Genomic DNA, 72,089 nt, shown 5'->3' on the forward strand with positions numbered 1-72,089 from the left:
CCAAGAAAATGAATGGGAGGAGGAAAAGTTGTTTGTGGGTGGTAGTTTGCAATAAATCATAAATTATTCTCTCTCACACACACCCCAATTTCAAAGTATTTTACAAAGGACAGAAAGTATCTTTTTCTATCCCCATTTTACAGATAGGGCAACCAAGATATAGTGACTTGCTCAAGATCATTCAGAAGGTTATCAGTGGTCTCATGACAGGTGCTTAGCAGGACTAAACAATATAGCACTATCAGTATATAGGGAGCCTTAGTGGGGACTCTCTTTCTACCTCCCAGGGCCCTCTAGGAAACCTGGAGAACCAGCTCACCCTACTGAACCCTGAATCCTGAGGGGGAGTTATGAAAGAGCAGGTTATGAGGCAAACCTGATACAGGGGAAGGAACCTCTGAGAGGTATGAAGCTTGCTTTGATAGTTCAGGGATGCAGCTGCTCACTTACTCTTTATATCTACATACACACATACTCATGCTACCACAGGTAGTGAAATAATCAATAGTAGAATTGCTGTCTGCTTGCCAATAGTTAGGCAGAAGGGGTTCTGCAGAACAGATTGTTTATGTGCACCAGGAGGGCCCATGAAGTCATCACAGAAAACTCAAAGAAGATTGCCTTGAGAGAGTCTGCAAGCCTCTCACAAAAGGCTGCCTTATTTTTTCAGTGGGCATCATTGCGCACTTAGGCTATCAGCACACAGACCCAATCTACAGGTAGATCCCTGCAGGAACCATTCCCTCTCAGCCTCTCCTGTCTTCAAGAGTGAGACATCAACTGAAATCACTATTATTTGCGGGAAATGTTGTGGGAAGTGTTGTCCTTTGTCTAGCTTTCGTCTTTCTCATTTCTCACAGCACTCTTAAGGTAAGGAATATTTGGCAGCTTTATCCAAAAAGGCTGGCTGCCTAAATCAAGAATTGTTTAATTTAATTTAGGATCTTGATATGCATGATGAGCGATGAAGAAGATAAAGATAAAACTTACCAACAGGAAAACAAACAAGAGACACCGACACCTTCAACCTCAAGTGAAACACCTCCTAAGAAAAGAAGAATATGCCGGTACAATTCAAACTGGGAAAACCACTTTTCTTGGGTTGCCATGGATCATAATGACAAATGTAAAGCCAGATGTAAAATGTGCAATACATCGTTTAATGTAGCATATGATGGCATTAAGGCATTAACACAACATGCTGACACTCGTAAACGTGAAAACTGTGCAAGCTGCTGCTGCTTCCCAGAGAATGAGCTCTTTTTTGGTCATCAAAGAGAGTTCACAAAGTGACCAAGTAACTGTTGCTGAGTTGACTCACATTTACCATGGAGTGAAGCATCACATCTCTCTTCTTGCTCAAGACCGTAGCGTCAAAGTTATGAAACAAATACTTCAAGATTCTGAAATTGTTGAGAAAATGACAGCTGGATGCACAAAAACTTCTGCTGTTGTTCACAATGTTTTATATCCTCTTTCAATAGAGCTGCTTTTAAATGATTTAAAGAATTGCACACCATTTTCGGTTGCAACCGATGCATCTAACAAATGAAACCGCAAATTCTTTCCTGTGGCTGCACAGTATTTCACACCTCAATAAGGACTATGCTTCAAAATCTTAGATTTTTACAAAAGTGCATTTGAAGATTCGCAGTCCATAAAAGATCAATTGTGTTGTGTGCTGAATGAAAAAGGACTATCGTGGACAAATGTTTCAGCATATGGAGCAGACAACGCTTCAGTGAATTATAGTGTAAACAATTCAGTTTTTCAAAAGTTAGCTAAGGAAGAGAATGAAAATATTATTGCAGCTCACTGTATTAATCACATTTTGCATAACTGTACCAAATATGCTTTCAGAGTTCTATCTTTTGACATTGAAAACTTAGTTTTACAAGTGTTTGCAGAATTTTCAAACTCGGCTAAAAAACAAGATGGGTTGAAATAATTTTTTGAATTTTGTGAATTTGAGTTCCACAAAGTCTTGAGGCACGTTCCAACTCAATGGCTTAGTTTGTTTAATGCAGTTGAGTGAATTGGCAACCACTAAAAGCTTATTTTCTGTCACTTGGCTCTGACAACTGCCCTGTGGCAATATGGAATATTATTTCTGATCAGGAAGACGAAATGGCAAGTGATGAACAATCAACTCTTTTTGAGCTGCATCTTTATTTCACTCACTTTTTCATGTCACAATTCCAAGATACATTGCTCAAACTGAAAAACTGATCAACAATTTCTTGTGACCTTTATTTCATCGTGGAAAAGTTCTGAAATTCCTTGAGTAAAAAAATTGATAAATTTTGCAGTATGAAAGTTACATTTGCATTGCAGAAGACATATTTACCAGCTCATGTAGTCAATATATTTACCTCTGAAGCACTGAATGCATACACAAGAGCCCTAAAATATCTGGAGAAGTGGTTTCCTTTTGAAAATTCACCATATCGTGCTCTGAGTGCTCGGAGTTTAGCTAATCATGAGAAATCTCCTTCTTTTGATGAAGTAATTCAAATCTGGATGTTGTCACCCTGGAAAAAAGAGCTCCCTCCAAATTCTCTTTATGAGGAACTTGGTGCCTTGGACATGATGTTCACTTCTCTTGATAAGTGGAAATATTTTTTCAGCAAAGAACCTGCTGCTCCAAATTTGTTAAAACTGGTTCAATACTCTGTTTCAATTCCTGTGTCAAATGCTGGTGTGGAAAGGATTTTTAGTGTCATAGGTAATCTATGGTCTGATGTACGGAATAGATTGAGCGCTGATTCAGTAAGAAGTGAAGTTTGTGGTTTTTTTAAATATACCTTTTTCTTGTCTGGAAGTCAAATAAGAATTTTTGAAAAAAAAAAAAGATAAAAGCTGCACAATCCAATGCAAAATATATGGTGCAGGATGTAGACTGTTGAGTTTTTGAAAAATAAAAATGGTATAAATATGCACAATCTAATGCCAAAGAAGATATGGTGTAGAATGAAGACTATTTATAATAAAGTTAAGCATGTGTTTGGTATTTTTTGGGAGACCATCTGGCAACCCTATTCATTACCACTCTGAATTGTCTAGCGTAAGCATCCAGCCATTGGATCATGTTAGAGTTCTGTTAGTTAGGCAGACATCTCCCCCTTGCCACGCTGGGGATTAGCTCTGCCAGGCCTTGCTCTCTCCTCTGGCAGGGTCATCACCTGTTCTGTCTTGCCCAGCGGCCTGTCTCACTCCAGGAACTGCAGTCTCTTCTTCGTGACCCAGCCCATATGGGTTCCCCTCTTCCGGGGTGCTAAAGTCCCTCTTGGGAAGTGGGCTCAGTCTCCCTGCTCCTGCCCCATGGATGCCACTTGGCCTGCAGCTGGTAGGAGGACCCAGGCCTGCCCTCTGCTCCTAGGCTGGGCACAAGTTCTGGAAGTTTCCAGGACATGGGGGGGGGGGAGGAAGTGAGCCACAGGTGCCCAGGTTGTCTTCACCTCCCTCCACACTCCATCCCAAGGGCCACCCCCAGCTCAGCCTCCTTGAGGCCTTCTCCACCATCCACCCAGAGACCTCACTCCCACCCAGCCTCTTCCCCCATGACCCTGCCCCCCATTCCAGCTTGCCTCACGCCTGCTTCAACTCCTCCTGACAGCTTCCCCATTGCTCACTCCTCTGCCCACCCCCTCCCCAAAATCCCTCCCACTGCTCACTTCTCACTGCCCACCCCTCCCGAAACCCTCCATTGCTCACTCCTCTGCCCACCTGAGACACCTCCCCTTTGCTTACTCCCTCCCCCAAGACCCTCTCATTCCTCTCTCCCCAGCCCTTCCCCTCCACACACTTCCCTTTGCTCACTCCTCTCACCAAGCAGTGGGGCCTTCACCAAGGCAGCAGAGCCAGGAAGAAACTGGCGAAATGAGGGCAGTGCCTGGAGTAGAAGAGGCTGTCCGGGAGTGGGGCCTGAGGGCAAAGGCAGGGACCTGGGGAAGAAACTGAGTGGGAGGGCACACAGGACCATGGCCCGGTAGCCTCCCACTTCTTGGGAGCTTCTGATAGCAGCTCGCCAAAGGCAGCAGGCTGGCCTGCCTTGAAAGCAGGGTGTACTGCAGCCGGCATTTTTTCCCCCACGTGAGGAGACTTGGACTGTCCAAACTCCTTATACCTGCTGTTTATGACTACTCCAGGTTCCAGCACAGGGCCCTCAGCTGCAGCCACACGGTTTGATCTACCCCAGACCTGGCTGCTTTCTAACTTCCTGACTTCTCCACCTTCTGGGTTCACCAGTCTCCCAGCAACACAAACGCCAGAAGCCTAAATAAGAAGGGTGAAGTAGTGTGCCTCATATTAAAGAAGGATATGGATATAAGAAGCATCACAGAAACTTGGTGGAATGAAGACAATCCAATTAGGATACAAAATATATCGAAAGCACAGAATAGATCGTGCTGGTGGGGGAGCGGCACTACACGTGAAAGAAAATGTAGAATCAAATGAAGTAAAAATCTTAAATGAACCAAAATGTTCCATGGAATTACTACCCAGAGATTCTATGTTCTAATAATAATAAGAAAAACCAGCAATGTGACCCATGTTTTTTTCAAGGTCACTTAAGTCCTGTTAGCAGTCCTAAGTTTAACTCTGTCCAAAGGACATAAAACCCAAGTCACGAACAGCATCTTTTTTCACATGTTGGAGTCCGGAGAAAAACATTTCTTCTCACAAGTAACAAGCTTTGTTAGTTTCCTACAAGACCATGAAAAAAATGTAGGCCTGCCCTTTGTCATTCACCCAAAATAGCCACACCAAAAATCCATTAATTTCAACTGGCTCATAGGTTAGGAAAGGATTTTCTGGCCTGTAGGCTGGAGAGAGAAAAGAAACAGGAAAAACAAAACAACGAACAAACACAACAAAAACCTACTCTCCAATTGCAAGTTTTCTGGGAAAATTTCAGAAGTTGCTTTCCACTTTGGAAAATCTCAGTCCATTGGCATATGGCACAGTTCTAGAGAAGCTTCCTGAAATCCCTTGCCTGCTTCCCAACACACCAATCTGAAACCAGCTGGGTTAGACAAATGGATCTAAGTGAGTGTCTATCAGGTCCCGATGTTTAGTCCTACGATTTATGGCTCTGTTACTGAGTTAAAATGCAATTTGCTTAATTCTAGAAAAGGCGAGAACATGTATAATCCTATACTACATATTAAATGGGCAAAGAGCACCTGCCATTTTTTAAAAGGTACACAACACACTATCCTTAAATATTCTGGTCTTTTAGCTTGAAATAAAGAGCAAACTATTGTTCATTAGTAGAAGTTATTATAAAGCCTTAGATAAAAATGCTTTATTAAGTGCCTAGCATTCTGTATAAATTATCAGCAACAGGAACTATATACATTTTGCACACAGCAGTTTGGACCTTTGGACTTTAGTCTCATGCTAGAACTCTGCAATGTACCTTGCATGTTAGTTAAATCTCACCTATGTTGAAGTTTGATTAGGGGAATGTTTATGTGGATTTTTCAGCTAAGCGTATTTTTAAGATAAGCCTCAATCAGCATGTGTATCAGACTAAATTGGTGCAGTTGATTGGTTGTATTTTCAGGCCAGGTCTACATTGGGGGCAAAGTCAAACTAAGGTATGCAACTCTAGCTATGTGAATAGCATAGCTCAAGTTGACCTACCTTAGTTTGACTTACTGTGGTGTCCCTACTGTGGGGAGGGGGTGTCAATGGGAGAAACTCTGTCAACTCTCCTTACTCCTTGTGACTTAGTGGAAAACCGGAGTCAATCCTCAGTCAACTTAGTACCTTCTTACTAGACCCACTAAATCAACACCTGAGAGATGGATCAACACAGCATCAATTTCTCAGTAAGTGAAGACAAGGCCCTTAGACCTTTGATTTCTTTAAACTTAAGAGTCAGACTCCATTTAGGGCTTTTGCAGGACTAGATTAACGTCAGGTACGTGGAGCCCAGATCCACTTTGAAATTAGGTGATTAGATAAGGGAAGAGGTGAGGGCGGCTGGAATGGTTGAAGAAAATGAGAAGTCATTGCTGGAAGAAATGAATTTTTAAATGGCATAGGAAGATATGATACACCTACACTACAGCATTAATTCAAGTTAACTTAATTCGAAATAGTTAATTCGAATGAATGCATCTACACACACAAAACCTATTTCAAAATAGCATTTTCCTATTTCAAAGTAGCACATCCACACCGAGTGGACCCTGAACCAAAGTTAAGGCTGGCCGAAACCAGTGCCGGCAGGGCATCAGGTTAGGACTTAGTGTGTGGGGCTGCTGCCTGAGGCTAACTGAGCTCTGTGCTTAAAGGGACCCTACCCCCACCCCGGACAGACAGTTCTCCAGGTTTCCTGCTTGCTTGTCTACCTCGATGAGGGAAAGCAAAGCAGTCCTATCTTGGACTGCCCTGAGTGCCCGCAGCACTCAGCCACATGGAGACAGAGCTTCCCCTGGGCACGCCGGTGCAGCTCGTGGGGTCATTGCCATCAGCCCGGCTGCACTTGCCACAGGTTGCCATCCGGGGGGGTCCATCGGGGGGCTGTCAGGATCCATGAGGCCCTGTGGGAGAGCGTCCACCCCGTGGAGCCCTCAGAGCCACCCTGGTCCTCCCCACCAGGGGCTCGTGCCCCATTCCTCCCTCACATCCTTCTACTTATCCCTCCCTACCCGCCCTTCCTGATGTCAAATAAAAGACACGTATGTTCCAAAACAGAAACTGGGTTTATTGAACAAAACTGGGAGGGGATGAATCTCTGGGGAGACTGGGAAAAGGAGAGGGGAGGGGGAAACCTGGGAGGAGGGAGCTAGAAGGGAGAAGCAAGGGGAAGAAGGGGGAGGGGAAGCTCAGGGCTCAGGGTTGGGGGTCTCACTGGACCAACTTGATTTTCATGCAAACCTGCTCCTGGGTTCGCATGTGGCCTTTGATGGCCAGGCTGGCAGCTATCCTGCCATAGATGGCCGCATTCCTCCATCTAATGCAGAGATCATGGCCGTTGGGGCATCCCCCCCAAACCTGAATAAGGTCCACGATCTCCACCCTGGACCAGGAAGGCGCCTGCCTTCTCCAGCCTGTCAGGCTCCTGGGAGCTGGCAGACTGATTCTGGGGAGCAGTGGAGGGCTGGCTGCCAGTGGCTTGCTGGTTCATGTTTTGGGGCCCCTAGGTCAGGGGCCCCAGTGGCCACTGCTAGCTCTGGGCTGGCAGGCTTGGAGCTGGTATAGGCACTGTGGCCAGGGTCTACCCCTTTAACAGCTCCAGGGCTGGGGGAGAGGAGAGTAAGTTTTCCTGGTTATGCCGAGAGTGGCCACTAGGGTTCCCTGGGAAGGGCTGGAGGCCTCCTATTTTGAATTAAGTGTCTACACAGCACTTAATTCAAAATAGCTATTTCGAATTTGGCATTACTCCTCATAGAATGAGGTTTACCAAATTCGAATTAACCGCTCCGCTATTTCAAATTCATTCTGAAATAGCGGTTTGCATGTATAGATGCTATTAAAGTTAATTCAAAATAACTTTGCAGTGTAGACATACCCATAAAGATAATAGCTGGTATATAAGCCCAAACTATTTGAAATGTAGGACAACAGAAGAAGAAAGTTAGAATGGAAGGAGAGGAAGGCAAAATAAGTCAAAAGTATTTGAGAAGGAAAGAAAGGAATGTAAAAATGAGAGCAGAGCTGTAAATGAAAGATTAAGAGGATCTTGAGGGCAAGAGCAGAGTTTGAACATTATTTAATAAACGTCAGGAAAAAAAATTAAAGGATTCAACAAAAGGAGACAAGTAATGGAGACAGATTCTGAGATGAGAATAGGATTGCCATCTGGCTAATCACACAAAGCCAAACAATCTTGTCCCATCTAGGAAAGAATTGATCAAAACGATTAACCAGTTAAACAATGTAATTGTAATCGTTTAAGGACAGCCAGGACGTGGGGGGTAGTTACCGGAGCTGTGTTCACTCCATCCCCCCTCCCTCCATCACTCACTCTCATTTTTCACTGGGCTGGGGCTGAGGGGTTTGGCATATAGGAGGAGTCTCCAAGTTGGAGCAAAGGGCTGGGGTGCAGGGTCTGGAAGGCCGCTCATGAAGGGAGTGAGAAATGCAGGAGAGACTCAGAGGTGGTTCTGGGTATGGGGTACAGAAATGGTGAAGACTCTTGGAAGAAATTGAGGTGCAGGAGGGAGCTCAGGGTTTGGGGTTGACATGCAGGCTCCGGCCAGGCAGTGCATACCTCAGGCAGCTCCAGGTCAGTGGTGCAGCAGGGCCAGGGCGCCTGTCTGCCCTGATTCTATGCCATTCCCAAAGCCACCTCCATGTCACTGTGGCCCGAGGGGCCGGTAGGAAGCAGGTAGAGCTCCACACACTGATCCTGCCACTCCCATTGGTTGTAGTTCTCAGCCAATGGGAGCTGTGGAGACAGTGCTGGTGGACCCTTTACTGTGTTACTAACTGCTAAGTTGTAGATCTCTATCACTAACACTTTGTAGGTTTTTGTGCAATTGTTTAACAAACTTGATTTAGAAATGTACTAACTGCATAAAAGGCATATTTCTCTAAATATGCAGGAACTATATATATATATATATTGACCCTTCTTTACTCCACTGACATTAAAAGACAAAATTTCTAGTCATTAAATAACTGTACAAATTGCACAAATCCTTCAAAAATTAGGAAGAGGTATGAAACGTATAGTAATTTATTTGTATTGTATACAGTTAAGTAATTTAAATGTCATTAAAAAATTGATTTTCAAAATGGCAGACACCACAAAAAATTAATGTGGCCAAACATGGTAACTAGGGCCCTGAAAGGGTAGGAAGGACTTCAAACCATGAAGAGGACAAAAAAAAGAGGAAGGTTGGCAGGAAAGAGAAAATAAAAGTTGACAAGGGACCTAAGGAAGCCTGCTACAAAAATATGGTGAGAAAAGAGTTATTCGTATTTACAGTAGTGGGCAACAGCTAGCTCCTGTTTACATATGGGCCCATGATCACACTTGCAGTTATACAGTTATGTCTACTTGTAGCTGAGTGAGCCCTTCAGTGTTGGCAGACAGAGTACTGGTAATAGGTCTTGCACTCACTAAAACAGCTCTGTGCACTTATCAGAGGGGTAGCCGTGTTAGTCTGAATCTGCAAAAGCAACGAGGAGTCCTGTTGCACCTTATAGACTAACTGAAGTGTAGGAGAATAAGCTTTCGTGGGCAAAGACCCACTTCGTCAGATACACCATGCAAGGCACTGCATTTAGCCGTATGGAGTGGAAATCTATCAACCTCTTGAAGAAACTTGCACAAGTACAAACAGATATCATCTGACATGCATCTGACGAAGTGGGTCTTTGCCCACGAAAGCTTATGCTCCTACACTTCAGTTAGTCTATAAGGTACCACAGGACTCCTCATCGTCTGTGCACTTAGTATCAGCAGAGGCTTGGGATAGGCTTGAACTAGGGTGGCTATCCTACTCCCAAGTCTGAGCTCAGGCATCTAGCAATTTTTACTGCCCTAGGATCAGCCCCATCAACACAACTCAGTCTTCCTGGGCTAGATGGCTCACTCCTAACTGCAGTGTAGACATACCTATGTGTTAAGTATTAATGGGGTGAGGGCAGGGGAGTGTCATTTGTGCTTCAAATTCCACATGTTCTATGAGACGATACCCACTTTTGCACAGTTATTGGAAATTGTGAATGAAAGGTTCTATAAAAGTACCTTTATAGTCTGATTACTTAATATACAGCAATTAGACTAGAGCAAGTTCAATACACTTATGAAAATAGGAGGACTATTCACAAAACCTCAGCAAAACTTCCACAATTGAACTGTTTGCTTAAAATGTGTTCAGAAAAAATTCCTTGGCAGGATTCAGAAGACATTTGTTGTAAATTTTGCTCTTTTATTAATTAAAAGCCATGTGAAGTTCTTTAAAGTTGTTCAAAGTCGTAGCCTGGACAGAGAGGCAAACCTGGTAGGAGACCGGATTGGCTTACAGGGGAAATCCTTGGTGTACTTAAGCACAAAAAGGAAGCTTACAGAAAGTGGAAACTTGGACAAATGACTAGGGAGGAGCTTAAATGTATAGTTCGAGAATGCCGGGGGGTTAACAGGAAGGCGAAAGCGCAAATGGAGTTGCGACTGGCTAAGGATGTGAAGGATAACAAGAAAGGTTTCTACAGGCATGTCAACAAGAAGAAGGTGATCAGAGAGGGTGTGCAGTCCCTAATGGATGAAGGAGGTAACCTAGTGACAGAGGATGTGGGGAAAGCTGAAGTACTCAATGCTTTCTTTGCCTCTGTATTCACGGACAAGGTCGGCTCCTGGACTTCTGTGCTAAGCGACGCAAGATGGGAAGAAGATGGACAGCCCTTGGTGGGTAAAGAACAGGTTAGGAACTATTTAGAAAAACTAAATGTACACAAATCCATGGGTCCAGACTTAATGCACCCAAGGGTACTGAAGGAGTTGGCAAATGTCATTGAGGAGCCTTTGGCCATTATCTTTGAAAAGTCGTGGAGATCGGGCGAAATCCCGGATGATTGGAAAAAGGCAAATGTAGTGCCCATCTTCAAAAAAGGGAAGAAGGACGATCCAGGGAACTATAGGCCGGTCAGTCTTACCTCGGTTCCTGGAAAAATCATGGAAGGGATCATAAAGGAGTCCATTTTGAGACACTTGAATGAGAGGAAAGTGATCAGGAATAGTCAGCATGGATTCACAAAGGGCAAGTCGTGCTTGACCAATCTGATTAGCTTCTATGATGAGGTAACTGGCTCAGTGGACATGGGAAAGTCAGTGGATGTTATATACCTTGACTTTAGCAAGGCTTTTGATACGGTCTCCCACAATATTCTTGCCAGCAAGTTAAGGGAATGCGGATTGGATAAATGGACGGTAAGATGGATAGAAAGATGGCTAGAAGGCCGGGCCCAGCGGGTAGTGATCAACGGTTCGATGTCAGGATGGAGGTCGGTTTCTAGTGGAGTGCCCCAAGGTTCGGTTCTAGGACCGGTTTTGTTCAATATCTTTATTAATGACCTGGATGAGGGGATAGATTGCACCCTCAGCAAGTTTGCAGATGACACTAAGCTAGGGGGAGAGGTAGATACGCTTAAGGGCAGAGATAGGGTCCAGAGTGACTTGGACAAATTGGAGGATTGGGCCACTAGAAATCTCATGAGATTCAACAAAGACAAGTGTAGAGTCCTGCACTTGGGACGGAAGAATCCCAAGCATAGTTACAGGCTGGGGACCAACCAGTTAAGTAGTAGTTCTGCAGAAAAGGACCTGGGGGTTACAGTGGATGAGAAGCTAGATATGAGTCAACAGTGTGCCCTTGTAGCCAAGAAGGCTAATGGCATATTAGGATGCATTAAGAGGAGCATTGCCAGCAGATCCAGAGATGTCATTATTCCCCTTTATTCGGCTTTGGTGAGGCCACATCTGGAGTACTGTGTCCAGTTCTGGGCCCCCCACTACAAAAAGGATGCGGACACATTGGAGAGGGTCCAGCGGAGGGCAACCAAAATGATTAGGGGGCTGGAGCACATGACCTACGAGGAGAGGCTGAGGGACTTGGGTCTGTTTAGTCTGCAGAAGCGAAGAGTGAGGGGGGACTTGATAGCAGCCTTCAACTTCCTGAAGGGAGGTTCCAAAGAGGATGGAGAGAGGCTGTTCTCAGTAGTGACAGATGGCAGAACAAGGAGCAATGGTCTCAAGTTGTGGTGGGAGAGGTCCAGATTGGATATTAGGAAAAACTATTTTACTAGGAGGGTAGTGAAGCATTGGAATGGGTTACCTAGGGAAGTAGTGGAGTCTCCATCCCTAGAGGTGTTTAAGTCTCGGCTTGACAAAGCCCTGGCCGGGTTGATTTAGGTGGGATTGGTCCTGCCTAGAGCGGAGGGCTGGACTTGACGACCTTCTGAGGTCTCTTCCAGTTCTGATTCTATGATAAGGGGATGGTTGGATGAAATAACATGATCTTGGTAACTAATTGACCATTCATTTCCAGTTGGAAATAGGTCAATGGAGGGATGATAGGAGTTGCTATAGGGAACTTTCTGGGTGTCTGGCTGGTGAGTCTTGCCCACATGCTCAGGGTTTAGCTGATCGCCATATTTGGGGTCAGGAAGGAATTTTTCTCCAGGGTAGATTGGCAGAGGCCCTGGAGGTTTTTCGCCTTCCTCTGTAGCATTGGGCACAGATCACAGCTGAAGGACTCTCTGCATGTTGGGGCCTTCAAAGTATTGGAAGGCTTCAATATCTGAGACATAGGTGAGAGGATTATTCTAAGAGGGGTGGGCGAGATTCTGTGGCCTGCACGGTGCAGGGGGTCAGACTAGATGATCATAATGGTCCCTTCTGACCTTAAAGTCTATGAGTCTATGAGTCTATGATTTCTGAAAGTTACCTGCTATCCACATTTACTAAAATTTACTGGACCATAGTGGCTATAGTAATCTGGATTCAATTACTACAGAGAATAGCACTATAGAAATGCTAGGATTTAAAGTTAATTTTTTATTTTACACCAAGACCATTACTGGTATGGAACCTGAGTCGTGTGTGCTTAAGGTAACAGTGGTTCAGTTGAAGTAAAAATAGGTTTACATTCCAAACATTTGATTGTATTCAAAATTTATTTTAACAAAAACAAGACAATGATTTTAAATAAACATGGTATATTTTAGACATCTGTTGATCAAGATTTAAAACTATTATCCATATTAAACCATAACTTATGTAGTTCTATTGCAGTGCTCTCTGCAGTATTCAAAAGTATTGGTTTCCATTTCAGCAACTCAACTTGCTAAGAGTACAAGAAATCAAGCTGTTTGCTTAAGTGAAGCTTCAGCTTTCTTTAGTGATGTAAGCTCCACCGATGCAAAAAGCACATCAAAACAGTTATTCTTCATACCCACAAAACTTAAAAAATGAAGTCTGTTCAGCCATTTTGGTTTTCCTTTTACACTGCCCACATGAAGAACAGCATAAAGTTAAGTACCAAGCTCAGCTTCACTTTAGCAGTGCAATGAACGACGTCAACCAAACTTCATGAAACAAATAAAATATAAACAATTGTCAGCAAAATTCAGCCGTATAGTAGTGATAAAAAAGCAACTGTTTAGTGGGTCACAACTAGACTGGTTTTCAGTGTGAAACTTTCCTCAGGAAGAGTTTCTTCCCAATTCACATAAAGAATGGAACATGCATCAAAAAGCCTTTGTTTTCTTGTAGAAAAATGCCCTTCGAAAACAAATTCAGTGATGTCATAAGGCAAAAGAATATGAAGCTGGGTGAAGCATTTGCCCCAGAATTTGTACATGCACACACCTGTGTGTATATCAGACAAACTAATGGATCGGCTCAGTAAGTTAAAAAATTGTCCATTTTCTATAAATACATAGAATTATTGCTAATATGCTACACATTATGCTTGGACAGAGGAGTGGCGTACAAGTTAGGATTTAAAGCTGCCATAGTGACAATGCTAGGACCGCATTTAGCAGCAGACATTCATCCCATTCTCAAGAAGCAATATGCAATTATACAGAAACATAAGGCTTATGCAATGTCCCTCTCCAATTTTGCTTTGTATTTTTTTAAAAAAATATTTAAACAAAAAAAAAAAACCAAACAAGTCCAGTTCACCACAAGTTAAGAACAATCTCACAATGGAGGTGGAAAACAAGCTAATAGGAGCAGAGAGGGAAAGAATATAGCATGCATTTACAACTTGGTTATAATCTAGTCATACCATTGGAATACAAAAAAAAAAATCCAATGTAAAGACTAGACTAACAGTAGAAGGCAAAAAGCCAAGAGTGTAGACTTAGTTTGATAGTTAAATTAAGGTTACAATTTCATCAGTAACAGCAAAATTCATCCTGCCTGTTAATATACTCACAATATCTACTGCAATTCAATATTTATTCATGACTAATATAGGTATATTATATACTCACTTAAAAAAAGATATTAAATACCTGCATCATGAAATTACATTCTTATTAACAATAAGACACTGTGTAAGAAAATAGCTCGTGTGAAATGTTTTTGAAATGCATTTCCCCCTCCCCCCCATACACAATTATCAAAACATTCACTCACAGAAACGAAAAGCCTCCTTAAAGAGGACGGGAATGATGAACGGGATTAGCCTGGCTAATTACAGCACAGTGATCAATAATGGTTCAAGACAGAACCAATCAGAGTTGGCCAAAAGATGCCCTCAACACATGGCTAATGAATAATTCCCCACATCCACCCCATCAAACTCAATCCACTTTTGGTTCATTGCAATGAGACAAAAATAGTTTTCAATATATACATATAAATACAAGACTCCAGCTTTTGTTTTTTGCAAGGCCTAGTTATCTATTAAGTTTATATTTGCTCTGCAGCAACTACAAGAGGTAGGCATAAAGCATCTAAGACTTTTCTCCTAGTGTTCCACTACTTTAGCTTAATCTTTCAAATGCTGAAGATGCCGGTTATACTTCTATAGTGATATTACTCTCCAATCAAAGGCCATTTACCTCTCAATTCACTTAGATAGCGAACCAGGAGCTGGAAGCTTTTCCCATACTAAAGGATACTGCCTTTAGAATTTACTGCAGAGCATTCAAAAAGAAAATGGATCCTGGGACCAATTCTCTTGATTTCCTTTTATACACAGAAAAGAAGGTACCATTTGGCCAAAACTATAGATGTATTTTTTCCACAGATGCAAGTGCCATGCAAAAATAAATTAAAGTACAAATACCAAACATATAATAAAACTATTGAAGGTAGATTTTAAAAGCATTTATATAAACATAATTTATAATACTTTTTTTTTTTTTCCTTTTTCCTTTTTTGAAACACAGTCACATAGCTGGGGCTATACATCAAGGATTTCCTCTGCGGTGCCTCCACAGCGTAATCTGTAGCGTCCTGTCCTCCAGCTTATAGTGGGGTCCCATAATGCAGATAGGAAAATGTATATTGTCATGGATTCTCTGATGAACCAAGCTACTGCATAATCAAGTTTTGAAAAACACAGAGCACCACCCTGGGAATGAAACACAGACAATATTTAAACACAATTACTAAAATCAATATTTATTGTATGGGGCACATTTTGTCTACAAGAGAACTACGTTATCAGACGTGCACAGTCTTTTATAAAATTAAAGTGTACTTGCTTAAGCAATTATCCTATAAATATACAACAGAATCCATGTTGCCAACATTCTGAAGCCTGCCCAATTTCAAAGCAACCCATTTATTAAATATTTTCAATGCTGTGTTTGTTACTGCCACAGTGGAAGGGCTTGGGGCTTGATTCAACACTCAATGAAGTCAGTTAACTTTACTGGAGATGTATCAGTCACTTAGAAACACAATAACAGCAAGCAGATACTACTACAAAAACACTTTAGTCAAAAGGAAGCTTATCATCCACAACTCGTTCAACAGTACTATGGCTAACTATTCACCTGCCATAATGAAGGCTAGAAACCAGGCCACCCACCCACTTCCCATGCCGCTGCCTCTATCAGAGACAGCAGCACGGGTTGAGGGGAGGCAGAGGAGGCTACCACAAAGCTTGTCACTCCCTCCCTCCCTGAACAGGGGCTGCTGTCGCTGTGCATTGCTGCATCTGTATGAGAGGCAGCAGGTTTTTAAACTGGCTCACAACTGCCACTCTGCACTGCTGCCTTTTTAGTGTGCTAGCTTATACCAGAGCTAGTGTCTCCTCAAGCTAGGAATCAGAACCACAACTCACCCCATAGACATACCTACAGGCTTGCAGTCAAAGCAGGCTAAAAAAATTCCAATCTAATTTTGCATCACTAGGAATAAGGCATGTTTTAAGCCGTATGTATATCTTACTTTTTCCTTGCCCTAGGTATCTGAGTGCAAAATACCTTGAAAGGAAAAGGGCAAGCACACATAACCAAACACCTACAGAAGATGGCTGTTTTTCCCAGTATCATATGTAAAAATTCCCAAAGTGTGCAGAGAGAGCAGAGAACCAAATTTTGTCCTACCTTACACTCCAATTTAAACAGGGCTTTTGTGAACATATGATAGCAGAAAATGCATGAGGCTAGAATTTGGTGCATCTCCAAGGATGGTGTTTTACACAAGAGTCTCAAGTGAAGTCAGTTTTAACTGAAATAATGGCATTAGCAGTATTTTTTAAGACATAGATCAATATGGACTCCAACTACATACCTGGACACCCCTTAGTTGAATGTAGTCAAATATAAACCATGCCAAACAGTGACACATGAAAAATACCATTATATCCCATCGGAAAACATGATGAGCTGCCCAACCAATAATTAAACTTGCAACAAAACATTCAGAGATTGGCTCACAAATTATCGTAGCAGGCAGCATGTTAATTCGCAGCTTGGCCCACCTATAATTAAAAATATAAAGTGTATTTTAATATCAGATAAAAACTGTGTTGCATAATACATAAAGTTCTGTTTTCATTTCTTCTCCTCTCTCCCAGTAAGTTTTGCTTTAAGTTTCTTCTCAATAAAACACTCCTCTAATTTTTTGCTTAATACCCAGTTGAGCAAATATTGGCATAAAGAATCTCTCTTATATGGGTATTGCACAAAACGTTAATCAAAACAAAAGCACCAAACACTTCTCCTGGAGTGTACTATAGTGCTTAAAAAAAAAAAAACCCACATTCTTAAATGTTTATATCTATCTGTTCTATTAAAAGCTCTTCAGTGTTAATTTCTCTCAATACACTAGAAAGACCTCCCAGCACAAAAACAAATCAAAATGTAAGCTTTACTTTAGCAATTCTATTTGGTGAAATGGTTAGTTTGGAAAAAGTACATTATACCTTATAATTATGAACTGATTGGAGAGAAAGAGCGAGCAAGCCAGGAGAAAAATCTATAAGGTTAGAATTTTTACCTGATCATTCTGGACTGAAACTGTGAAATGGAATATGAACCAGAGTTTTGCATTGCAACTTGTGTGGCCATTGCAAATTTCCAACCTCTGAAAATGAATGCACACATAATAAATAACTTCCAAACAACACATGGAAATAAAATTCAAGAACAAATGTTGAAGGGCATTTCCAATTGCCATATATGATTAAACTACCGTGCTGAATATAATTTCTCTCCATACAAAACAGAGACTGATAACTGAAAAAGGATGAGTCACATATTACTGCTTCAGAATATTTGAGCCAAGAGCAACACCAAATTATGTATGTGCAGTATTCACAGGAAAAGTGAGCCCTTATAGACTTCTGAAATTGAAATGCAGGTTTAATTACTTTCAGAAGGAGCTATTCACATAGGACAGATGGACTTACATTTCTACCATTATTCTTATTTGGACTGCGGCAGTACCTAGAAACCCCAGTCAGTCAATATTTTTGGGGGGCACTAACACTCAGGTAGCACATACCTTGCCACAAAAGAGCTTGCACTCTTATGCAAAGAATGTGACTAGCAGAACAAGGAAAGGGATGAAAAAGTTTCCATGATTTCATAGATTCAGGGAGGCTAACAGACTCGCTGGTCCCCTGGGTAAGGTGGGGGGGAAGGGTTGAGGGAGGGAGAGAGGAGGAAGCAGGCAGGCTCTTTGCTGCTGGAAGGGGCAGGGCATCAGGCAGAAGGGGAGTAGCTAGGAACAGCCAGCCCTCAGTGCCGCCTGCAGTACGTCATGCTAACACCCCCACCAACCCTTAAATTGCTCCAGTGGCAATTTAAAAAGTGCTCCTCAAGTAGCGGTGGCAGCCAGGAGCACGAGGCGCTTTTGAATCACCGGGCTCCAGGGCAACTGCCCTCTTTGCTTCCCCCATTGGATTAGTATGTGCATAGCTTGGAGGTGACAAATCAACTGAAAGTTTTTTTTAAACTCACTCAAATAAAATCTTACACCCCCAAATGTTGCACAACCTGGACAGCTGTTTGACAATTCCTTGCAGAGATTCCAACAGAAGTCGCTCTTTAGAGAGCACTCAAAGGAACACAGGTTAGCAGCTGTACAGATTAATTCAGAAAGGCCTTTTCATCCACAAGGGACAGAAGGGTGGAGTGGGAGGGCTTATGCTGCTATTTGTACATTAGGGCTGTCTAGACTTCAGGGTTTTTTCGAAAAAAATGTGCCTTTTAAAAAAAAACTTCACCTGCGTCTAAGAATGCCGCTGCATTCTTTCATAAATTAAAATCGAAAGAATGCGGTAGTTTTTTTCCACAGCAGTAAACCTCATTTTACGAGGAAGAACGCCTTTTTTGAAAGAGCTTTCTAAAAAAAGGCGTTCTTGACTGCAAACAGGGCTTTTTCAAAAGAGCATCCAGATCACTCGGGCACTCTTTCGAAAAAGAGGATCGCTTTTTCAAAAAAAAGTTGTGGCTGTCTAGATGATCTCTTTCGAAAGAAGCATGCAGTCTGGACATACCCAAGATGGGAACACCTATCATGGCTTTAAAGATTCATGGGACGCGTGTTTCAAAAAAGGAATTTAAGAGGCAGTTTTCACTTACAAAGAATGTAAATATAGAATACCTCTGTAAATATAATATTGTCTAATGGAGACTCACTGGAAGTTCTTACCGGTCAGCTATTGCTTTGGCCATAAAGTAATCTTCAGCAATGTACTGGGCAAAAGCTATCAATCCTCCAGCTTGGTCTAATACATCCTTTCTCATCAGGCAAGACATTCCTGTTACACATTTGAAGCCAGTTACATTGGCAGAAATATATGATCTGGGATGTGAAGTGCCAAAATATACCTACAAAAAGGAAAAAAAAAAAAAGTAGTAATAAAATTGGCTTTACAATTACACAGTTTGTACAAGTTTGTTTTCTAGTCAAATGACTTTCTACTTCACTTATGGCATCTTTACTATCAAATTTATTTTTCTAAACGACTGAGAAGATATTAGCTAGTTAGAGGTGGCTGATTTCACTAAAATAAACTTTGCAGAAATCTTCCAAGCAGCTACAGTTTTTGCATTGTGCTATTTGCTCTCAAACTCTTCTGCTGTGCAATACAGAACAGCATAAAAAGAATCAAAAATTAGACTTTCATTTCTTTTCCTAAACTGCAGAAAGCAACTTTGTTTCAAAAGTTATTTACTTTAACAATGCAAATATCAATCACCTGTCTTGTATTAGGTACAATGTGGTTTTCTTATGTATTAATATTTGTTCTGAATTCTTACTGCTTTACATGGTCTCATTGCCACTTAAAATATTATTGTATTTCATTGCCCTATTATACATAGTTCAAGAAGTCAGACTTAGATAAAACAAGGTTTAATGACACAGGAAACCAGAACATATACAACATACTACTTCTATTCTGCAATTACCCATTTAAAAGTATAACAGTGCAAACACAAAAGAACAAGCAATTTTAATGAGCTACCTCAACAAAAATTGATCTACAGGTTAAACTTCTCTAAACTGGGACTCTCTGGACCTGCAAGACCACGGATGTTCCAGGACCAGAGAGTCCAGGTGGAGGGCTGGCGGTATGGCTGCCTGGCGGAGTCAGTAGAGCAGCAAGGCCAGTGGCAGGGGAGGCCAAAAAATTACCTCCCCTGGTCCAGCAAAATCCCTCATCTGCGATCAGTCAGATCCCAAGGGTAGCGGACCAGAGAGGTCCAACCTGTAGAATAAAATATATCTGTGGTCCCACCAGCCCACAAAATCAAAATGATGCACAGTATTGATTTCAATAAGGGTAGATGGAGAATTTAAAATATTAAGCTGAGGTTTCACCTATAAACATCCGTTTAGAGGAACTTCCCAGGGCCAATGAGGATCCAGCAGTGTTAATGGATTACATAGTGGCAGCTCTTAGTTATATGGTACTTTGCAGAGGAATGGGGAGCCTCACAGAATTGCTAGGCCACTGGACAAGGAGGGAGGGAGTGGCAGCTCTTTGCTCCCAGGAAGGGTCAGGGCCTTGGGCAGAAGGGCTGAGGCTAGGGACAGCCAGCCCTCCTCACCTTCCCTCACCAACCCTTCAATGAGGTCTGTAACTCCAGCAGTGATTTAAAAGGCCCAGGGCTCTAGCCGTCGCTTCTGCTATAGTAGTGGCGATGGCTGGGAGACTCAGGCCCTTTTGAAACACCAGGCTCCAGGGCAACAGCTTCCTTTACCCACTCCTTCCATTGGCGGGCCTGGAATGGGCTGTGATGATTCAGTACTAGAAAAATAAAGGATGCTTCTGGCTTTGTTCTAGTGAATAACAAAAGGATGTGCTGTGACAGGATAAAGATTCAAAGCTGGGGGTGGGAGATGTTAAATGGAAATTAAACACTTGGGTTTCCCCAAGTGTTTAAAGTTTAATTTATTTAAACTACCACATTTTAACTTGATCCTTTTTATTTACATCATACATTTCCAACTACTCTAAAAGAAGAACGTTCAAGAAAACATGCACATTATCACAGTTTCCGTAAGAAGTCCATTATGGTTTTACAAAACTCTTACTAGAAATAAAGTGTTCATTATAAGGCTATTAAGTAGTGAGTATTTCAATAATCAAATAGTCAATGCATTTTTGCTTCGACTATTCAATTAGTTGAAAGGGCGGTGCTGCCCCTTTGAAATGCTGCCACAGCGTTTCAAAGGGGCAGCGCAGCAGGAGCCCAGGGATCAGTTGGGGACTCCCCAGTTGATCCCGGGGTTCCATGTGGTGCTGCCACTTTGAAATGCTATGGCAGCATTTCAAAGGTGCAGCACCGCACAGCTGATCCCGAGCTTAGTAACGCACAGAGCCTGGGGTCAGTTGGGGACTCTCCAGTATCAAAGCAGCAGCACTGAACAGAGCCCGGGCTCCTTGAGGCACTACCGCTTTGAGGAACACCCCTTCCCCCACTGCATCTATTTGATAGAGGCAGCAAGGGGGCAAGGAGCGACTAGTCAATTATCCTGTCGACGATCTGATAAGCTTTTGCTTGTCGGATAGTTGACTAGTCCTTAACATCCCTAGTTCATTATCAGATCATACACAGACTGCACTTTAGTCATATGTCATTACCATCCCTTTATTCACCACTATACCAAATGTTTTACCCTATAAAAGATTGTACAGAAGAGGTGGTGTATATATTTCTGCTTTTAATTATATTAAATAGTTATAAAGGATGAAATTCACTTATGGGCAAATACTCACAAGTTTTTCCAAACAATTTCAACCCAGAGTACCCCAAATGGGAGAGAGTTGGCAGAGGGGTCTTCAGGGCCAGCATGAAAGCCCTTTTGACAGCAGGACTGTGAATATGCTGCTGAGACACCAAGGGAGGGGCTCTTTGTTCTGTATGCATGGATCCATTGGACAAGAACTGTTGCTTAAACAAGGGCAGTAGCAGTTGTGATTCTAGTTCACAGGAAAGGACATGCCCCATAAGCACATTAGAGGTGAATTCAAGCCTCCCCCACCCCAGAAAGGAATCTCAATCAACTGGACCTTGTGCTGAAAGCACTGAATTCCTGGTCAGTTCACACACATTTTATAATACATTTCAAACATTTTATATGAAAGTTGGAATCTTAGTGACCGCTTTCGTTTCAGTGTCTATTACAAGTTTCTGTAAACTAGGTTTAATAAGCATGTGAATGTTTTACAATTTTAAAAATATATATTTAAAATATCACTTAAAATATCACTAAATAGTTCTATGTTATGATCACATGCTCCCCATGTTTAAAGATTAATAAAAATAGCTGAAAGTTAGATTGTAAAACCCACATAGAGAACAATTTTTCCTCTTCCTTCCTTGTGACACCCTTTTAGATACTTGAAGATAAAAACCCCATTGTTGGAAAGAATCCACCACAAAAGAAAAGTAAGATTGCACTTACCTGTTCTAGAGTGGCAGCAAAGCCCTGTCTGTCTGCTACATAGGGCAAGCCATGGACCAAACCAACTTTTTCTGTCATCTGATTGGCCATATCAGTTAGGGTGTCTGGGGTTACTAAATAAAGTGATAGATTTGCAAACACTGTAGTCTATCAAACCGTTCATTATTAATAGTGAAGTTCATGCTATACAGATGTATTGAAATTCATATTCTACTACTAAAAGTGCAGAGAAGGTTAGTGACATATTTGGTGAACTAAAAATTCCACTAAGACTGGAATTGTCAATGCTTTCAGTATGGCATAAGTTTCTAGCATTGTGCAGACTAGCAGCAATGGACAATAAAAGGACACTTTTTTCCTTTAAAGAAGCAGAAATGGTTATGATTGAGACCTGAAATCAGAATACTAGCAACTCAAGCACTAAAGTATCAAAATATTTGTTTCATTTTTAGAAGCATAGACATCTTCCAAATCTAAAACTGAGTATACTACTTTAAAAGAAAGAGGTTACTTCTGCCTGAAGTCTCTTATTTTTCTAACTGGTCCATTACAGCAAGAGACGTGCCTATTTCAGTATCAAGCCTGTTTGTGTACAAAAATACCAACTATTCTATTAGCAAGACCAATGGTTTGGCACTTATTATCCATGCCTGTGCAGAACTTACATACAGAGCATTAATCACACAGGTTCAGCTTAATTTAGATTTGGAGCAATCAATCAACACTCCACTAAATTTGGTACAGATAACATTTCAAATATTTTAAATTCAGAAAACATGTCATTTAGAACCCAAAATTAAAGCCGACAGTGTCCTTTAACAGTTGTACAGGCAGTCCCCGAGTTACGCGGATCCAACTTACATCGGATCCGCAGTTACGAACGGGGCTTTTCTCACCCCGGAGGACGGGAACGGCGGGACGCCCAGATGCACTGCGGTCTGCCGCCCCCGTCCTCCGGGGTGAGAAAAGCTGCTCCCCGTCTCCCTGGTCTGCAGGGAGACGGGGAGCAAAGCATTGGAGCACGCCCGCAGCGGGACAGCCCAGGCGCGCTTGAGCTGTCCCCCTGCGGGCGTGCTCCGTGGCTTTGCTCCCTGCAGACCAGGGAGACGGGGAGCAAAGCCGCGAAGCACGCCCACAGGGGGACAGCCACGGCACGCCTGGACTGTCCCGCTGCAGGCGTGCTCTGCGGCTTTGCTCCGTGTCTCCCAGGTCAGCAGAACAGGGAGACGGAGCAAAGCAGTGGAGGACCTGGCCGGTCCCGCCACCCCCGTCTCCCTGGTCTGCTGGGGGGGGGGGGGGGGGGGGAGGGGGTGCAGCTAGTGCCCCCCCCCCCCCAGCATACCAGGCTTTTCTTGCCTACCCATGGGGTAGAGCAGCTGGGGCTGCCGGGTTGATCCCGCAGCGCTGCTCCAGACCAACCCGGCAGCACCCCAGCTGCTCTGCCTCAGGTGTCCTGATTCAGCCGCTGCTGGTCAGTTTCAGCAGCGGCTGAATCAGGATGCCTGGGGCAGAGCAGCTGGGGTGCTGCTGGGTTGCTCCAGTAGCGCCGAGGAGCCGCGCTACTGGAGCAACCCAGCAGCACCCCAGCTGCTCTGCCCCAGGCATCCTGATTCAGCCGCTGCTGAAACTGACCAGTGGCTGACTACAGGAAGCCCAAGGCAGAGTTGCTCTGCCCCGGGCTTCCTGGAATCAGCCGCTGATCAGTTTCAGCAGCAGCTGACTTGGGGACGCCTGGGTTTCTTAAGTTGAATCTGTATGTAAGTCAGAACTGGCGTCCAGATTCAGCCACGGTTGAAACTGATCAGTTTCAGCAGCGGCTGACGCCAGTTCCGACTTACATACAGATTCAACTTAAGAACAAACCTACAGTCCCTATCTTGTACGTAACCCGGGGACTTCCTGTAATTCAATTTTTAACAGTTGTAATTCAATTTTAAGTCAATCTTATTGTATAATCTCATGAAGTAATCAATCAGTATGTACCACTCCATTTTTAAAGTCAACTATTTCAAGTGAATATTCCAAATGGCACCATTCCACCACACACTTACCTCGGATCCCACTGTCACAGATCCATATGAGATCATACTTGGCAACGTCATACCCTGGCATTAAATTGTTAATTTTTGGGTTTATGCCAACCTTTTTTCCACCTTAAAAATAAAAGTTATACATCATGCATATTTTCAAAATTCAGAAGCTATTTTATAAAATAGCTACAGGTTGAACTCCCTGCACCCTGGGGACCCGAACAAGGGAATTTTCTGGACCAGGGGAGGTCAGACATCTGGGCTCTCCCTGGGTTCCCCTCCTGGCTGCTGCCCCAGGAGAACCAGGAAGCTTAACTTTCTCTGGCCCACCCTCCAGGGTCTGCTTATCCCAGCTCGTTTGCGGGGCTCTGCTCCCAGGCTCCCTAGCCCTGCATGAAGCGGCAGCTGCTCCCAGGTTTCCCCTGGCCCCATACACCATGGCCCCATACAAGTCACCTGGCCCCATACAAGGCAGCAGCCACTGTTAGGGATCCCTGCCCTCATCCTCCACTAGGTGGCATTCCTCCCAGGGCTCTCTACCCCCAGGTCATTGGTCTTGCAGACTGCCACTGACCAGACCAGCTCCACTTCCAGCTGCTCTCAACTTCTGTGGCCAGGGCTCTCAGGTCTAGCAACATATGTGGTCCTGGTGGATCATGAATGTTGCTGGACCTCAGTGTCCCAGATGAGAGAAATTCAACCTGCAATAGAATACGGACTCGTACCTGTCTCTCTCCCACCCCCCAAACCAATTTTATAGAATGATAGAATCATAGAACTGAAAGGGACCTTCAGAGGTCATCGAGTCCAGTCCCCTGCCCTCACGGCAGGACCAAGCACTATCTAAGACCATCCCTGATAGATGTCTGTCTAACCTGCTCTTAAGTATCTCCAGAGATGGAGATGCCACAACCTCCTTAGGCAATGTATTCCAGTGTTTAACCACCCTGACAGTTAGGAAGTTTTTCCTAATGTCCAACCTAAACCTCCCTTGCTGCAGTTTAAGCCCATTGCTTCTTGTCCTATCCTCAGAGGCCAAAGAGAACAATTTTTCCTCTTCCTTCCTTGTGACACCCTTTTAGATACTTGAAAACCACTATCATGTTCCCTTCTCGGTCTTCTCCTTTCCAAACTAAACAAGCCCAATAGTTTCAGTTTTCCCTCATAGCTCATGTTCTCTAGACCTTTAATCATTCTTGTTTCTCTTGTCTGAGCCTTCGCCACATCTTTCTTAAAATGTGGTGCCCAGAACTGGACACAGTACTCCAACTGAGGCCTAATTAGCACAGAGTAGAGTGGAAGAGTGACTTCTCATCTCTTGCTCACAACACTCCTGTTAATGCATCCTAGAATCATGTTTGCTTTTTTTGCAACAGGATCACACTGTTGACTCATATTTAGCTTGTGGTTCACTATGACCCCTAGATCCCCGTCTGCACTACTCCTTCCTAGACAGTTGCTTCCCATTCTGTATGTGTTAAACAGATTGTTCCTTCCTAAGTGGAGTACTTTGCATTTGTCCTTATTAAGCTTATTGATGGTGGAGCCAAGTTTTCCACAGTCCAGCAAAGTCGGTTTATAGTTGCCAGTCCAGGCTTTCAGTGTTCTGTGCTGTTATTACCTCTAATCTATCTCTAAATGTCTTCTAGGAGACCTGCAAGCAATGGAATTATTGGTAATACTGCTAAGTGCAAGTATGTGTCAATACAGCAAAAAGGTGGAATTATTGCAGAAATTGGAAAAATGGCACATTGGTACACTGTGCCATTCATTTGCCTTGGCAAAACAGAAATAAAAGGCCTGTTCACTATAATGTTGACCTCCCATGGTTCGGCAAAAGTCAGATCCTGATGGTGCCAGACTACAGAGGTTCAGCCTGTACAGAGCCAGAATCCACAAATAGGTTACCCAATTTAGAGGGCTCCACACTTTTTGCTGATATTCCTTTATGATCCATTTATAAAGGCATTGAATTGTGCCATACAGTTGCCTTACTTACCTATGAACAATCTAGCATCAACATTTGGGTATTTGCCAAGGAGCTTTTTGCACACATCAATAGCTGGGTCATCATGATCTTGTACACACAGGAGCACTTCATACTAGTATACAAAGGTTTGATGAAAATTAGTGTACAAATTCTTAAAAGGGAGGAAATAGTTAAAGAGTCTACCAAACTCTATCCGAACTTTTGACACTGAATGTAGCATTACAGAACTAAAGGCATAGGCATGCGCAAGGGGTGTGCCAGGTGTTCCCGGGCACACCCTAACGTCTCAAAAAAAAAAAAAAAAAAAGTGGCTTTGCATTTTAATTTAAATTGTATGCTATGCTCTTTTAAGTAAAGTTTAGTTAATTTTTAAAAAATTAAATTTATAGTTAAGTTTTAGTTTCTTTAGTTTGTTTGATGAATAAAAATAATGTCCTTTATGACTGAGTATTCAATAAATGTTCGCCTTAAAAAAAATAAAATAAAATTCCCTGGATGCACACCCTAATGAAATGTGCTATGCATGCCTATGACTAAAGGATTTGTTTTTACATCTAGATAGCTACATGTATTGTATTATTAGTGATTAATGCATTGTTTAGAGAATACCATCAGTATTTCTAGGGGAGGAAAAAAATATAACCTTCAGCCACAAAGAACATTTTTGTATTTGTAAAACATTTTCGTGTGTTACTGGAAAGACGTTTTTATGCATGAAAAGTATTGTACAGGAAAAAAAGTTAGATGTTAGATTCTCTTTTTCACACAAGAAAACCAAATTTGTTTTGCAATTACATTTTAAGAATCCCAAAATATTAAGGATATTTTAAGGCTGCAAGGTTTTCAATTTCTACTATAAGACTGAAACCAGTGTAAGTGTTTACATTGTCCAGAATTCAAAATTTTAGTGAAAGACAATGTGGCTTTCAGAAACAAAGCTGTATTTGGTCCCTTTTCTTACAGAACTTAAGACACTTTGCCAAGTACTTGTGGAGTAAAGGGATTGAGGGCCTGACCCTAGAAAGGAATTCTCAGCCTCTTATTCTCACTGAGTGTCCAAGACCTCATTTGTAATAAGGCTACAAAATTTCTGTTTTACTTTTGTGGCAAATAGCCAATACTATTGTGGTGGGTCAGGGCTCCACAAGTGCCCTGGAAGAGGAGAGAAGGAGAGTGGGAGAGGGACCCAAGTCCACTCACTATTCCAGTACCAGCCCTTTAAGCTCTGCATGCTTCTAACCCTCTTTTCCCTTGGTCAGGATTTCTCTGTGTCCTCTGTGTTGGGGGAGTCACTCTACTTTGCTCCCTTCTCCTGGTACTCTGATCCTCTAGTCAACATCAGTACAACTACAGTCAGCTCTCCTTCCTTTCACTGCTTCAGGCAGACAGGAGGTTTTTATTAAATTTGGGTAGGGCCTGGACTGACTCCAGATGCTCTAGTTAAACTGTAGTAACCTCTCCTTAGTCCACAGGGAATAAAGTTTGATCATCCTGGGGCTTATATATTTCTCATCGATTACTCTCCTGATGCATCACAGTTCTTACATACTTAACACTGTAAAACACATTGTAATAGTGCCTATCCTGGTATTTCAGAACAACTCTAAGACTATCTCTCAGTCCCAACCACCCTGCCCCCCCCTCCCCACCACCACACACAAAAACTAAAACACAAATGAACCCTAAGATAGATATATCAGCTGTAGGTAAAAGTGTGCAAACCAAAGAACAAATGGGATCCAAACATTAACTGACAGTGGCTTTAAAACAGCGTTTAGCCCACAGGGTCATTTTCAATTCATGCTATACCAAAATGATGGATAAGCATCCTCTGCATTAAAGAAAGCAGAGGAATGTAGCAGAGAGAGCACCTGAAGCACTGAAAGTGGAGCAAGATTTGAGGGCTGAACCAGAAGCTGTACATCAGTCAGGCCACATATTAAAATGCTTATAAGTTCACTGCCCAGTTCATAAACTTAGCAGAAGTTGTTGCTAGTGTAGTACACACTATTTATGTAAATATATTGCAAAAAGTTAGTACAAATAAATCCCAAATCTAGTACAAGATAAGATGATTTGGCAGAATAATGAGCAGGATATTGTGTCTGGGTTATCAGGAAGAAGGGAAGGTAAACAGAAGTCATGAAATACATAAGCCAGTACATGTGATCTCCATCTATTACATAAAAACATATTTTACTCTATGGTTTAATAGCTCTAGCACAGGCCACGAATTCAACTCCTGAAAAAAAGTAAACTCATACATACCTTTGGATAATCTAGTTCAAAGAAGGTCTCTAAATTATTGATGAGATTTGAATCTACACCTTTTAATGGCTTTAGAAGTGAGACACCAGGAAGCTTGCTATAGGGTTGTTTGTCTGTTGCTTTCTTGTTGAGATGGAGACGACTGCAAAAAATATATATACACACACCATGTACTAAAGAAAATAGGACGACCCTGAATGTCATTAATTAAGTGATTCTACAATATACAAGAGCGTGCAACATGTAGAAAATTAAAGGTTTTGTCAGGGGGTTGTTGAATGTACGGCTTATAGACAGGAAGTCACATACAGAAAGTTGTTGCCTTAGAAAGTATTTCTGGACTTACAGGTAAATTACACACCAAACCTCATACCTTTGATGTTGTTTGATTCAAAGAAGTATTGAAACTATTAGTCTGAACACTAAGTAATTCTCAATTTCAACTTATAAAAAAAGGTCACATTAGTGTCAAATTTTTCTGTTTACTTTGTGCATTTGATTATATCTAATCAATTTTTCTGTTTTCCTGTGTAGTCGGTTCCCTTTTTGTATGGGTCTTTCAAAGAGCAAGAGAGGAGATAGAGAAAAGCTATTCATATAAATAGATCCTATAACAAACAAAAACAAAAAACCAAACAAAAAAAAAATAGGACTCTACAGCAGATGTGCACTTGAAACTACAGTAAACTTCTGATAACCCGGCACCTTTAGGACCCAGGGGGTGCCAGATTATCAGATATGCCAGAGTACCGGAAGTGGGACTATGAGGGGATTGGAGTGGGGGGCGGGGGGAGGGGCAGCGGGGAACTGCGTAGCATGAGAGAGGGCAGCGCTGTGGGACCAACCAGGTAGCACCCCACCTGCTCTGCCCCCAGCTTCCCCAAGTCAGCTGCTGCTGAAACTGACCAGCAGCAGACTTGAGGAAGCCGGGGGCAGAGCAGCTCCAATTGTTCGGAGCACTTCTAGGTTCCAGTTGGTGCCAGACTATCAGGAGTGCCGGACCACTGGAGTTTTACTGTACTAACTCTTTTTAAAGCACTGAGATGATTCTTCAGCAGGAGAATCAAATTGACTATAAAGAAGGGCAAAAATTACTTGTTTCATTTCACGGTCCAAGCCGAGAAAAAGAAAATATAGAAAGTAAACACTACAGTGGCGTGAAGAAAAAGCTTTTTAAATAAGTTTTATTTCACTGGGTAACCATAATGCTATAGTTTTACTGTGTTTGTCCACATTACTTTAAAAAGAAATTATTTGAGGTCATCTGGAAACCTGCTAGCATAGTATGCGAAGAATACAAAAAAATGGAATTGTTTCAGAACACGGCACAGGATTGCCCTATAGGATTTAGGGTAGGGATGTTAAAAAGTGGGTAATGGGGTAACCATGTAACCTCAGAAAATCTCAGCAGTTACACGTTGCAGGCTCTTCAGTATAAAGCAGGGGTCTCCCAACCTTTTAAAGCACAAGATCATTTTTTGAATTTTAAGTGCAATCCAAGATCTACCTCAAACCCAAATGCCCTTGCTGGGCCTGCTTTGTGCCCCTTCTCCGGAGGCCCTTCCCTGCTCACCCTATTAACTCCATCCTCCCTCCCTTTCCTCAAGCAGCAGCAGAGAGGCTCTGCCCTTAGGCTAAAGGATTTGGAGTGACAGAGGAGCTCTGAGCCGAGCCCGGGGTTGAGGTGCAGGAGGGGGTTCAGGCTCTGGGAGGGAGTTTAGGTCCAGGGGGTTCAGGGCTAGGTCAGGGGCTTGGAGTGCAGAAAGGGGTTCATGACTGGGGCAAGACTTTGGGATTCTGGCTCCAGCTGGGCTTTGCTGACCTCAGGTGGCTCCTGAGTGGGGGTGCAGGTAGCTAAGGCAGGCTCACCTCTGCCCTGGCCCTGCACCACTCTCAAAAGCAGCCAGCAAGCTCCCTCCATCCCAATCCCTGTTGTGCCCCCACCCCTGTTCTGTGGAGATAGGATACAGAGTTGAAGAGTGGGCATCCTGACATTAACACCCCCCCCTTTCCCTTCTCTGCACAGCAAGCAGGAGGCTCACAGTGGGAGTGGGAGGGCACATCTGCAAGGTAAAGGGCAAGAGTTGTGCAGCAGTGGAGGGAGGGGCAGCTGAAGTTTGGCCCTTGATAGCCTCTTGGCCAAACCCATCAGGATCCTGTCAGAGGCTCCAAGATCCAACCAGTAGATTGGGATCTACTGGTGGTGACCACTGGTATAAAGTGTATAATGAAGAGCTTGAAGTACAGCCAGCTCCCCAAGAGCAGAGCCATCTTCGCTGTGGGCTCTGCAGTATAAAAGGTTATATTTCAGAGACTGTAGCATGGCGCAGCAGCCACTCACTCCCTGGGAGCCGTCTGCTGCCCTGCGCTGTACACTTGGATACAGAGCCAGCAGTGTGAGGTGGCAGCCAGCTCCCTGGGAGCAAGGCAGGAGCTTGCATATAATTAATCATAAGCCTGAGCTTATCAATCATTTAAACAGTTACACTATTACAGCAGTCGTTTGGTACCCTTGGGGTCACTTAGCTTTGAGAAACTAGGCATATTAGCTACTCCCAGCCCTATTCCCCCTACCTTTTTAAAAAATGTGTATATATTGATTGTCAGCTGCCGTGTAGGTGGCAAAAGTGGTAATCTATTTCAAGTGGGTGTTCAAGAAATCAAAGTTCAGAGACTAACATTGTTAAAAGACTATTATGGTTGCAAAGGCAATCACTCAATACTCAGTAAGTACCATAATTAAGGTTTCTGGTATAACTAATTCTGCTCCCTTATATGCATTATGAAAATTCAGATATTTGATCTCCCCCCCCATAAGGCCTCTGCATCCTTATTCAGTGCACAAAATGGATGACGCTCAGGGGACAAATCAGATTTGTGTAATAAGCAGGGCAGTCATTTCTTACTTCATTGACATCTTCAATCTGCAGTAAATCTCTAGTACAATCAAGAGGCTCCCAGGAGACTTCTCTGGAAGCCCTTATAGGTAATGTCTAAACTACAAGATGCCCATAGCTGCCTTATGTCAGTTGGTGCTCAGACTACAGCAGTGTAGATATTCAGGCTTAGCCTGGAGGTCATGTTCTGAAACCCTACAAAATGGGTCACAGTTCAGGCTCCAGCCTGAGCACTTATACTAAAACTTTATAGGCCCACAGCTTGAGCCCCACAAGCCCAAATCAGCTGAAATGAGCCAACTGCAAAGGCTCCTGGAGTAATGGCCAGCTATCTTATATCATTCTACACCATCTATATGTATCTATTAACAACGATCTAGGGTAGGTGAAGACAATCTGAGGAGATCAAAGGAGAGTTATAACCAACTCTGTACATAAGCTGAAGTAGTTGGTGGGTGCATTCCCTTACATGCAGTATGCCAATGTCATCTTTACAGGAGATCTCTTATACATGCCCCCAAAAGATGCAGTTTTTCAAGGCAGACTTGTAGTTTGACCAAGACAATCACACCCCACTGGGGGGGGGGGGAGAGGAAGAAGAATACAAGCCCCCAAAAAAACATCTAGCATGACAGTGTCACTGGAAGGGCTGTGGGACTTACAAAACACCATTGTATAAGGAGCATGAAGGAATGGAAGAGACACAGGGTCATGAAGCAAGGGAAGAGATGCAGGGTCAGTTGCTGTGCAGCTGGGGGCGGGAGAAAGGCATTCCAGTTGGCAGCCATGTGGAGTAATAAATTGTTCTAGCACAGCTGGGAGAGGAGGGGTGGTAAGCTGCTGTGTACTGCAGCTCAGAGGAGGAGAGGCAGCAGCTTGGAAAATTGTTCTCACAGCTGGGGTGGTGGGGCAGCAGCACTGCAGGGCGACTAGAGATTCTATTTCTGAGAGCTGCCTAAGCCCTGCCTGGGTCTGCGTTTTATCCTAACGGAGCACTGATGTACACAGAGATCAACACAATCTTGCTCGGAGATGGTGTCAAAGCTTTGTCGGATGTACTTATTCATTAATCGCAGGGTTGCCATTTCCCCAGCATCATGGTACAACACTCTCCCAAACCATTCCTCATACTGTGCTGCCAGAATCAAGGTGGCACAGAGCCTGGGTGCGTAAGCAGCAGGGTGCCACCCGCTTTCATGGAAAAGCTGGCCCGGGTTTGCCTATTGGACTTCAGCAGGGATGTCAGCCACAGTAGTGTCTGTCTAGGAACAAGTGTAGGATTATTACTAATTGTCTCCATGTATACCTGCTGCACAAGCACAGGTTGTACTTTCTTGGGGACCTATGCCCCAAACCTCCTTTCCTCCCTTCACCACCACCTTTAAATCTCACCATGATCAGAGGGTCTGGAAAGGTCTGTATTTGCCTCTAGGGCAACAAGAAAAGTAGCAAGTTTTTTTTAGAGATGTGCATGTTAGTGAAATGTTACAAACTTCATCTTAAACCATTAGTAATGGTTACTTTTCCAGAATGGACCTTGAAAAAAAAAAAAAAGTCAGGCACGTTCACCAGACAGACTCCATCGACAAAGGAAAAAACCACGGAAGATGAAGGAGAATCTGGTCAAGGATGTGTTATATGAGTCAACATTCAAATAGAGAAAAGGAAGCAAAGAAGAGCTATGGAGATGGGAATGAAAAACCACTGAGCACATGCTCAGTCTCATGGAAAACCAAAATGAGATGCCGAAGTGTCTTAAGATGCAGAGTGAACAGAACCAAAGGCCTCCCTGTCAGCACATGCAGCATTCTTTTCACAGGAACCCGGCCTCCATGCCTACACACTCATTTTCAAACAGATGATTTTTTTTTCAAAATACACTCCAGTCTCTCTGAAAGTAGCTGTGACTGACAGTTGGACGTTAACACCATTATGAGGTTTTCCAATAACTGTTACCACAGAGCATCCTGATTGAAAGACATCAATGAGGAACAATGCCATGTAGGTTTCCATGAATTTATTTTGTGAAACACAACCCATACCAATAGCTCTGGCCCCTTAGGAAGCCTGAACTATCCTTTGGGTTTCATGGGAATGCCTCACTCAGGATGAGCAAAGGGATGAGGCAACCCCAACACGCAGAAATGTCAGTGCCCCTCTTTGTCAAAGTGATTCCTCAGAGCCTCCCTGACATGGACATGAGTGTCCTGCTGTTCAAACTGTGTGTCCAGATGCTGTCTCATTGTTCCACGCATGGCCAAACACTTCACCCTTACTCTCACACAAATTAAGCAACAGCACGGGGCTACCACATTGGCGATATGCATCAGCTAACCTGTTGAACCCGTTCCTTACTGCTGTCCAGGTGCACCATGTAATGCTTCATGAGTTGGGGCTGTAAGGGGTAAGCCACATCACCTAAGATCCGTATGGGCATTTCTACATTTCCCCTCCCCCCCTAATTTTCTGGACTAGAGAGAAAGTCCTAGCATGCAGCTTTCTGTACAGGCAATTGTTCCTGAAGATGCATTATGTACTTTTCCAGACTAGGCCACAAATGCCCACAGTGATCCAGAAGAGCCTGAAGCACCATGGAGAAGTTCCCCTTATGATTGATATACTCTAAGTCAAGGTGAGGTGATGCTACAATGGGCATACATGCACCATCAATTACTCCACAGTTTGGAAAGTCCATGTCAGCAAAGCCAGCCAATAGGTCTTCATCCTCAGCTATTAATTGCGTAATTAGTTCTGCTGTAATGTGTGATGTCCTAAGCACATTGAACACAACATGGGAGTGAATTGTGGAATCCATGATTTCTCACAGCAGATGGGGGAGTTCACAGCAAGGACTGTTATTCAAATGGCACAAAAGTAAGGGGAGGGTTGGGAAGCAAAGAGGCAGCTGACTGGACATTTTTCACTTCCTCAAAATGTCTAGACCTATGTTGTGCATTCCCACAATGCTTAGCAACTGAAGATGCCAGACACTGTGGGATACTTACCAGCATTGCTTTTCTCTGTTGGCTCCCCTGTTGAGAAAAACGTGGCCATGAAATTATGACAATGGGTAGCAGAAGGATAGGTTTGAGGAGTTTGCAGTTTTGGCAACTTTTGCATGTTGACATACTTTCAATGTCAAACCTTTCCAGTTTAGACATAACCTAAGGGAAAAGGCTCAAGAAGCAGGAGAGAGAGTAGTGACAGTCCTCCAGGCAGAAAGGCCTAAGACACACCCTGCCCAAGCAGGGGTGAACTAATTTGTCTCTCTCCACAGGCCTTTCCAAAAGACAGACAGTTCATCAGGGAGGTGGAACTGTGCCATATCTGAAATGAAGATTGAGTTTGTGCTTTATTTCTGAAAGACTATGTTATTTTGGATTATTAGGAAAGACAGTGAGAACTAGGGGCCCAGAGTGCCAGTTATAGCCATGTGAAAAAAAAAATTATCGCGAACCTTTGCCTGTTTGCTAATTAATATTTCAGGATGTCACCAATCCATCCCTAGAGCAACTTTGAAAAGTCATTACTCCAAACCAGCTAGAGAGAGATTTCTTCCTCTTCACCCCAAATAAAAGTCTCCCTCAACCCTCTTCCCCCCCCCTCCCCCCGCCCAAAAAAAATCTACCAAAGGTCCAAGAGAGGCAAGACTCGGTATTAGGCCTGCATCACCTTTCTGTACATAAAACTGTTATGAGTTTGATATCCTGTTTCTCATGTTCTTCTACAGCTAGACAAAAGTGCTATACACCTCCTTTTAAAAACCGCAAATTACTTTTTCCACTGAGAAGAATTACAAATTTCTAACACTACAGGACCACTAGATACCCAACTTTGAGGTGGTGTTATTTCTATAGACAAAAAGAGCCAGTGGCCCAGGATTCAATGTTGGGTGATCTGGCTGGGGGGAGCGAAGAAGGGAGAGGATATTTCAGGGTAAATTACACCTTTTTTGGGGGGGAGAGGGGAGGAGGAATATTTCTGAGATAGGTATATTTAAAACAAAGTGGTGTTTGTTTGGATTGTTATAAGTGCACAAGACTCCTGGCCCTACCATAGCAGCCCCTGCACTGCACGCACAGCACCACTGCCGGGCTCCTGACCCTCCAGGGCAGCCCCCCTGCTAGTGTTTGGCTGCACTGCTGGGCAGCAGCCCTGCTTGGGCTTCAGCCTTGCTGGGCATCCTTGCTGCCTTCCAACCTCACCGGGCAGCTCCGGTGGGTGGCAGCAGGGTTGCTGGGCTCTTTCCTGCACTGCCAGGAGGCCCCACTTCTGGTTCCTGGTCCAAACACCAAGCAGCCTCATGGTGAGGTTTCCAGGACCACAAGGTAGCCCTACTTTCTCCTAGTACTGTATTGCCAGGCAGCTGCACTGGCAGGCTCCCTCCACCCCCGCCGCCCATAGTGTTGCCACCAGACAGTAGCCCTGCTTCTAGACTGCAGCCACGAGCCCTCCATGGTACTCTGGTCCTGGAACATTCTTGGTCCATCCGGACCAGGGATATTGCCAAACCAGAGCATCCCAGTTAAGAGAGGTTCAACCTGTACTACTGTGATTTTAAAATGCCATATTGACTTCCATGCCAATAACCTCACAGATAGGTTTTCCCACTTATGTAGCACAAGAATAAAGACACAGCTATGTATGTTCATTTGGTTTTTAAGAAATATTTTATACACAAATCTGAACTTCTAATGCTGGGGAAATCTTGCCATTTTCAGGATGTAGTACAGGTTGTACCTCCCCTAACTGGGACTTTCTGATCTGGCAACATCCATGGTTGGGCAGGACCACAGAGCCCACACCTAGGGAGTTTCGGCCCCAGCTGCAGCCACGTAGCTCTGGTCTGGGAAGCCATGGTTGGGCAGGCAGCCGCAACACAGGCCATGATGGGAGGGACCTCCCCTGGTCCAACAAATCCCCTCATTCAGGACCGGTCAGGTCCCGAGGGAGCCAGACAAGGGAGATCCAAAATGTAATTTGTTAGGATAAGAGACAATTAACAGGTGTTAGATTTTCAATTGAAAATCTGACCAAAAAACCAGTCATGAAAAGGATATACAAGAACAGGCTTGATAAAGACTAGTTAAAGAGAAGAGTGAAGATATTTGGAGTGATTAGGTAATATTTACATTTTTAAATTATTCTGGATCAGATTTTGTGCATTTTAGAACGGTAATGAGATTTAAACTAAATCACATTTATAGAAAAGCATGCCAATAGAAACTTAACTGGATTTAAATATGTATCACTCTCTAAAATATGAAGCAGACACTTTTATCCACTAGGTTACCATTATGAGAACTGACATCTGTTTAATTACCCCTTTCCTTTGAATGAAAAGACAGGCAGAAATTGAGATTTAGAAAGGGAGGGAAACTTATCAATTGTAAAAACACTTTAAGCTCTTTCAGACCAAAATGGTGTTTTTCTTAACCATTTGAGGACATGGCTGTTGCATTTTGGGCATTATCAGAAAAACTGCTATTTACATATCAAGTCTATTTCTAATTTGGGATGTTAAGCAATTAAACAGTTGATTAATCATGCTGTTTAAAAAGTATTATATTTAAATATTTTGGATGTTTTCTATATTTTCAAATATAAATGTCAATTACAATATAGCATACAAAGTGTGCACGGCTCACTTCATTTACAAATGTAGAATTATGTACAAAAAATAACTGCATTCAAAAATTTAAAAAAGTAGAACATTAAAGCTTAGAAGTCCACTCAATCCTACTTCTGTTCAGTCAAATGCTAAGAAATTTCAGGAGATAATGCTGCCCACTTCTTGTTCACAACGTCACTTGAAAATTTGAACAGGCTTTTCCATGGTGCTAAAGATTTGTATGTCCCTTTGTGCTTCGACCACCATTCCAGAGAACATGCAACCATGTTTATGATGGGTTCTACTCAATAACTATCCATACATCAGTCTGTTCTTATTTGTTCATTTGCATCATTTAAGTCTGGTACCACCAGAAGACGTCTGATTTTCTTTTTGGTGGTTTGCATTCTGTAGTTTCTAAATGAGAGAGTTGCTCTTAAAACTTCTGTAAGCATGCATTACGCTTCATTCCTCTTAGATTTTGGATGGCACTTTAGATCCTTAAACTTTGGATGGAGTGCTATAGCTATTTTTAGAATCCTCACATTGGTGCCTTCTTTGCATTTTGTCAACTCTGCTGTAAAAGCATGAGCTGGGGTCATCATCTAAGACGAATACAACGAATACAACATGAAATATATGGCAGAATGTGGGTAAAACAGGAAACACATAATTCTCCCCCAAAAGAGTTAAGTAAGAAATGTAATTAATGCATTTTTTTAAATTAGCATCATCAGCATGGAAGCACTTCCCTTGGAATGGTGGCTGAAGCGTGACATGATATACAAACGTTCAGCACATGTGGCATGCAAATATTTTGCGCCACTCACTATAGAAGTGAAATGAGAATACCTGTTCTCACTTCCAGATGACTTTATAAATAAGAAGCAGGCAGCATTCTCTAGTAAATGTAAATAAACTAAGTTCAACCAATTGCTAAGACAAGTAGTAGAAATGAGTCTACCTTTAGGCTGTAAAAGCTTTTATACTGGACTGCTATGTAGCCAAAAGAGAATTTCCGTATTCGTATATATGATAAAAAGTTCACGATAAAAAGACTGCACTATAGTACTTGTATGAGGTGAACTGAAAAATGCTTTTTTTTATTACTACTGTGGTAATATTTGTAATAAAAATATAAAGCGAGCACTGTATACTTTGTATTGTGTTGTACTAAAGCCAATATATTTGAAAATGTAGAAAAACCATCACAAATATTTCATTTCAATTGATATTCCATTGTTTAACAGTGTAATTTATCACAATTTTTAATTGTGTTTAAGTTAATGGCATAAATTGACTGCGATTAAACAGCCATATTTCTAATGAAATTTAAATATTAAACTTTTTCTTGTGATATGTACTGGAGAACTGATGTTGTAATAGTAAAGTAGACAACATCAAACTTGCTTGCTTGCTATTTTTTTTTAAATTGGTACTCACAAAACTATCACTTCTCTCTTCAGACAGGCTAAAGTACTTTCTTCCACCATATGCAACTCAGAGCCTGTACAGAGGGCTGTACCAAGTTTGCTCTCCTTTCAAAATTGAGTATTTCCTAGGTTCCTATTATGGAATATTACCTGGGAATAAATAATAATGGCTTCATTCCAAGAACACTGTGTGCACACATTACTGTAATTCTCTGGGAACTGAGGTTTTAAGCTTTTATTTCACTGGTTACTAATTTTCTTTTCATGGACTGGATATTTTCCTCAGTGTGAAGCTTTGGAAATACAGTTTGGCTTTTTATAATTTTTTTCCATGTCAACAAATGAACTTTCCGTGCCTCTCCCCCCCCCCCCAGTTAGTTATTTCTCTTTTCTCCAGAACCAATGTATAGGTATCAGTAAAGCGCTGTATGATCAGTCTCTATGCATTCAGTTGAAACAGATACCACAGCTCTTTGGCAAGTCTATACTACATCTACAAATTCTCCTGGAAGGATTATTTGCCAAGCGAAAGGCTTGGCATGACTCTCCAGATTGAAAAAGCCACAGTCCAAAGTTTAATATACTGTTTGCTTTGTATGCCTGGCAGTACACGTGGTGAGCTTCATTTCCTTTTGCTGACTCCTCAACAACAAAATCTTAAACCTCAAATCTGTTTCACAGATCAATCTTTTCTAGTTTTGATGGGTCACATTTTTTGACTGTGTCACTATCAATCCCATGAAGTGGTAACTTACTGGAAAAGTATTTGCTGCCAACAGGTGTCCAGTACACCCATCTCTAATACCATTCATTGCTTGGGGAGGGGGAGGGGGGGCGCGGCAGTGAAATTACGTCAAGTAAATCCTGCCAAGCTGCAGCAATGATTTGACCTATCTGAATTTCAGCAAAGGAATGAATACAAATGTCCAAGTCAATCAGGTGACAATTGAATTGAATTTGAGCAGACCTGCTGTTTCCCCAAAATCTGTAACTATTCCTTAATTTGTTATTTTCTAATTACTTTTATTGTATTTTGACACATGAGGTATCAGTGTTCCAAACAAGCATGTTATCCTTTTCTCAATGGATTCAGAAAGAAAAACCAAAGGAGGATTTATGCCAGTAAACAACAAAAGAACTTCTGTAGTTGTTGGTCTAACTTAAGCAAATTTATTCTTCATCACTTCAGCAGTAGTTCTCATCACAACTCAAACTTTTAACAAGTACAGTTCAAAAACTGTTGAATAATGGAAAACAATCCTCTCATAAAGCTTGCATAGTGTACTCATCACTTTATATTCATTTGCACTGAGTACTGATACTCCTCTTGGTCTGTTATGTGAATTTCTGATTAAGAGTTGGAAGATTTGAAACATTTAGCAGCCTCAAAATACCGGGTATACTATTGTAACAACATCTGCAGCATTCATACTAATCGGTCTTTGCCCATGGAAGGAACCACTATTCATCTTTCTGACTGTAAAGTAGCTTTCCTTTTTGAAGAGTGAAAAAGGATGAATACTTTTGAAGGCAGATGCTAGTGGCCAGGCCAAACACAATGAATTCCCTCTTTCTAAACACTATTTAGAACCCCCCAAAAGAGTCTAGAATTAAACACTCTATTTTAAGTTTAACAGAACATTCCCATAAAAATGCACATTGTTGGGGTAAATGTAAAAAAAACTTGCCAGCACACAAGGTCTGGAAATTTTACAGACAATGAACTCCAGTCATCTGAAGAAGTGGGCTGTACCCAGGAAAGCTCATGATACCAGATACAGTAAACTTCTGATAATCCGGCACCTTTAGGACCCGGGAGTGCCGGATTATCAGATGTTGGACTATAGGAAGGGGGGCTATGAGGGGTCTGAGGTGGGGGGGAGGGGAGGGGAATGCCACCCCAGATCCCTCATAGCCCCTCCTTCCGATAGTCCGGCTCTGCCCCAGGCGTCCCCGATTCAGCCGCTGCAGGTCAGTTTCAGCAGCGGCTGAATTGGGGACGCCTGGGGCAGAGCAGCTGGGGTGCTGCCAGGTTGGTCAGATAGCGCCGCTCCTTGGCACTGCAGGACCGACCCGGCAGCAGCCCAGCTGCTCTGCCGCAGGTGTCCCCAAGTCAGCCGCTGCTGAAACTGATCAGTAGCTGACTCCAGGAAGCCCGGGGCAGAGTTGCGCTGCCCCGAGCTTCCTGGAATCAGCCACTGGTCAGTTTCAGCAGCGGCTGAATTGGGGACACCTGGGGCAGAGCAGTGGGGAACTGCTGGGTTGGACCCGTAGCGCCGCCCCTTGGTGCTGCGGGATCAACCCGGCAGCACTCCAGCAGCTCTGCCCCCAGCTTCTTCGATTCAGCTCCTGGTCAGTTTCAGCAGCGGCTGAATCGGGGAAGCCGGGCGCAGAGCAGCTCAAATTGTCCGGCTGCCCGGAGCACTTCCGGGTTCCCGATGGTGCTGGACCATCAGGAGTGCCGGAGCATTGGATGCTGGACCAATTGAGTTTTACTGTACATGCTTTGTTAGTCTATAAAGACCATTTGTTGTTTTTTAAGTTTATCCTGTATAGACTAACTCAGCTACCCCTTAAAGCTACTGATTCTTAAGTATCTCTAAGGCACCTAACGGAGCGAAGTAGTTCCAGAGTTACATATTTGATTATGTTATCTACTTATACTACACTGACATCTTCATCATCTGGACCCAAGGGAAGGAGATTCTGGAAGAATTTCACTGTGATTTCAATAATTTTTCCCCCCTCCATCAACCTCAACCTGGACCAATCTACACAAGGGATCCACCTCCTGGACTCTACAGTGCAAATAAGTTATGGTCACCTAAACACCACCCTATACCGAAAACCTACGGACCACTATGCCTACCTACATGCTTCCAGCTTCCATCACGGACACACCACACGATCCATCATTTACAGCCAAGAACTGAGGTACAACAGCATTTGCTCCATCCCTTCAGACAGAGAAACACCTACAAGATCGACACCAAGCATTCTTGAAACTACGATACCCACCTGAGGGAGTGAGGAAATAGATCAACAGAGCCAGACATATACCCAGAAGCCTCCTGCTACAAGACAGGCCCAACAAAGAAAATAACAGAACACCACTGGCCATCACCTACAGTCCCCACCTAAAACCTCTCCAACACATCATCAGCGATCTACAACCTATCCCTGGACAATGATCCCTCACTCTCACAGACCTTGGGAGATAGGCCAGTCCTTGCCCACAGACAACCTGAAGTAAATTCTCACCAGCAACTATACACTACACCACAGTAACTCCAACTCTGGAACCAATCCCTGCAATAAATCTCGGTGCCAACTCTGCCCACATATCTACATCAGCAACACCATCACAGGACCTAACCACATCAGTCACACCATTACAGGCTCATTCACCTGCACATCTACTAATGTAATATATGCAATTATGTACCAGCAATGCCCCTCTGCCATATACATCGGCCAAATTGGACAGTCCCTCTGTAAAAGAATAAATGGACACAAATCAGATATCAGGAATGGCAATACACAAAAACCTGTAGGAGAACACTTCAATCTCCCTAGAGAGACAGTAGCAGATTTTAAAGTAGCCATCTTGCAACAAAAAAATTGTAAAAAGACTTCAGAGAAACTGTAGAGCTACAATTCATCTGGAAATTTTATACTATCAGTTTAGGATTAAACAAAAACTGTGAATGGCTAGCGAACTACAAAAGCAGTTTCACCTGACTTGGTATTCACACCTCCACATCAGCTGCTACAAGTGGACCACATCCTCCCTGATTGAATTGACCTCATTATCTCTAACCTTACTCTTGATTGGAACTCTTTTCTTATGCCTGCATCTGACGAAGTGGGTCTTTGCCCACGAAAGCTTATGCTCCAATAAATCTATAAGTCTATAAGGTGCCACAGGATTTCTCGTTGTTCTTGGAGATTCAGACTAACACGGCTACCCCTCTGATATTTTATTATGTCATACTGCTAACATTCTTCATTCATAAAATGCACTGTCACAGGACTGGGGAATAAAGAGCACTGAATTATGAATGCACTCAGTACCATAACCTGAAATTAACATTTGATTTTGCTTAAGGATGGCTTTTCTGTAGAATCCTTTGCTTAACTGTAATAGCTGTTTTTCAAAGTGAAAAGTGAGGACATTATCGTAAGACTTTTGTAATGAATTCAGAATTTCATCAGTGAACTGATTATGCAAAATAGTTCTGCACTTAGAATTAGTAGCCATCTACATTCTCAAGTTTCAGTATTCCACAGCATTAACTCTGTCCTTAATACCTGTGACTGTACAATAAATTGCTCTTTATATCTAATTGTGCTTGAAGTGCACTGGATCCAACCATGATTCAAATAGTCATCAATTGGTAGCTGCACTACAAGGGAATTGGTTGGTTGATTGTTTTGGATTGGTTGGGGTTGATTTTGAGGGGGGAGTGGAAGAGCAAAAAAAGTTGACAACATTTGCATCAATGCTTTATGTTGTAATATTCATAATAATCAACTTTTGTTTTCAGAGGAATGAGATTATTTGCAATTGTATAGTTACACTGCTACCTATTTCCTTTTCATCTTTACTAATTTGCATTTTGCTATCCTTGTTTTCACAAGAAATTCTGTTGGCATAGCTATGTTGTGTCATGCGACTTTGAAGGTCTGCCATGCGCTCTCTCATAGCAATTTCTAGATTCCAGGCAGTGCCACTATAAATTGCAGACTCAATATTTAGAACAGGGGTCGGTAACGTAAGGCACGTGGGCCATAAGCAGCATGCACAATTAACGGGCTCCCCCTCGCTCCTCACCATCTGCAACGGGGAGCCCATGCTGGTGATGCAGAATTATGCACCCCACAAGATTGGAGCCAGCACTGTCTTCCTGCACGGGTGGGAGGATGGGGAAGCCCTGAGGCTCTGCGCTGGATCTAGCTTGCGGGGAAGTGCATGTGCGCTGCTCCTCCCCTACCCCATGGGAAAAGCTGGAGCGGAGCCCATGGCAGGAGACCAAGTAGGGCATGCAGTGGAGAGAGCCTCTCCCCCACTCCCAGGAGAGTGGCGCAACTCAGGGCAGGAGAGTTAAATCTTGGCGTGCCACTTCGGAAAGGTTGCCGACTCCAGTTTAGAACATACAGCTTTTACAAAACTGGTTGTTCAATTTCATAACACCTTCAAACCTGCTTTTTGCTTCAACCTCCCTCCCACACATCAACCCTCACCCAGCCATATCCAGAATCCCCACCACACCAAGCCTCACCCCTTACACCCAGGCTACCTGCACCAAGCCCCATTCTCCCAGCACCCCTTCTAAGCCCTATTGCCCCCATACTTAAATACCCCTGCAGAATCCTATTCCCCCTGCACCAAAAGCTCTGTAACTAGCCTCCATACATCCAGATCCTCCACCAAGCTGCTCACACACAAGTTCACCCCACACTAAGCTCCCCACATGCTTGGATCCTGCCAAGTTGCATCAGACTGGATGGAGGGCCAGGGCTTGGCCTGCGTGCGAGATTCCATCCTCTCACTTGCTGTCTTGGTGTGCCTGGCATGGAGGGACATGGCCTTGAGGTGTTTCTGGGGCAGGCCCAGCCCTTGCACTATTAGGGTTAGGTGCAACTTCATTGCACAGTCTGTGTCCTAGGGAAGGACAGCAGCTGCAGGGTGACCTCCCACTTCCATGCAGCCTGTGCTCCCCACTGTCACCCTGGAGCATCCAAATTTACTGACAAATAAGATACACAGAATTCAAAAAATGTTATGATAATTCCCTCAATTAAAATTAGTACTAGTGGGGGGAGGGGAGAGAGAAAGTGATTAAGGAAAAAAGAATGGCCTCTGCATCTCTATCACATGATTCCTTGAGTCCAAAGTAATGACTCAACCTAAATATTTTCATTGAGTTGTGAAGTTTCCAGAACTCTGGTCTTCAAATAGATAGGATAGTGAAGATTGGAAAGGGAGGGGGAAGGAGAGAAGGCAGCAAACTTTCCCTATTGCATCCAGTCCTGCAGAGAGGACTACAGTACAGCAAAGTTAGCAATACAGAGGTAGAGGACAGCATCAGGTCACACACAGCTGACAACCTAAAACACAGACAGTTGCTCTGGGTACTTTCCAGGAGTCAAAAGGCCAGAAAGACTACTGGAGGAGGTCCCTCCAAAAAGACCCTTTGCTGAATTCTAGTTAGGAAGATGTGATACTGAAAGGTAGAAAAACCCTATTATATAGTATTTTAGTGGAGAGAGATTTTTTTAATTGTATGCCCTCAAAGGGTTTGGCATTCTTTTAAGGAAAACAGTTCCAGGACAACTCAACATATGTTAGGCACTCTGGTTGTAAACCAACCTGAGACTTGGCACAGAAAGAGCTGTTCATAGGCAGGGGAGCAGAGCTGCAGCAGTCCCAGAGCTGGTGCAAGCCGGGACTGCTTAGTCCCGGCTCATGCTGCCCCAGGAGCTAACTATGCTACAGCTCTGCATTTTAAAATGTAATAAGAGCCGAACTGCCTGTACGCCTGGCTAATACTACATTTAACCTGCAGAGCTGCAGCGGGGGTAGTGAGCGCCTCCACCCACATTGACTAACCTAACTGGTTATGATGCCACAAAGAAACAATGATCTATATTTAGAAAGTACACGCTAAAGCTAATTAAGTGCTACTTAAGAGCCCTAACGTAGACACAGGAAAATAAGTAAGGCTGTATATTATAAGCTGTACCAGCATTAGAAATAATTGGAGTCCCAGAACTTTTACCATATTACAGTAGACTTCCAATAATCTGGAATCTTTGGGACCTAGGTGGTGCCGGATTATCAGATAGTCCGGCCTATCAGGAGGTACTATAAACTGGTTATTTATTTTTATATATACATATACACATACATATACACACACTATATACACTGTATATAAAGTATTTTAACCCTTTTTATTGTACATACTGTATACAGTAATGTTTTAGGTTTTTAAACCCTTTTCACTCAGTTCAACTGCAGCTGCTGCCTTTTGACTCGTTTTTTGCCGAAGCTCATTCACTAGGCTCTTGCTATTTTGACGCTTGACTATCAGAAGTGCCGCACAACTGGATGCCGGACTACTGGAATTTTACTGTAGTTAAATGTGCTTTACAGCAGGAGTTTTCAGACTTGGGTTACAGGCCCTCCTGGGTAAGCCATTGGCAGACTGAGAGAAACTTTGTTTATCTAAGTGTCCATAGGCACAGAGTCTTGCATCTCCGACTGCCTGCAATTCACCATTTCCAGCCAAGGGGAAACAAGAATGACTGAACCAGAAGCCTTATGTACACTAGAGCTCTCACCAGATCAGAATGTGCAAGACTAGAGGGAATTTACTTGCAGACAGTGCATTCTGAGGCTGCAGAACCTACGCCTTGCAACAGATCTGTGCTCCAGAATCTCAAACTTCCATGTAAAAGTAATAATTGTGCCTAACCCTAAAGGTGAAGATTAAAACAGAAATAGTAAGCCAAAACAACATTTTGATTCTGCAGAAAACCTGAAATAAGAGATGTGAAAAATATGAACTGTCTGTTCATCTTATTAAATGAATAAAGATGACAATTTAAGTGGCAATTTGATTATTCTACTGTTCGCCACTCTAGCAAAAACTCTAGCTAGCTAATCTGTTTTTCTCTGTCAGTTGCTTGTTTGTACTCCCTGGTGCCATCTGCCCCCTACCCAACTATCAAAACTTTCTACTTCTAATTCAGTATGCAGCTTCCTCTTATATTTTAAAGCAAAGTAAGGATTTGGTTGTTCCCAGAAAATGGGATGTGCCTGGGATAGGAGTCCATCTCATAAAATCATACAGAAAAGAGACATTTACCAGGTGGGTGAAAGGGACTGGATAGGGACATACCCAGCCTCCCTATGTGGGACTGCCCTAGCCCAGACCCTCCCATCTCTCATGTGCCCTTTAGGGAAGATGGGGGGCTGCAGTTCCTCCCTGCCCCTGATTCATACAGGAACATTGCTGGCTGTTTCCCCTCACTTCCTGATGAAGAGGAAGTGCACAGTTTGCAGCATTCTTCACTCAGCCAGCGGACATGAACCCCTCCCCAAGCTGTGCCCACTAAAGTGGCCATGAAAAGATGCTTCTCACCTAGCCCAAGCTGCTGCCCTCTCTCCCTGGGGCAGCCTGCATACTGCACCCCTCATCTCCAGCCCCACACCCAGAGCAATGATTTAAATGAAGACAAACAAAAACTAAGTTAAGGACTTAAGCAATGCTGGGTCAGTCTTCTAGTAGTCAAAAAAACCTAGCTGCAGTTTAGACTCAGACCTTGCTCTTAATTCTTTGGGATCTCTTCAATAGTCTCTTCTTAAGCTACATGAATGAGAAGGTCTTAATTGGAACATCTTTCCCAAAGCTATTCTATATCCACACTTTACTAGGTACAGGGGTTTCTGTTCTAATTTCTCAGGTCTTGTGGACATTAAGCTTTCCTTATGGATTATAGATCATTGTTTCTTTGTGGCATCATATTTAGAAAGTACAAGCTAAAGGTTAAAAGTGTTTCTTTGCTGACATATTATTAAACTCAAAGTTTCAGAACTCACTCTTCACTTGTTTTGGTTTGGGATTTACTAAATATGGACAAGAAAAAGAGACTATTTTGCTTTACTTCTTAGGTTCTTATATCCCAATACAACAAAGCACAATGTGAACTGCAAACGCCACAAAGAATATTTCAAACCACCATCTGACATCCCACTCTCCTCTAACTTAAAACATGAAAATATTTCCAGTTTTCTTAATGAAAACCTAAACCATGTGATTATCTCTACATAGTTTTTGAAAATTATTATTGATTTTAAAACAGTTTCAGAAAGTTCATAAATGCTTTCTTTCTCTTACATTACTTCAGCTATGGAGATGCCAAGAACACAAGTGCTATGCAGTTAGTCTTTCAGGAAATTCTATTAAATAGTCTGTGGAAAAGCTTGTTTTCGAAACATGGAGGTAGAAGTCTTAGGTCTAGGGTTGGAAGCAACTTCTCAAATAGTCAACTACCCAATAAGCTCAGGCGTATCAGGTAGTCAAGTCACTACTTGACTACTCGCTTCCCCATCCCCTTGCTGCCTCTATCAGAACAGCAAGGGGGATGGGCGGGGGGAGTAGGAGTAGGTGCCAGGGCGAACCAGCTTAAAAGCCGGTTCCCCCCAGAATCGCCTCTGCAGTGTGGGGCAGTGATCCCAGAGCTGGCGCAACCCAGGATTGCTTAGTCCCAACTCATGTCACCCCCAGGAGCTAACCCTACTGCAGCTCTGCAATTTAAACGTAGGAAGAGCTGGACTGCCTCCGCACCCGGCTCCTACTACATTTAAACTGCAGAGCCACAGGAGGAGTAGCAAGCACCCCCCCTTTATCAACTAATCTATTCTATATAAATTCCATCGACTACTCAATTAGCTAATTAACATCCCCAAGATTATGGTAGAAAGAAAGCTTCTTCCCTATGTAGAAGCTACCATTGCGTTTATAAACTAGTTAACTATATGACACCCATGGTCTTATACACGAGATGCTGTGACATCATCTAACATCTCTCCCCCCCCCCCCCCATATCTTGGAATATCATTCATTCAGCTAAGTTTATAAAATTTCAAAGATTCTTGTTCCTTTAGAATAGGCTGACATTACATATTCTAGTTTCCTAGCACCAAAAACAAAGTAAAATCTTACAGATGAGCGCACTAACTACAGAAAAACAGTTAATGCCTTAATTCTATAAATGATTGGGTTCGGCAGTCTGCTTGTGTGCATATGCTACAAATTGCAGAGTAAAGGCCTAAGTTTGTCCTTGACAGTGATCCCGCAGTACTTTGGACCAGCAAATTATTTCTCTATCTTGGGTGTGGAACTCTACTGAAGAATCCGGAAGCCAGCCTCAGAAAAACACTGAGCTAAGAATATTAAATTGTGGTTATCTGGTTAATAGTGTAAAGTAGTCAACACAATTTGTATTGACTACACGATAAGTTGATAAGAACTGCTCTGCAGAGCTGCAGCACAGGGTAGATTCAGGATCCAGTGTGAACCAGGACTGAACAGTTCCACCTCCAGGAGACACTCATGCTGCAGCTCTGCATTTTAAATGTAGTAAGAGCCACAAGGCTCTTACTACATTTAAAATGCAGAGCTGCAGAGTCCCAGACCAGCATGAGCCAGGACTGCTCAGTCCCGGCTTGTGCCGAGTTAAGCAGCTCCTGCCCACAGCCAGCCCTGCGTGTCGTAAACAGAAGATGCTCCGGCAACTTCTATGATTCTATATATTGACAGTTGCTCTGGATAGGATAGAACTCATTAAGGTAAAATAGACATTACTTCAGAACAAAACTAATGGAGTGGCAAGGGAGGGTGTACGTAATTTATACTGCCAATCATCATCATAAATAGAGCATTAACAATATTGATACCCTTACTTCTGTACTGCCTTCAGAGCTGGGTGGCTGGAGAGGTACCCAGCACTGAAATAAAGTTAAATATTGATTAATTTACTAGTCGATTACTAGCATAGTTCCTCCTTTGAAATGTACAAGAGATCGGAAGGGGGAGAGGAGGGCGAGAAGAGGAGCAACTAGTCCACTAGTTCTTAGCATCCTTACTTTGAAGGCAGTCCCCAGCAGCAAAGTAGTAAGGGAGCAGTACTGCAATCCCGCATCTCCATACACACAATAACCTTGCGACCTTCCCAACCACTACCACTTCCTTTTGGGTCAGGACTCAAAGTTACAACACCATGAAATTCCAGATTTAAATAGCTGAAATCATCAAATTTACAATTTTTAAAGTGTTATGACATTGATCCCTTAGAAACATCTCTTACACCAACTTCAACTATAGTGTATACTTAGTCCTTAGATACAAGAGGAGATGTTCATTTAGTCCTGCAATTGGGCAAAAACACAATGAATTCAGAGGGAGCAGGATTTAGCCTTAAATGTAATTCAATTATATTTTAACATTACCTGGTCAGCCTAGTGAACTAATAAACCAGATTACATACCTATCCTACTGTTAGACAGTTGGTATAGCCACCTGAATCCAAGTTTCAGTGGTAGAGAGCTCTTCCCTCTTATTTTATGTATACACACCCCAACAGCATTCAGTTTCTATGGCCACAATGTTGTTTTAGCTGAGCACCTTATAACCATTTAGTTTCAGACTCATTTTATAGATGGAAAGTTAAGAACTAGGCCACATCTATATTTACAGAGAGCAACGCTGCAGTGATCGATCTTCCAGCATTCGATTCAATAGGTCTAGTAAAAGACTCGCTGAATTGAAGTCTGAAGGTGTCCCCAGCGACACCAATACTCCTTGAATTATGAAGAATAAGGTAAAATCAACAGGAGCATTTGCTCCCATTGTCCTTCTACTGTGGAGATGGCACCAAATTTCGAATTAAGCTACATCGACTGCAGTTTCTGGGGTTGCACATGTTAATTTGATCTTCCGCAGTATGGACAGAGCCTTAGATTTTAAGCAACTAGCTCAAGATCACACAAAGACTCTGTGGAAGGGCTGGGAACTGAATGCAAGTCTTAAGAGACCTAGTCCAGTGCCTTATCCATAAGTCCATCCTTCCCACCTTGCTTTCACCTCTGGACATTTCTGCAGCAAAACAATGAAGAATGCAAGAAAATACGACAGGTGACATCATCTATATAGTTAAGGCTGTCTGACACTTTATTAATACCCTGTTTTAAGTTACTTATAAATCTTCCAAAATAGTCAGTCTGAAGCAAAAAAGCATGGAAAAATTCAGCCTAACCAGTCTACATTTGGGGGGGAAAAACAGCTGAAATGGCTCAGCTGTTTCCAAGATTGAGGTTAGGAAAAAGATACAATGTTTCAGTCATAAAAAAGTCAACCATTTTCCTGAGACATTCACTTGCCTCCCTATTTTGAAACAAGGACCTGAATTTTGCACAACAGAAATGCAAAATTTTGCCTTCCCCAAGAGAAAAAAAATAAATCTCAGATTACACATGCTCAATAGAAACTATGAGTGGATGGAACATTCTCAAAGGAGATGTAATCTTTGGATAATTTCACAATAGAGACTCCAAAGTCTCTATCTGCAAACAACCTGTATGTGCACTATCCACACAGGCTTGCCAAAAGCAATTCCGGGCCTCAGGACAGAGCAGGCAGTGGCACATACAAGCTGCATCCACATAGACATGGGCCACTTGACATTTGGATGGAGTGGTGTCTGCTCTGATGCCCTAAAAACTGCCAGCTATGCTTCTGGTGCCAACGAATTCATGAACTGCACTGCTGGATACACTTTTCTGGCATGGCCAGGGTTTTCACATGCCTCCTTGATAGGGTTGCCAACTGCCTAAAATTGTGGAAACCCAAAGATCCTTGCCCTACCCTACTCCTTCCCTGAGGCCATGTCCCTGTCCTTCACCTTCTGAGACCCCACCCCCACTCACTACATTCTCCCCATCATTGCTTGCTCCCCTCTATCCTCACACACTCACTCAACCTAGTAGCCTGCACTCACAAAGGAGTGCAGGCAACTAGGAGGGAGTTGGGTGCATAGGGGGTGCAGGTATTGGCTCGGGGCTGGAGAAGGGAGTCAGCATATAGGATGGGTCAAAGAAATCAGTTTAACTTTAGGCAGCTCCTGAAAGTGACCCACACACCCCTCTGGCAATGGCTCCAAGTCACAAGGCCCAGGGGTCTACATGTACTGCTGCCCATAGGCTCTGTCACCTCCCAGCTCCCAATGGGTATAGTTCCTAGCCACCAGGAGCTGTGGAGGAAGCATACATAATTTCCTTCTTCTTTAAGGGCTGCAGGAATGGTGCTGGCCACTGGCCCTTTAAAGTTGCCCAGGCCCTTGCGTAATCGACCACCATCTCTCCAATGGCTGTCCTGCACACAGATTAACTCAGTGTGTTCCATTCTAGAGCATGAGGGGATGGGGATGAGCTAGGTTTTCCCTGCAATTGCTCCTATCATATGCTGTGGCACATGTGAGAGACCTTGCTGCTAATGCTTTCCTTGTTGATGCCTAGAAAACATGAAGTAGTAATACAGGTCTTTACACAGATTCAGGGAGGTGAGAAAATGCAAGGCAGGGAGGAAAGAGAAAGTCAAGAACAGATCAAGATGGAATGAAGGGGTGGCAGCAGATGAGAACAGGAGCATGAATCAGGCAGGAGAGGGGGAAGCTAGGAGCTGAAGGAATGTAACCACCTGTAGCATATAATGACACTCTTATGTTCAGACTACAGCAGAACTGAGTACTCAAAACTGGAAATGCATCTCTCTCAAGCTGGTACCCAGAAAGAATGACCAAATGTGGCTATTTTTTATTTGAGTCAGGTGCCCAGCACTACACAGGTGCTCTTAGGCTAAAATAAGGATAAAATCTTATACTCCGGAATGGCATTTGATTTCCTTAATGACAAGGAAGCATAACCATAAAGCCAGTGCTCCTCAGACTCACCCACTGGGTTCAGAAGTTTTTTTAAGCATGTGTCTTGGAATGCTGTAAGTTTTGATATGCCATTTAAATTTTTTCTTGCTAGTTTTAGTGCAAATGATGCTCTACTCTAGAATAATTTTGAATGGATACCATTGGAAATTACTTTATTTAAAATAGCTAAGTTTAAGTAGAATGCTGGGGGGGGGGGGGCGGAGTTTAAAAAAAAAATCTAGTCTTTTGTTTTTCCTCCGCAGTTTCCTATGCCTTAAGAAAGCATTATTTCAGCCAATATTTTCATTCAATTATGTTTTTCCATCATTACACCGTACACAATATAGAACTAAACTTCCCCTTTGCCATGCATTTATTTTCTGTTAAATAGCTTCATAATTTAAAAAGTTATCTGAAGTGAGTTATGCCCATGAAAGCTCATGATACCATCTACATGTTTTGTTAGTCTTTAAGGTGCTACTAGACTATTCGTTGTTTATGTTTCTCTAGTTACAGGATTAACTCAGCTACCCTTCTGAAGCTTAAAAAAGTTAGGTCATGCTATGAGCAGCTATTTCAAAAGTAATATGTTAATTTTGGAGCCTAGAACACATTTAAGTAGTGTACAATGGTATATCACAATCCTGCTATTGGATCAGTAGATGGGCTCCCTGACCCCATGTGCAGTCCTTCCTGACTTCAAACTCCAGGTGGGCAAGAATTTATTGCAGGTCTCTGAAAAGGCTTGAAAATCCTGCGTAAAATACACGCAGACTGAATTCAATCTAACTAATTTGCTAGAGCCAAATTTTGGGAGTCTTCCTGAGGACTGGACTTACCTCAGTGGCCCTAGACATGTATAGCAGCAATTATTGTTTTATAAGCACAGATATTAAATAGTTTTATAAAAATGGCCATTTCGCATCACAATAGCAGTGGCGATTGAGATTAAATAAACCATAAAAGATAATTTCAAGAGCTATAAGGCCACATTGTGATCCATTTTTTTAAATTAAACCACTAACACTTAGAGCTTGTTTCACTTCATCAAATATTATATAAATACTGGAAATTAGAGAAGCGCTGTTCCCTGACTCAAATCCTGTATGCTAAAATTCTTCCCCATGGATATCAAACATACACACAAGTACATGTTTTTAAAGAAGCCACTGCAAAAACCCCTTATATAGAAACCTGCTGACAAAACTTTTATATTAGTAATTCATGAAGGCACTAAGAAAAGAACCTCCAATTCAGCAAGGTTCTTAAGTATGTATGTAACTTTAAGCATGGGAATAGTATTATTAATATGCTTGAAGGTAAGCACCTGCCTAATGTATCTTGTTGAAGCAGAGTGAAAGACTGTCCAATTGATTTGACAACAGAATTACAGGATGGAAGGTTATTTTAGAATGGTTGATTTGTGTTATGGGGGGGTTTGTTTGTTTGTTTTTGAGGAAAGAGGAGAAGAGAAAGAAACATAGTAGAATAGTGATAGAAATGTAGTAGAGTGATTCAAAGATACATTTAACAAATGTAACCTGCCCAACACTACAGTTTCAATATAAATAACTTTCAGTTTGACAGCCTGAAATCATTTGGTGTTTGAGGGTTAAGGCTGCAGTCCTCAATTCCTTGTTTTCAGAACCCTCATTGACTTTGACAGGAGGCTTGAATATGCAAGGTATGGCAACATTGGGTCCTAGACTCTAAAGCAGGAAAGTATCTGGCTTCTGTAGGAACTTCAAAGAACAGTACACAAAGGGAAATACCATTTCCTTCATTCCCGTACAGTTAACTTTCAAGAAAGGAAAATATGGTTTCTTGAGTGAATATGAAATCCAAATGCAACTGAATTACAATAAAATGCTTAATGCTCACATGTGGGCTTTTGTAACTCACTCATGGACAAAAATTCCAGAAATGAAATCCTGGCCATACTACAGCCAATGTGAGTTTTGCCACGGATTTCATTGAGACCAGAATTCCACCCTGGACAACTAGCTTTGGTGTGGCTAAGCAAACAGCAAGACATGAGACTTTGATGGAACAAACATCACACAGCAACACTAAACACACAAAGATTTGCATCAATTACTAAAATCAGAACCTTCAATATATCACGCAGCATATTCTACAACAGCTATGGGAAAACCCATTTGCAGTAACCAAATACATTGCTGTAGTCATTAAAAGGTAAATCTAGACTGTTAAAGAGTGGAACAATACTAACTGCATTCAAAAAGGAACCCCTCTCAATTTGCTCTTCCCTGTTCTAAATACATACTTCTGCTTGGGTTTTATGCAGGAATTGAAGAACTTTGGTCAATCATAATGAAAAAAGGAATAAACTGTAGTGGGGAGCTCTTTTTAAGACCTCTTCAGAGAAAGATATCTAAGCAGATCCAGATTTGTATTCAGTCTGCCTGTCATTGTAAGTTATCTTGACAAACCCTATCTATGTAGATATCACTAAAATAGAGGCTGTTCAGTGTTGTGGGGTATTTAAGACTGAGCTCTTGTTTGCCGACTTCTAAAGGATGCTCAACGTAACATTTTAGGACTGCTGTCCCCGAGAGACCCTCACAAGAAAAAAAGTCTCTCCTCCCAGCTATGTCACTAAGTAAATATTTTAAATGTAAAAATAACATAAAGAGAGAATGAAAAGCATGCACCTATCACCATAAGGCCAGCACATTAAAAAAAAAAGGAAGGTAAAATGGTGAAGGCCAGAAGCGGCAGGGAATAGAGCCCCAAACAAAGGGCAAACTCATATTAACTACTGAGATGTGTTAGGGCAGCAAGAGAGGGTGTGCATGTGTGTATTCAGGGGGTGTTGGCTAAGGAGTGTGTGTGCGTATAAATAAGGAAAGCAGAGTCACTGGTGCATGTATACATTATGAAAGATCAGGATTAGGGGGGCGGATAGGTATATACTATACGTAGTAGCAAGGTTACGGGTATGCCTGCGTGGGGTGCCAAGGGGCAGGCAGGTCAGGGAGGGCATGTGGGGGTGAGAGCAGGGAGGATCAGGAGGATCCAAGTGTCAGAGGGCAGGGTGGGGTGACGCAGCCGGGATCAACAGGGGGAGGGAGCAGGTGACACTCCTTGATTCTCTCAGGGGAATCTACTTATCGGGGTGCCAGCGGGGGGGCGGGGCGTGCTGGGGGGGCCATGTATGGGGGGGCCGGGCGGTGGGGAGGAATGTATGGGGGTGCCAGGTGGGGGGTCCATGTATGGGGGGGCCGGGCGGTGGGGAGGAATGTATGGGGGTGCCAGGTGGGGGGGTCCATGTATCGGGGGGGGTCAAAGCGAAGCCCCCGCAGAAGGCCGGCGAGGCTCCGGGGGGGGGGGGGGTGAGCAGCAGCAACGCCCCTCCCCTTTGTACGGGCCGGCGGGGGAGGCGAGCCCCCCTCAGCTCCCCGGGGGAAGCGGCCGGGCCCCGCCCCCTGGCTGCCGGGGAAGCGGCGCGGGCCCCGGCCGCACTTACGTGTAGATGATGGACATGAAGTGCATGAGCCACAGCACGACGAAGAGGACGAGTCCGAAGATGGCGAGCCCGTCCAGCACCAGGGCCAGTAGCGCCATCCCCGTCCCGCGGCCGCGCGCGCGCGCTGGGGCCGGGCGCCTCGCTCCCCGCAGTCCCCGCCTCGGTCCGCACCTGCCAGAGCGGGCCCCCGCGCCGCCGTGCCTGCTCTCGAGCACTGGCCAAAAACGGCTCGCCTCGCGCTGACAAGCCTGGGCCGCCCCGCCCCTGTGTTACACGTCACGGCCACGCCCTCGCGCGCCGCCCCTCCCCCCCGCCGCCGGTGACGCCAACGGCTTGGCAGCCCCGCCCCCGCGGCTGCCGCGGGGAAGAGGGAGGGGCACGAATGAGGGGAAAGGAGTCTCGCGGGGGAGGGTGAGTCACGGCGAGGGCGGCGGTGATGTCATGGCCCCAGCCCGCGACGGGCGGGGTAAGGACAAGAGATAGGGGAGCTGGGAAGCGTGGTCGGTGCAAAGGGCAGAGGAACTGGGAAGGGAGCAATGTTCCTCTCATCTTTTCCACCTACCTGGAGCTTTTTTCCCATCCATATGCGGAATAAATTTGTTTGTGTGCACCACAGTGTGTGCACCACCCTTAGAAACAAAAACCTAGGTGTGGGGTTTTTATTAATCCGCTGGGGGACGTTTGAATTTCTCCTGAGCAGCTGCACAAGCATCCGGATTACAGGGAACACTGGAAGGGAGGGTTGAGTGCAGGGAGGTCTAATCTACTAATACAAAATACAGGACTATCTAGCACTTTAAAGACTAACAAGATGGTTTATTAGATGATGAGCTTTCGTGGGCCAGACCCACTTCAAATAGTGACTATTTGATCTGAGGAAGTGGGTCTGGCCCACGAAAGCTCATCACCTAATAAACCATCTTGTTAGTCTTTTAAAGTGCTACATAGTCCTGTGTTTTGTTTCAGCTACACCAGACTAACACGGCTACATTTCTATCACTAATCTACTAATGTTCTTTGTCAACAAACATGTAGACAAAGCTGATCCAGTGGATACAGTGTACTTAGATTTCCAAAAAGCCTTTGAGCGCCCTCACCAAAGGCACTTAAATAAAGTTAGTTGTCATGGGAAAAGAGGAAAGTTCCTCTCCTGGATTCATAACTGGTTAAAAGACAGAAAACAGAGGGTAAGAATAAATGGTAAGTTTTCAGAATGGAGAGAGGTAACTAGTGGTGTCTCCCTAGGGTTGGTACTAGGACTAGTCCGATTTCACCTATTTATAATTGTCCTAGAGAAAGGGGTAAACAGTGAGGTGGCAAAATTTGCAGATGATACTACACTGCTCAAGATAGTTAAGAACAAAGCAGACTGTGAAGCCCTTCGAAAGGATCTCACCAAACTAAGTAATTAGGCAACAAAAAATGGCAAATGAATTTTAATATTGATAAATGCAAAGTAATGCACACTGGAAAAAATAATCCCAACTATACATACAAAATGATTGGACCTAATTTAGTTACAACTACTCAAGAGAGAGATCGTGGAGTCATTGTGGATAGTTTCCTGAAAACATCCACTCAGTGTGCAGCGGCCTTCAAAAAAGCAAACAGAATGTTAGGAATCATTAAAAAAGGGATAGAGAATAAGAGAATATCTTATTTCCTCTATATAAATCCATGGTATGTCCACAAATGTAGTCGCCTCATCTCAAAAAGGATATATTGACACTGGAAAAGGTTCAGAAGAGGGCAACAAAATGATTAGGAGTTTGGAGCAGATGCCATATGAAGAGAGAGTAAAAAGACTGAGACTTTTCAGTTTAAGAAAGGGGAAATTAAGGAGGAATATGATAGAAGTCTATACAATCATGACAGGTATGGAGAAAGTGAACGTTATTACTTGTTCCCATAACTTAAAGAACTAAGGGTCACCAAATAAAATTAATAGGTAGCAGGTTTAAAACAAATAAAAGGAAGTTTTTCTTCATGCAGTGCATAGTCAACCTGTGGAACTTCTTGCCAGAGGATTTCATAAAGACCAGGACTTTTACAAGAGGGCAGGGGACTGGACTCGATGACCTCTCGAGGTCCCTTCCAGTTTTAGTGTTCTATGATTATATGATTCTATGAAGATTCAAAAAAGAACTAGATACATTTATGAAGGATAGGTCTATCAATACTTAGCCAGAATAAGTAGGAATGGTGATTGTCAGAGGCTAGAAATGGATGACTGGAAATGATGATTACCTGTTTCTGTTCACTCCTTCTGGGGCTATGTCTACGCTACACTAATCCACTGGGAAAAAGTACACAAATTGTGATCCACAATTTGCATACCTTTTTCCAATAGTTTTTTCGGAAGAGGCTTTTCTGAAATTTGGCCCAGTGAAAGGAGAAAGACAGGGCTTCTGAAAGAGCACATCTTCTCTTCTTCTTCAAAAAAAAGTGGAAGAGCAAATGCGTTCCCTGGATGCAGTGGAGTTTTTCCAGGATACCGGTGGTATCCAGGAAAAACCCCATAGAGTAGACATAACTCTAGGCACCTGACATTGGCCACTGTCGGAAGATAGGATACTGGGCTAGATGGATCTTTGGTCTGACCCAGTGTGGCCATTCTTATGTTCTTATGATGGAGGCATGAGCATTGTGGCTGAGGCCCTAGACTAGAAAGACACTGGGGGAGATGATCTGGGGCCAACCCTTTCCTCTGCCACTGATATTCTGAGGCTACATCTATACTGTTTCCTTCTTGTGCAAAAGCCTATGCAAATGAAGCACAGATTTTGCACAAAACAATACCGCGTTTTCTACACTGGCCCTCTTCCGCAAAAGCATTTGCGCAAGAGGGCTTCTGCCCGAACGGGAGCAGCATAGCATTTCCGCAAGAACACTGACAATCTTACATGAGATCGTCAATGTTCTTGCAGAAATTCAAGTGTAGACAGCTGGCAAGTTGCTTTTGCGGAAAAACTTGCCAGTCTAGATGCAGCCATGAGGTTTTAAAATGACATTTATTGGAAGTAAGAGGGGCTGGCTCAGCAAGTGAGAAGAGTGAAAGCTCTTACGAACAGAACAGGTACAGCGCAAGCACCAGGGTTTTTTGAGTTTTCCCAGTGAATGGGATAATCAGTGATGTCATCATATCATATGACAGATTTTTACTTAAAAGAAAATTTTGAATGTTGCTTATGAGATTATTCAAAAATACCCCTGGCTGGAAATATCTGGACAGTCTCTAGCCTATGCCATCCTGAGAGCATGACTCATCCTTGTTCTGAAGAGTAACTTTAGTCTTCAGATATGCAGGTTTTTCTAACCAGAGTGAAAATAGATGTCAGCTATAATTCAGACAAATAAAAGCTGTGTTTACACTATTCATGTATATAGTAACAACTATGGCTGTGTGAAGCGTTTTAAAATCACAGTGTTAATTGCACCATTAAACAGTGAGGGTATGGTAACCCCGTGGGGGTTTTTTCGGAAGAAGGTATGCAAATTGCGCTCGCATTTGCATGTCTTCTTCCCATTCCTTTTCTGGAAGAGGCTTTTCCAATATTTGGCCATCTACACGGGGCCAAATGTCGGGAAAAAACCCTCTTTAGAAGCTCCTGTAAATCTTGTTTTACGAGGAATAAGGGGGCTTCTGAAAGAGGGTTTTTTTCTGACATTTGGCCCTTTGTAGATGGGCCAAATATCAGAAAAGCCTCTTCCAGAAAAGGAATTGGAAGAAGATCTACAAATGTGAGCGCAATTTACATACCTTCTTCCGAAACTGCTCCCCCTCTCCCCCCAGTGTAGCCATATCCTAATAGAATACCATTTATTTAAATATTTTTGAGGTTTTCTTTAGTTTCAAATGTAGGCTTGGGGCCGTGGGTTTCAGCACCCCCGCTGGGTGCATAACGTGGGGCTCCAAACTCTCTTGGGTACTGTGCTTGGGGCTCAGGGCTCCAGTCTCCCTTGGGCTACAAAGCTCCACCCACTTGCTGAGGTGCAGGCTTGAGCCCTTCCCCCACCACCCACAGAGTTGGGAGTTTGGGTTTTTTTCAACCCCCTTGCTGCTGACACCTCCCTCTCTGCCCAGAGGCATGCAATTAATGTGTTAATGTTCTTTTCAGTTAATTCCGGTATTAACTGTGATTAATTGGCAGCCCTAGTCACAACATAGAGTTGTTACCAGCCTAGGCTGGATTTGAACCCGTTCCCTATAGGTAAAAGACACTCTTGCACATTACTTTGGGCCACCCAGTCTGTCCCATCATAAGGTATTGATATTTGCTCCCTCTTTTGTTTTAGTGTACATTTTTTTCAAGGGATCTTTATTCTGCATCCAGCAGCTAATCAGTATCTATGTCACATACGTATGTTTATACGTGATTGATATAGTGAAAGCTTTATTCACTTCCTGGTTCTGAGGTCAGAGAGTGCCCTTGGGAGATAAACTGAACATGGTGCAGTGAACGAGCAAGTACGGAGCTGCAGCCCTAGTTAGTATAATTTTAGAAACTGGGAACTTTAGAAAATGCAAAATGGGGAAGGATGGTCCTTTGAGCTGTGCGTTAAGAGATTAGGGTTTAATTTCTGGTTCTGGCATAGATTTCCTCTGTGACTTTTTGCAAGTCTCCCTTCACCCTAGTTCCCCATCTGTGAAATGGGAATAGAAATACATTCTGGTGTCACACGGATATTGTGAAAGTAAATACAGGCAGTCCCCGAGTTACGCGGATCCGACTTATGTCGGATCCGCAGTTACGAACGGGGCCGTTCCTCTCCCTGGTCTCCAGCAGACCAGGGAGAGGAAGCAAAGCGGCGTAACACGTGGGCAGCGGACCAGGGGGATGGGGGGGGCAAAGCAGAGTCTGGGCTGTCAGCTGATCGCGCGCTCCGTGGCTTGGCTCTCCTTTGCTCTGCTTTGCCCCCCGTCCCCCGTCCCCCTGGTCTGCAGACCAGGGGGGCGGGGGGGGGGAGGGCAAAGCAGAGCCAAGCCGCGGAGCGCATGATCAGCTGACAGCCCAGACTCTGCTTTGCCCCCCCCCCCATCCCCCTGGTCTGCAGACCAGGGGGACAGGGAGCAAAGCAGAGCAAAGCCACGGAGCTCGAGGGCAGCAGGACAGCCACGGCGCATCTGGGCTGTCCCGCTGCCCCCGTGCTCCATGGCTTTGCTCCGGACACCTGTGGTACAGCAGCTGGGGCGCTGCCAGTTGGTCCCGTAGCGCCGCTCTGGGTGCTACTGGACCAACCGGGCAGCACCCAAGCTGTTCTGCCCCAGGCATCCTGATTCAGCCACTGCTGGTCAGTTTCAGCAGCGGCTGAATCAGGACGCCTGGGGCAGAGCAGCTTGGGTGCTGCTGGGTTGGTCCAGCAGCGCCGAGGACCGGCGGCGCTACTGGACCAACCCAGCAGCACCCCAGCTGCTCTGCCCCAGGCGTCCCCAAGTCAGCCGCTGGTGAAACTGACCAGTGGCTGACTACAGGAAGCCCCTGCCCTGGGGTTCCTGGAATCAGCCGCTGATCAGTTTCAGCAGCAGCTGACTTGGGGATGCCTGGGGTTCTTAAGTTGAATCTGTATGTAAGTCAGAACTGGCGTCCAGATTCAGCCGCTGTTGAAACTGATCAGTTTCAGCAGCGGCTGAATCTGGATGCCAGTTCCGACTTACGTACAGATTCAACTTAAGAACAAACCTACAGTCCCTATCTTGTACATAACCCGGGGACTGCCTGTATTGCTGAGACACTACCACTGTGGTAAGAGCCATATTGATAAATAGGTGGGATTACTCTGCAAAGTAACAGTGTAAAATTGTTAGTGCTGGGCTCTATGGATATTGTTTCTCAATTATTTCTGCATCAAATATACTCAGTTTCAGGCCCACTGACAGCAATTCTGGACCCTAGCGCAGAAACCAATGGGCCTCTTGCCTTCTCACCTACTCCCTTGGCTGGGGCCACAAACTCCTGCCCACCCCTGCCCAGAGAAGCCCCAAGTGTTGTCCCCTCCACCAGAGGAGCACTGGTCCAGCCCACCCCCATCCCCCACCTGCTTGGATGAGCCTCACGGCAGCAGTGCTGTGCCACTCCTCCCTTTCTGGGACCCAACCTTTCTGCTCTGGGCAAAGTGGCAGCAGCATCTCTTGATTTGAATGTGCTATTGACATGCCCCTTACAGGTTCCGGGGCCCCAGGAACCCCATCCCAGATCCTGCCCAGGGAACATCAAAAGCATCTATGAATCAAGAGATGCTTTCCCCAGAGCAGGGAGAGGTTCTGTGGCAGCAGCTAGGGGCCCCAGGCCCTGATAAATTGCTGGGGCCTCAGGCAATTTGCCATCCCAGGCTCATATGCGGAGGGATGTGAGTGCAAATGGCGTGAACATACTGTTCCCCCCATCCCCTCTCCGCCGGTCCTTCATAGGCCGCCATGAGGCTGATTCCAGACAGTCTGGGAAAGGTAGAGGCAGCGTGCTGCCAGTCTCCCTCCCTTGTGCTCCAGCTAGCTGGAGGAAAGCAAAGGCGGAGCTCTGCCAGCCTCCCTCCCCCATGCTGTAGCGGGCCAGGGGAAGCCTGGGGCTGATTCCCTCCTTCCTCCCTCAGGAGAGAGGCCAGGGGTGGAGCTGGACCATGGGAGTGGGGCTGAGGGCAGGGCAGTCCCCAACCCCTCCCACAGCTCGCACCCCCACCCACAGAAATTCCTGCATACGGGCCTGCCTCCTTTACCTCCCCGTCAGTGAGCCTACTCTGTTTAAGAGAAAGGCTTTATTCTCCCTGCCAGCCTTGCAAACTCAGGTTAGGGTGGCAAAGCATTCGTTTTTCAACCAGAATGCCCAATCAAAAAGAGATCCTAAGGGATCTGATCAGCACCACCACCCGAACCCATTAGAAGTCTGGTCAGTGGTACAGCGGGGCTAAAGTAGGCTTCCTACCTGCCCTGTCTCTGCATGGCTCCCAGGAAGTGGCCAGCAGGTACCTGTGGTTCCTATGCATATAGGGGGTCAGGGAGGCTCTGCATGCTGTCCCCACCCTGAGCCGCACCCGCAGACAAAGGCCTCAGGCCCCCCCCCCCCTTCCCAAACTGTAAACTGCTGTCGTGGCCTGGCAAAAGTTAGGGAGGAGGATAGAGGATGGCATGGACAGGTGAGTGCAAACAGGGAGTTTAAAGAGGGAGTTTTCCAGGTAGAGGAGAAGCAGATACAGGACTCTTGAGGGAAGTGTGTGTTGTGTTTGGGGCTTTCTTGCTGTGTGCTGAGCTTATGTTTGTGAGTGAGGGTTGGTGTGTGGTTTTTTTGTTAGTTTATTTTTTCCCCTGTGGTTGTGAGTGAGGCTTTTTTTTTTCCACTTCCCTCTCCCCTTCTCCTTCGTGGAGTGTGCGCTCTGAGTGGCAGGTGGAAACTGTTGGCTTCTAATTAAAGTTTGAATTCTAGAAGCCTCTGCTGATTGGCTGAGCCTTGGTAGGGGGAGGGACTTTCAGGCAGTCCAGGGCTTTATAAAGCAGTGAGCAAGTGACCAAGGAGCTTGCAAACAAGTGAGTGCTAACAGAGGGAATTGGGAAGGGTGCGAGGTTCTCTTGCCTTTCTTTTTAAATCCTTTCTCCAGGATAGCAGGGATGGATGGTGATAGGTCTGCTGTTGTTACCTGCACAGTGTGTGCCATGTTTGTCTTCCTACTGGAAGAAAGAACAGATTTCATCTGCACTAAGTGCAAGCTGGGCGCCATTTTGGAAGAAAAAATTAGAGGACTGGAGGCCCAAGTGCTGACCCTATGCTCGATCAGAGAGGATGAAGACTTCCTCAATAGAAGGCAGCGTTTTATCCTGCAAGCACGGCAGGTGGAAGAGCTGGAGAGGGCAGTATGGGACCAGGAAGAGAACTGGCAGCATGTAACTTCTAGAAGGGTAAAAAGGCCAGCACAGGAATCCCCCAATGCTATAGAGGTAAGTAATCGCTTTCAGGCTCTCTCCGCAGGCTCTGCAGTGGTGAAGGCTTTGGAAGAGACCTCACAAGGAAGAAATCGCAAGGGAACACCATCTACTGGAAGGCATGGGATGCGTAGTCCTAGGGATGGATGTTCCATGACCACCCCCCCCAAAGGAAAACGATGGGTGGTGGTGGTCAGGGACTCCCTCCTAAGAGGGACTGAGCCATCCATCCGCCGTCCAAACCTGGAATCTCGAGAGGAGTGCTGCTTACCGGGAGCTCGAATTCAGTATGTGACTGAGAGGCTTACAAAACTGATCAAACCTTCAGATCGCTACCCCTTCCTGCTTCTCCACGTGGGAACTAACAATATGGCCAAGAATGACCTTGAGCGGGTTACTGCGGATTATGTAGCGCTGGAAAGAAGGATCCAAGAATTCTGAGTGCAAGTGGTGTTCTCGTTCATCCTCCCTGTTGAAGGGAAAGGACTGGGTAGGGATCGTCGAACTGAGGAAGTAAATGCGTGGTTGTGCAGGTGGTGTTGGAGAGAGGGCTTTGGTTTCTTCCACCATGGGCACAAGGATTGTTAGGAAGAGATGGGATCCACCTAACCAAGAGAGGAAGGAGCATCTTTGCGGGCAGGCTTGCAAACCTAGTGAGGAGGACTTTAAATTAGGTTCGTTGGGGGATGGTGACCAAAACCCTGAGGGGAGTGGGAAAGTTGGATACCAGGAAGAAATGTAAAGAGGAATGAGCAAGGAAGGAGGACCCCTGATTCAAATGGAGAAGATAGGGCGATCAACTGGTTATCTGAGATGTTTGTACACTGATGCGAGATGCCTGGGCAACAAACAGAGAGAACTGGAGGTCCTGGCCCAGTCCAAGAAATATGATTTAACTGGGATAACAGAGACTTGGTGGGATTACTTGCATGACTGGAGTGCTCTCATGGAAGGGTATAGACTGTTCAGGAAGAACAGGCAGGGGAGAAAAGGAGGAGGAGTTACACTATACGTAAGAGAGCACTATGATTGCTCTGAACTCCAGTATATAGAGGGAGAAAAACCTGTGAGAGTCTGTGGGTTAAATTTAGAGGTGCAAACAACAGCAATGATGTTGTGGTTGGTGTTTACTACAGGCCACTGAATCAGGTAGATGAGGTAGATGAGGCTTTCTTCGGACAACCGAGGGGACTTTAATCACCCTGACATCTGTTGGGAAACCAATACGGCAGTACACAGGCAATCCAGGAAGTTTTTGGAGAATGTTGGGGATAACTTCTTGGTACAAGTGCTGAAGGATCTGACCAGGGGCCATGCGCAGCTTGACCTTCTGCTCACAAACAGGGAGGAACTAATAGGGGAAGTGGAGGTGGGTGACAACCTGGGAAGCAGTGATCATGAGATGGTAGATTTCAGGATCCTGACCAAAGGAAGGAAAGAGAGTAGTAAAATGCACACCTTGGACCTCAGAAAAGCAGATTTTGACTCCCTCAGACACCCGATGGGTAGAATCCCCTGGGATGCTAACATGAAGGGGAAAGGAGTCCAGGACAGGTGGCAGTATTTTAAAGAAGCCTTACTGAAGGCACAGAAAGAAACCATCCCAACGCGTAGCAAGAGAGGCAAACATGGTAGGAGACCGGATTAGCTTACGGGGGAAATCCTTGGTGAACTTAAGCACAAAAAGGAAGCTTACAAAAAGTAGAAACTTGGACAAATGACCAGGGAGGCGTTTAAAGGTATAGCTCGAGAATGCCGGGGGGTTATCAAGAAGGCAAAAGCACAATTGGAATTGCGACTGGCAAAGGATGTGAAGGATAACAAGAAAGGTTTCTACAGGCATGTTAACAAGAAGAAGGTGATCAGAGAGGGTGTGGGGCCCCTACTGGATGAAGGAGGTAACCTAGTGACAGATGATGTGGGGAAAGCTGAAGTACTCAATGCTTTCTTTGCCTCTGTATTCATGGACAAGGTCGGCTCTCGGACTAATGCACTAAGTGACACAAGATGGGATGAAGATGGACAGCCCTTGGTGGGTAAAGAACAGGTTAGGAACTATTTTAAAAGGCTAAACATACACAAATCCATGGGTCCGGACTTAATGCATCTGAGGGTACTGATGGAGTTGGCAAATGTCATTGAGGAAAGTATAATTTCTTACATCATTCGTGACCTGAAGAAGAGCTTTGTGTACTTAATAGTCTATTTTTCACAAACAGGAGTAATAAAAGATATCACTTCACCCACCTTGTTTCTCTTGATTGTATATAAATACTTGTCATAGTAGAACCCCCACTTTTTAGTTTTGAAATATCCACAGTTAAGACTGAAGAGAATTGTAGTTACCAAATATGCACTCAGGTTCAGAACCACAAACTAAAAGTTACAAGATTATTTTTAACCTCCATTTTAAGAATCTACTGTATTTATTTCAAAGTTGTTGTTTTTTCAAGCTAGGCACCATGACACTTTAAATTTATTATGAATGAATTGATGAGAACTAGGAAGTAGAGATTGCACAGTTAGTGCATATAAAAAAAACTGGGATCTCATGTGTTGTGGACAGGAGAAAAGGTGTGGGGCTGAATTTATTTTTAAAATAATTAAAAACTGTTAATGGCAGACATAAGAATGGGTGAAGAATCAGTTCTTCAGTACAGCATTACAGTAGACTTCAATTATCTGAACACAATGTGAGATTTTATTTGCATAATTTGGAGTTCAGATAATTGCTCCTGCTCTTTCAATTCAACAGTGGCACAACATTTCCCGCAGCCAGGAAATTATCTTCCTGAATCCTGCTCATCCTTGCAATCCAGGCTTCTTTATTATCTGAATTCTGCATTGTCCAAATCTCTTCCTTATCCTCCAACATGGTGGGGGACAAGGAAGGGACTTGGATAATGCAGAGATTCAGATAGTAGGGTTTTGGATGATTGGGAGTATACTGTATTTGTATTTGATGTTGAGGCAGCAGTTTAATTTGCAGTGCCCAGAAATCCATCCTCAAACCAACTTTCAATTAAAAATAACAACTTTAAATTCTCAATTTTGCCTAATGCAAGCTGCTTTTTGCTTAAACTGCCTTCTGTTTGATTTTGCCTTTAGAGTCAACACAACCAAAACTCATATATGCTAGTGGTGAATCTGGGGCATAATGTTGAATTTCTGAACCTGTAATAACTTCTGGTGCAAAGGATTGTCATGAAAACAGGATTATAACCTTAGTGAGGTATGTAATAAACTGTTTCCCTTCCTTAATTAGGTGGAATGGGAAATAGCTCTCTATTACTCATCCTCACCTTGCACAAGAAAAGGGAGTAAGATTAAACAGTGGTTTTAGGATGTCTGAGGGCTTGTTAACACACTGGAATTGACCACAATAGCTACTGCAGAACAAGCTATTCCACTATAGCCATTTTAGAATCGTTTTCTGTGTGAACATTTATTCTAAAATAAAAGTGCCTTTTTCTGCTTTCCAAAGTGGGTTAAGTTAATTGGAAATAGGAAAAAAAGCATTCTTATTCTGGAATAAGTGTCTACAGGGAGAGTAACACCAGTGTAGCTGTTTTTCCATAGGTGAGTCTAGTCAGTCAGTTTCCCCATGTAGACAAGCCCTTAGGCATTTTCATCTCTTACTCTTAGAGTCATGTTTAAGAATTAACTGTGTTTAAATAAAATATTTTTACTGGTTCATCCTAATCTCATTTCAGTTAAGCAAACGAAAACTGATGAACTAGTAATCTAGCTTCATTCCCACAGAAATCAAATTTCATGACACTAAGAAACACCACCGTGAATTTCTGTTCTCCAACCAAAATATATGACATATATGGACGATGCGTAATTGATACAAATAACTTCAGGTTAACAAAGAAGCCAAAGTCTCCTGTGTTTTTAGAGAGATCTAACAAACTAAAGGGCTATCTCCTGATGTATGATTTTTATAGAGAAGATTGATTTAAAATATTTGAATCACTTCATAGGGACTTAGTATTCCCAAGTATGGCCTGAATTGATATATATGTAACTCCAATAGACTTTTTAATAAATTTTTTGGGAGTATAGATAACAATAAATGTTATATGCAGATAAGAGATAGCTATAAGACATCTCTTTCATGCACATATGTTACTAGCCACTGCTCCTGTCCTCTGCAACATGGATTCTGTTAAGAATGCTGACCCAGTGGATTTAGGAGTAATAGCAGAATATATTTTCTCAAACAAGGCATCAGATTCTCAGCTGCTGAATCATTTGGAATGATGACAGTTTACAGAAACTGAAGGTCTGCCCCCAAGACCATTGGTGGTGTAAAATGTAAATATTACATTTTATAAAACACTATTCTTCCTCTGTTACGCACCTCCCAAGATTGTCCCCTTCACACAGTATGACTCATCAGGCGGCCCTGAAGGCAAGACAGGGTGTGAAGGTGTGAATCAGATACTTTGACTTTACCCTGATGTATTTACCATGTCCATGATGGAATGTTAATTCCATTTTGTTTGCAGCTCTCTGACACAGCTGTCACTGCTGGCTTGTATATTTAAGAGAAAGCTCAAAAGCTTCTCTCTCCCCAACAGATGTTGAGCCAATAAAAGATATGATCTCACCCATCTTGTGTCTCCTGTATATTGTTTATAATTTTGGTGAACTATTGGCTAATTAAATAAAGAAATGTTTGAATATAGCTTTGCTGGGATCTAAATCCAGCAGTAGTCCTCTACTCAGCCAACTTAATGGGTTTACAGACTCCAAACAAGCTTGCAGGACTTTGAATTCATAAGAAAACTATACTTAGAACATTGCAAAAAGAACATAACGTATGTGTAGGTGAATATATGCATATATTAAATGACCTGGGTGATTGATGTCCCTGGCTAACCTTTCTATGGGTATGTCTACACTACAGAGTTAGTTCGAACTAACGGACGTTAGTTCGAACTAACTTTCATAGGCGCTACACTAGCGCTCCGCTAGTTCTAACTTAATTCGAACTAGCGGAGCGCTTAGTTCGAACTAGGAAAACCTCATTTTACGAGGATTAAGCCTAGTTCGAACTAGCTAGCCCCTTAATTCGAACTAGTGGGAGGCTAGCCCTCCCCAGCTTTCCCTGGTGGCCACTCTGGCCAACACCAGGGAAACTCTATTGCCCCCCTCCCGGCCCCGGACCCCTTAAAGGGGCACGGGCTGGCTACGGTGCCCGTGCCAGGTGCAAGCCTGCCAGCACCTAGCCAGCAGACCCTGCACCTGGCACGGATCGAGCCACCCACCCGATGCCCCCCAGCCCTGCCCCTCTTCCCAGGACTAGGCTGGCAGCTCCCGGGAGCTTGCTCGGGCCCGCAAGAGGTGGGCACCCGCCTGAGCTAGTGCAGACATCGTGGACCTCGTCCACGATCTCCGCACTAGGCACAGGAAAATGGCCGGCTAGGGCAGGAGAGCTGCCAGCCTGGCCACCCAGGAGCAGGTGTTCAAGAGAATCAAGGGGGTTCACTGAGACCCCCGACCCTGAGCCCTGCCTGAGCTTACAATGGCCGTCCTGGGTCAGACCAAAGGTCCATCTAGCCCAGTAGCCTGTCTGCCGACAGCAGCCAACCCTAGGGACCCTGGAGGGGATGGACCGAAGACAGTGACCAAGCCATTTGTCTCGTGCCATCCCTCTCCAGCCTTCCACAAACCTTGGGCAGGGACACCACTCCTACCCCCTGGCTAATAGCACTCCATGGACCCAACCTCCATGACTTGATCTCACTTCCCTTTAAACTCTGTTCTAGTTGTAGCCTTCACAGCCTCCTGCAGCAAGGAGTTCCACAGGTTGACTCTTTGCTTTGTGAAGAACAATTTTCTGTTACTAGTTTGAAGCCTGCTACCCATTCCTTTCCTTTGGTGTCCTCTAGTCCTTCTTTATGGGAACTAATGAAGAACTTTTCTGTATGCACCCTCTCCACCCAACTCCTGCTTTTAGAGACCTCTATCCTGTCCCCCCTCCATCTCCTCTTTTCTAAGCTGAAAAGTCCCAGTCTCTTTAGCCTCTCTTCAGATGGGACCTGTTCCCAACCCCTGATCATTTTAGTTGCCCTCCCCTCTCCCAGCCTCTCTCTTCCCCTCTCCCACCTCCTTTTCCCAGTCTCCTCCAGTTTTGTTCAATAAAGACAGATTCCATTTTGGAAGACACGTTATCTTTATTTTGTACATCAAGAAGAGGGGCTAGGGAAGGGTAAGTGGAAGGAGGTGAGGGAGGAATGGGGCACGAGCCCCCGATGGGGAGGACTGGGCTGGCTCTGCGGGCTTCTGGGGGTGGAAGCTCTCCTGCAGCCCCCCTATTGCCCCCTCTCCCCAGATGGCAGCCTGTGGCAAGTGCAGCTTGGCTGATGGCCGAGTGGTGTGATGTGCCCAGTGTGGGTAGTCCGGGCAATCCAAGCCAGGACTGCTTTGCAAGCGGAGCACCCCTGAGAACTGTGTGTCCGGGGTGGGGGTCGGGACCCTTTAAGCACAGCCCTCGGCTAGCCTGAGACAGCATCTCCACGCTCTAAGTCCTCCTCTGATGCCCTGCCGGCACTGCTTCCGGCCACCCTTAAGCCCGGTTCAGGGTCCACTTAATGTGGACATGCTAGTTCGAATTAGCAAAACGCTAATTCGAACTAGTTTTTTAGTCTGGATGCGTTAGTTCGAATTAGCTTAGTTCGAATTAACTAATTCGAACTAAGTTAGTTCGAATTAACGTTGTAGTGTAGACATACCCTATGGGATTCTCAGAATTTTGGACTTTCCAGGTTTCTCTTCACCTATCACACTGAGTCATGTTCTTGTTTGGCGCTACACTTACACATATGTCTGTAAGTCCACAGCCATATGAGGAACTGTGGGTGGGATGGAATGGTTCCTACACTCCCCGCCCAATTTTGGTTCCCTTCCACGCTTGTAGAAATACAACTCCACAGCTTCTCCATACTTCTGGTTGTAGAGGGTCATTCCAGGGTGCTGTGTAGTCATTTTGTAACATACCATAATCCTTGTGTTTCCACGGCTGCTTCCACATATTATTACTGCTTGTGGTGGGAAGTTCAAGCACCTGTCTTTTTTTTTTAAGGGGTTGCATGGCTTGGTCCTGCCTACAACTTGTTCCCCATTTCGCCCCTTCTTTTCATCTTCTTGTTCCCAGTATTTCCTTCCGCTTTCCCCTCCCTGCTATCTTGGTGCTTCCAATGCCTGGTACTGCCTTCCTTATCTTGATTGCCAAGCATGCTCACCCTTGAAATTTCTCCTACAAACATTCCAATTCCACCTTGCTTGCTGCCCATGACTGACTACTCCTGTTGTGCTGTCTTCTTCCTTCTTGCCCGAGCTCAGCTTCTGCTTTAAAAAAAACATCATAAAGATTGTGGTTTGCTTTCTATGTAATGTAAGGTGTGTAGACATCTACTTGTTTATTCTTTATCTCACCTTTCCCTACTCCTTGTGCTTTGCTTTTCTAGAATCTATAAGGACTTCAGGACAGGGATCAGAGCTTCTTTTTAAATCTATGTGAAGCACTGCTGTGAGTGCACTATATATATATCTGTTATTATTATGAGTAGTATTAAAGGGTCTTATACAATTTAGTTCTGCTGACAGCCGCCATCTCCCACCTCTGTTGATGGGGAAACAGGAGCAGCCTCATGAATCATTTTCCCACCACAGGCGGGATCTTTGTTAAAACACTGCCCTCTGAAGGTTAGCACCCATTAATAACTGTGGTACTCTACATAGCATCAGATTTTATTCTCCATTTCCAAGAACAGCTGAAACAGAATCAGTGTTTTCCTTCCCAGACAAATGCGTGAACTACTTCACTATCCTCTCAAAGATATAGACTAAACAAACAGTTTCATTTTGCACTTAAGCACAACATAAGGAACAAATGTTCTCATCACATCATTTCACCATCCTCTGCAGCAAAGAATGAGCCCCACACAAAACGCGTCCTCTGAGGAAACAGAATACTTTGCTGCAGCCTAACCTTATTGCCAGCATGACTTGTTGATTAATCAGCACAACGGGAAAAGAGGTGAACCAGAAGTTGGGTCAGGGTCATCCAGGTAATAATCTAAATCAAGTGGTAGAAACTGCTGACGAGCCATAATCTCCTCTACATGAGAGGGTTAGTTGGTTGTTTTTTCCCATGAGTTTCACATGAACACTTCATGGGCAAAGAATGAGACCCCAAAGTGTGGCAGTGGATGGCAGATGAATGCTAAGGAGAATAGGAAAACATTATGTTCTATTCCCCTTCTCTCGCCTTTTGGTTAATGGGCTAAATTTTAGAAAACATCCCTTTGCTCCCCAAGTTGGAAAAGTTCACCCTTGTCCATTTAAGACTCGGAAAGCAAACAGTCCCTTTGCTATGTCTATCTGCAGGTGTATCCATAGAATTTTGAATGCTGAGAAGAAGCTATGAGAAAATGTAATTCTATTTTATTTCCTTTATTAATCATAAAACATTTATATTGATTATAGGGAGACTGGTAAAACCAAGAAGGGACATTTGGATGTGGAGGGAGCAGGGAAATGTGAGGGCAGTTGAACCTGGCAGCAACTGCTGTAGATGGGGGATTATTCACGGCACATAATATATTCAATATATTGAACTCCTTTTTCTGTTCATGAATTATCCAGAGAATAGCCTTTGATTTTAACAATTGTTTGTTACTTGAAACTATTCAGTGTCCAGTTTTATACAGATTATCCATGAATTATCCACTTGGACCCTTGACTTTTTATTATTTGTGATGTGCAATTGGTCATATAAGTCACTCTGTACCCTACATGCCACCATATTTTATTCTCCATTTCCAAGAACAGCTGAAACAAAATCAGTGTTTTCCTTCCCAGGCAAATTTATAGGTAAATTGACTCCCTAGTTGGATGATTCAAATATTCATGTGAGTATCTGTGAGATTTTCACTTATTGCAAACATTTCTGCCCAGGGCTTGAACCTATCCCATTGAGATTAACCAATTGAATTCCCAGTCAAGAACCTTACCTCACAATCTGTTGACTTTCCTCTTATAACAAAGAAGGTCCTCTGGTTGGTCATGGGGACAGGAATGAAAGAGGTATGGCAAGGGCTGGAAGGGGAG

General features: G+C 43.8%; 1 protein-coding gene and 1 long non-coding RNA gene across 2 annotated transcripts in view; one reads left to right on the plus strand and one right to left on the minus strand.

Annotated features, from left to right (window-relative positions):
- Positions 1-12,617: 12,617 nt before the first annotated feature.
- On the minus strand, positions 12,618-55,305 carry UGCG (UDP-glucose ceramide glucosyltransferase). Its single transcript, XM_075931424.2, has 9 exons — positions 55,058-55,305; positions 28,139-28,280; positions 25,880-25,982; positions 23,902-24,003; positions 21,851-21,963; positions 18,587-18,765; positions 16,928-17,014; positions 16,220-16,409; positions 12,618-15,050 (listed from the first exon to the last, which is right to left on the minus strand). The coding sequence occupies exons 1-9, from the start codon at positions 55,153-55,155 to the stop codon at positions 14,880-14,882; spliced, it is 1,185 nt and encodes a 394-aa protein (XP_075787539.1). The 5' UTR covers positions 55,156-55,305; the 3' UTR covers positions 12,618-14,879.
- A 16,779-nt stretch (positions 55,306-72,084) lies between these two features.
- The window catches only part of LOC112547704 (uncharacterized), a 5,677-nt gene continuing 5,672 nt past the window's right edge, over positions 72,085-72,089 (plus strand). Inside the window, exon 1 of the long non-coding RNA XR_016349980.1 lies at positions 72,085-72,089. This exon is cut by the window's right edge and continues 849 nt beyond it. This is a non-coding gene — a long non-coding RNA (uncharacterized LOC112547704).

Source organism: Pelodiscus sinensis, chromosome 6, assembly GCF_052426305.1.
Source record: "Pelodiscus sinensis isolate ZL-2025 chromosome 6, ASM5242630v1, whole genome shotgun sequence".
Lineage (NCBI taxonomy): Eukaryota > Metazoa > Chordata > Testudines > Trionychidae > Pelodiscus > Pelodiscus sinensis.

What these genes read in the sequence shown, in the direction of transcription:
- UGCG (XM_075931424.2), bottom strand. Translation starts at nt 55,155, where the DNA reads ATGGCGCTACTGGCCCTGGTGCTGGACGGGCTCGCCATCTTCGGACTC. An exon ending in TTCATGTCCATCATCTACAC is followed by an intron (nt 28,281 to 55,057) that starts GTAAGTGCGGCC and finishes TATTTTTTGCAG; the next exon opens with TCGTCTCCATCTCAACAAGA. An exon ending in TTGAACTAGATTATCCAAAG is followed by an intron (nt 25,983 to 28,138) that starts GTATGTATGAGT and finishes TTTGTATACTAG; the next exon opens with TATGAAGTGCTCCTGTGTGT.